This window comes from Lynx rufus, unplaced genomic scaffold (assembly GCF_022079265.1).
Source record: "Lynx rufus isolate CCGP_SWC_20201006 ecotype Redwood Valley unplaced genomic scaffold, mLynRuf1.p SCAF_20, whole genome shotgun sequence".
NCBI lineage: Eukaryota > Metazoa > Chordata > Mammalia > Carnivora > Felidae > Lynx > Lynx rufus.
Genome location: NW_025814835.1, coordinates 2769111 through 2840559, shown reverse-complemented (window position 1 = coordinate 2840559; position 71449 = coordinate 2769111). Strand labels below are relative to the sequence as shown.

The window sequence follows — 71449 nt, the reverse complement described above, 5'->3', positions numbered from 1 at the left end:
CATGCATGCACTCAATGGAAAGAAGGATTGTCACATTTTGGTCTTTTCAGTAGTATCCACATACCCAAATAGCAATCACATTCATAAGGGGCATCGCTAATATACACACATAGAAAGAGCCTCTGTAAACAACCCCAGGAGTGTGAACGGAAGTATTATATAGTCAGTACAATCTCTCCTCTATTCAGATGGTCATCTGCACTTTCCCCACCGGTCATGGAGACTTTGCCAATATCTCTGTAGAATATTGTGATATCTAGTAGAATATTTAAATTGTGTAAGTTTAAACTTCTAACCACATTTAGCAACCTCCTTTTTTCTTTTTCTTTTGGAAGAGAGATGGTGGAAACAGTGAAAACAGATCTCTGATATTCCGCCCAGATCAGATGGACACAGGTCTAGGGTAAACAATCATATATCAGATTTCCCTAGACCCTCCGTTGGTATCAAAATCTCCCCCACTGCCTGTCCCTGCCCCACCCCCCAACTGCTGCCCTTTTAGGATCCTTCTAAATCGTACTGACCAGGCTCACATAAAATTGGTCTTTACAAGGGCAACTGTGGGTAACGTAAATGCCATCCTTCAGAGAGAGCTTCGTTAGCTGCCCAGGTGACGGGGCAAATGGTGCCATCAGGTAAGGTCTAGGACCAAACACCTAAACCTTATGCATCACCACCCCAGGGACACTTGGTGGCACAGCCTCGCAGACCTTAAACCACAACAGAAAGGGAGGTGATGTTGCACCAGGCAAATAATGCCTTTAGTTGTTTGGTCCCAGCCACAACCTTCTACGGGCAACTTGGTGTTTTTGTTTTGTTTTGTTGTTTTTGTTTTTTTTTTTTTTAGTGAAGCAATTCATTTCATTCTTGAATTGTTCTACACAAAAAAGTGACCTCTGCTGTATGCATTTAACAAAAATACAAAACTCACAATAAAATTTTAGTTTGCTTTCTTGTTTCTATTTTTTAAATTTTTTAATGTTTATTTATTTTTGAGAGAGAGAGAGAGAGAGAGATAGAGTGTGAGTGGGGAAGGAAAGAGAGAGAGGGAGACACAGAATCTGAAGCAGGCTCCCGGTTCTGAGCTGTCAGCACAGAGCCCGATGCAGGGCTCAAACAAAGAATCGCGAGATCATGACCTGAGTCAAAGTTGGACACTTAAATGACTGAGCCACCCAGGTGTCCCATTCTTGTTTCTACTTTCAATGAAACTAAAAAAATATGTATTTTCTTACATTTCTGACTGGTTACTTAAATCATTTTTTTCTATTGCAGTAAAACATACAAACAGAAAATGTGCGATCTGACCACTTTTACGTGTACAAGTTAGTGACATTAATGACATTCACAATGGTGTGCACCCATCACCACTTTCCATTTCCAAAACCTCTTCATCACTTCAAAGGGCAAATGTAAGCCCCATAAATATTCCTGGACTTAATGAAGCCGATAAAAGAAGAAGCAGTAAGCTGTAATAAGTGGTCAAGGTGATACACTTATTCTGAACATGAAACTCGGGGCGCCTGGGTGGCGTAGTCGGTTAAGCGTCCGACTTCAGCCAGGTCACGATCTCGCGGTCCGTGAGTTCGAGCCCCGCGTCGGGCTCTGGGCTGGTGGCTCGGAGCCTGGAGCCTGTTTCCGATTCTGTGTCTCCCTCTCTCTCTGCCCCTCCCCCGTTCATGCTCTGTCTCTCTCTGTCCCAAAAATAAATAAATGTTGACAAAAAAAATTAAAAAAAAAAAATGAACATGAAACTCTTGGGTTTTTGAACTAAACTCCAAGCAAAACCCAGAAGTAGAGCCCAAGGTCACATCTTTCACTCAGACCCACTGGCTCCCGAGTTTCCCCTTCTAGTCTCAATGCTTTTCTCTTCATTTCGTCCTATCAGTTGGAGGTTTGCGTCATTCCCCTTGTATTTAAATCTAGCGGGTCTTACTGGGCCCAGTGTTTTTTGTCTGGCTTTGCTCTGAAATTACTTTTTCCCCAGAGAATACGCGACGCCAAGCAGAGAACGAGATTCAACGTTACAGTCAAGGTGGTGCATTATTTCAAGTCTTGAAAACCATAATCGCCTTTTCCTTTGGCCCCAGGAGCACCTTTTGCCGGGTGAGGAGGGACCGTTCCTTGCCCCAGGACCAAGGTGGGGGCCCTGGCTCCCTCCGCAGGGGCAGGGGACGAACGGGTCTGGGTTCCAAGTCTGAGCCAGCTCCTAGGAGGCTGAATCTCATTCGCCAACCTCGTTCCGGTCTCTACTTCAAGTCGTCTGGTGCCCCACTGTCACCCACTGCAGAGCCCGGAGGGATCGCTTGACTGTGGCTCCTGGATCCCCCTCCCCCAAGCCCTTCCATTACCAACAGAATCCAGGGCTGGCAGAGTGGATTGCTTCGAGAAGGGCTCTGCCGTTGTTGTCGGTGTTTCTGTATCTATGGCAACAGTAAGACGTTTTTTGTGAATAACTGGAAAAAAAAAAAAAAGGTGTTCAAATCTCCCCCGGTAAACTGTCAGCGCGTAAGTTATTTCTGGCTTTAAACGTTATTTTTAATGAATACATATTTTTACGGGCAACCCTCTCTAGGAGTTATGTGCTCCGGGGTGCGTAATGGGGGGTGTTTGCTTTCAGTTATGTGCGAGGGGAAAATGCAGTGAGTCAGAAGAGGGAGTAAACACGCAAGAAAAGCGTTGTGTGAGCGAGCGAGTGTGTGAGCGAGCGTGTGGGGTTCTCCTGGACTTCCTATTACCGCACGAGGCCATGGCAGTGAATGCCAGCCGACGGGACCGGAAAGCCAGGAAGTAGAGCAGGGCGGGCTCTGGTGGGACCCTCCGAGGTGCCGGAAGGTGTCCCCAGGAATTCTTGCATCCCGGCCCGTCTCCACCCAGCCTTATCTTCATGGACAAGGGCAAGGATCTGAACGAGAATCTTTCCCTCGGTCTAGGAGGAGGCAGTTTTGACACTGGTCTATTGGGCCCAGAGTGGAAAACACAGGCGCAGCGTGGGGGTGGTAAGAAGGGAGAAGAGTGGGGAGGAGCAGGAAGACGAGACGACCAGGTGGTGCCCCTCTGGCAATGCAGGTAAGGCCCCCCTCCGGGGTGTCCACACCCCACCCCAGCCTCCCTCCCTACCCTGCACTGCCCACACAGCGCCTGAGCTAGGGACCAAGGGAGACCAAACCCTTTTGGGAATGAGGCAGGGTCCAGGCACACATTCTTTCCCACTTAAATCCATATCCAATAAAGAAATGGGGACCTGGGGGGCACCTGGGTGTCTTAGTCAGTTAGGCATCCGACTCTTGGTTTCGGCTCCGGTCATGATCTCATGGTTTGTGGGTTCGAGCCCTGCGTTGGGTTCCTTGCTGAGCTTGGAGACTGCTTAAGACTCTCTCCATCTCTCCCTCTGCCCCTCTCTAGCGTGCTCTCTCCCTCTCCAAAATAAAAAAAAATAATTAATTAATTAATTAATTAGTTTTTTTTTTTTAAAAAAAAGCAAGAAATGGGGATTTTGTCCCCAGGTGGAAGTGTGCCCCCTAGGTCGTGTGGAGGGGAAGCAGGCCGCTAGCTCTGTTCAGACAGTCATGTCTGAGGAAGCACGGCCGCTGGCCATACACATGCTACCTGTTTCCTGAGGGCCCCACAGAGCACATGGCGATTTCAGGGGGGGGAGGGTGCTGGCGGGAGGGTGGCCCAGGCTGTGATCGGGGTGAAGAAGGCACTCATCCCAAAGGCCTGGGGAAGGGTGGAAGGCATGGCGGGTCACGCAGTGTAGAAAGAGAACAGCGAGGGCGCCTGGGGGGCTCAGTGCGTCGAGCATCCGACTCTCGATTTCAGCTCGGGTCGTGATCTCGTGGTTTGTGAGTTTGAGCCTCGTGTCCGGCTCTGCACTGACAGCATGGAGCCTGCTGGGGTCTCTCCCTCTCCCTCTGCCCCTCCCCCATGTGATCTCTGTCTGTCTGTCTGTCTGTCTCTCCCTCTGTCTCTGCCCCTCCCCTGCTCTTTCTCTCCGAGGAACATGATGGTGGCACCTCCCCTGCTCTTTCTCTCCGAGGAACATGATGGTGGCACCTCCCCTGCTCTTTCTCTCCGAGGAACATGATGGTGGCACCTCCCCTGCTCTTTCTCTCCGAGGAACATGATGGTGGCACGCAGCTGGCCAAGGCGCAGGGAGGGGTGTTCTCTTTCTGGACACAACCAGTGCTCTCCCTCAACCCACTATTCCCACCCCCCCCACCCCACCCCCGCCCCAGCCCCAACCGGGAACTTGCAAAACATTTCAAGTCGTGCTGAGAAAGGAACATGGAGGTGAGCAGACAGGAAGAGGCTGGGTGTGAGAGTCAGACCAGAGTTGACGTCCATGCTGTGTCTTCTAAGCACAGAGACCCCTCATGCCGGTGCCGCCGTGCAGAGACCCTGGGGGACTCAGTCGTCCTCTTCTGCTGCTGAGGAGACCAGTACCTAAGGAGGTAATTTTGTGACCGAGTCCAGGCCCAAACCCATCTCTTTCCACCATGGCCTAGCCCCCAGTTCATCAAGTTGTGCAAGGAGAATTCACTCGAGGCAGAGAGGAGCGGAGCCCCGGGCTGCCCGGCACCAACCTGCCCCCCCGCCTCACTGCGGGGTCGCCTGTGGTCACGGCACCCAAACTGCCTTCCTGTCCATAAGCGGACCTGATGCTGACAGTCCCCACTGAAAAGTCACAAGGGCAGAGCCCGGCACGTAGTGATTGCTCATTAAATAGTAGCTGCTGTTATTATAGGAAACGCAGAGCCAAACAGAGGTGGCAGAGGGGAAAGTGTAGGGCACGAACCTGAAGGCAACATTGGTTTTCGAGCCCCGGGGGGGCCCCAGGGGCCTCACCGAGACTCGGTTTCTGGTCTGCGAGGGGACATCGTGGTAGGTGTTCAGCAGCCCGCTGCAGGAGGCCATCAGGAGCCCCTGCAGGCGCGGGCTGTGGATGGGGCTCGTGTTCAAGGACAAGGCAGCATGCAGAGGGTCCGGGACAGGCAAGGAGTGTGTAAGGATTCGGGAGGAGCCCGGGGAGCCGAATGAGACAGAGCAGGGAAGCGGCGGAGGGAGAAGCGTGAGAAACAGGCAGGAGTTTGTATCTGGATCGCGGTGCCGGACCACAACAGGTGGAATACCGAACTCGAGTTTCAGCCACCTTGAAGGTGGTTCAAGGCCACCACTCCCTTACGAGGAAAGGGAGGGGGGCCAAGAAGGGGAGGAGCAGACAAGAGGGCTGGGCTTTGTGTGTGGCTTGGGAGAGCCCTCCTCGTAGTCACCCAGGAGAGCCCCGTGCCGCCCCCACCCCCGCCCCGGGAGAAAAACCACAACTTTGAGGGCTTCTGTTCTTACACTTGTCCGGAGTCCTGTTTTCTCCATTTGTTTCTTTAACTAGGGAAATATATTAAGCGATTTTAGAAGGTCGTTGTGGCTGAGCCAGGTCACATCCTGTACGTGCGGTTGCAGAGAGAGCCTGTACCCTCTTCGGTTAGAGAAGAGGTTCCTCTGAATTTGCAGCGACGGGCAGGAGGGATCTCCAAAAGGAGGGCCCGTCACCGCTCTGATTTGGCGCTGGGGACCCACATTTCCAGACTTCCCGCACGCGTGAAGATGAGGACGTAAACCGATGCAAACAACTCAAGATTAATTTGACATCATTCAAGCATCAGTTATATGTGCCGGTTTCTCTTCCGATCGCATCAAGACAAATGGGAGAATTCTCTGCCTCCCAGAAACGAATCTGTCCAGCGTGGTCTCAACCCTTAAAGTTGAACAACCCTCTTCAAAACCATGAGGAATCAGTTGGCCCAGTTGGGTCTTTCCGGTTGGAAGATGAATAAGCAAGGAGCCTCTGACATTTCGTTTCACTGACATTTTATTTTGTTCTAAGTCCTTTTTTCTCTGTTCCCTCAAGTACATTTTCTGCTAAGGTTCTGCAAACAGACATCAGAATGAGTCAGAACCCACTTAAATGTATTGAGCCTCACAGGTCTGGCGATTTAATGACATGTTTGAGGGGGTTGATAAATAGCGTTCGATCTGCCTGTGCGTCAGATACCTACCAGGCAGTGGTCGCGGTGTCCCTGGGTCTGCGTCCTGAACATCGGGCCGCCCTCGGGACGCCGCAGGATGAAGAGTCAAGGCACGTACACACTTGCTGTAGGAATGTGCAAAGATTGGGATTTGGTTACCCCCGGGAAGGGCTTTATCTTCTAGAGAGTTCCCGGACGAGGGGCTCAGTGTATGGTGAGAAAGCACCTGGGGAGGAAACACCACCCGTCGCAGGTTGACACTGGGCCCGGCCCGCCTTGAAGCTGAGCCCAGCAAAGGGACCCACGGTCGTCCAGGCTCCCAGGGAAAGCCAAGGTGTCGTCCGGAGGAAGGCACAGAGTAGCTGACGGCAGGAGGATTTGCAGCTCGGCGTCGGGAGCCCCGTCGCCCGGGAGACCCCAGACATCAGATGCAGACTGAGTCCTAGCAGAAAAGGCCACTCGCACCGCACAGGCAGAGAAGTGGCACAGTTGATGCCTGGTTCCGAGCAAGGGATGTGGGTGTCCGATCGTCCTCCGGCCCGAGGACAGGACTGCCGCTGGCGGTAGCGGGACCGAACTTGCAAAGGAAGGTTCTACAGACCTGGAGGAGAGGAGCGAACGGACGGAAAGGGTTGTGTGCCTCTTCGTGCAGCCATAACGCGAAAGGGCAGGTGCCCAGCTCCGGTCCGGGAGTCCCTCCTCCTCCCTCTCGTTGTGGCCGAGTAGAGCCTTCCCTGCCTCACAGCGCTCAGGGCTTAAAAGGCCACGGGGCCGGGCCTGGCGGGATCGGAAATATCCAGCAACACACGCCTGAGGATGGTCAGTGGTGGAGGTTGGTCAGAATCACTCAGTGTGGGGGCGCCTGGGGGCTCAGTCGGTTGGGCGTCCGACTTCGGCTCGGGTCAAGGTCTCCCGGTCCGTCAGCTCGAGCCCCAGGTCGGGCTCTGTGCTGGCGGCTGGGAGCCCGGAGCCCGCTTCGGATTCTGTCTCCCTCTCTCTCTGCCCCTCCCCCGCTCATGCTCTGTCTTTCTCTCCTTCAAAAATAAATAAAATTAAAAAAGAAAATCGCTGACTGCGACCATCAGGAATGGAGGAGGTGAAGGCAGGTGGAGAGAAATCCAGAATCAGCAAGGCGCCTGGCAAACGAAACCCACAATGTGAGCACTTCCAGAAGGAGGGGTCCAGTGGGGCATAGTCACAGAGGGTCCAGAAGAAGTTTCAAAAGTCTGGGATGTGGGAGGGGCGGGTCCTAGTAGGGCAATGACCACTGCCCTCCCGCGGGCAGTCCCTTTCAGGGACCTGTCCATCAAAGCAAGCTTGGACACCGAAAAATAGCACTCTAGGTCAGCTTTCCTATTTCACTTCTAAAGTATCTATTATCCGGGGTTCCTGGGTGGCTCAGTTGGTTGAGTGTCCAACTCTTTATTTTGTTTAATTTTTTTTAATCTTTATTTTTGAGAGAGAGAGAGAGAGACAGACAGACAGAGACAGAGCGTCAGCAGGGAGGGGCAGAGAGAGAGGGAGACACCGAATCCGAAGCAGGCTCCAGGCTCTGAGCTGTCAGCACAGAGCCTGATGTGGGGCTCAAACTGATGGACTGCAAGATCATGACCTGAGCCGAAGTCGGACGCTTAAACGACTGAGCCACCCAGGCGTGCATCCCAGGTGTCCGACTCTTGATTTTGGCTCAAGTTATGATATCATGGTTCACGGGATCAAGCCCCGAGTTGGGATACATGCTGTTTGGATTCTCTCTCTCCCTCTTTCTGTATCTCTCTCTCTCTCTCCGCCCCTCCCCTGCCCATGTTTTCTCTCTCTCTCCATCAAAATAAATAAATAAACTTTAAAAATAAAATAAAATAAAATATCTATTCTCAAAGCAATCTATCCTATTTTGGAATTGGATAGTTGCATAACACTGTCACTACACTAAAACCTCTGAATTGCACACTTCAAAGTGGTAACGGTTATGGTATACGAATTGTGTCTCAGTGAAAAAAATGATTCATAAATTGGTTGAAATCGCTTTTAAAAATATTAAATGGTGTAAAGTTAAAAATTGAAATCTCTTGATCCCTTCCCTGACCTACACATTGCTCATTCCCACAAGGAAAACCATATTAGCAACCTTCCAGAAATGATCCATGACTATAAAAGTATGTATGTGCATATTTTTTTAATAAAAATAGAATCACACTGTAAGTAGTATTTTGCAGTTGGCTTTTTAAAAAATGTAACAGTGAACCTTTCCGTGTCGATACAAATAAATATACTCAATTTTCCAAGAGGTGCTAAGTGTCCCATCGCATGGCATTCCGTCGTTGATATAAGCAGCCTTTCATCATTTGGGGGCATTTAAATGTTCCCCAAATTTCTCTGGGAGACCTGTTACTGAAAGTGTTAATGCCCACATCTCTGTGCACTTACATAAGCATCTCCATTTTTATTTGGACACGAAGTGTAATTTTAATAGAAGGGTTTTTGAGAAAACGGTTCTGGTTAAAAAAAAAGAGAAAGAAACCACGTGAAAGCCACTAATTAGGTAGTCATATAAACCACGTTCCCCCTGGAGTCTCCGAACGGCCCCCGAGCAACCTTGCCCCCAGGTGTCCATGCCTGTGTGGGGTCCCATCCCACACTAGATAGAGCTGACCGCTGTGACCAAAGGGGATGATGTGACCAAAGGGGATGATGCGGGGATGACACTGCCTGCCGTCCAAGCTGTGGTGTTTGAAGACATTGCACCCTTTCTGCCTTCTGCTGTCTGATGGCTCATTCTGGAGGGAGACGGCCACCATGTCTTGGGGACAGACGAGCAGCCCTGTGGAGACCTCCGTGATGAAGAACCAGCTTGCCAGCCGTGCGAGTCAACCGTCTTGGCCGTCACCTTCAGGCGACTGCAGGCCTGACCCACCGTGACTGCAGTGTCATGAGAGACCCTGAGGCAAACCACCAGCTAAGCCACTCCTGAACTCCTGACCCACAGAAACCGTGCAATAACGGTTCCTGTTGTTCACAGCCTCTACGTTTGGGGACACTTTGTTACGCAGCAACAGATAACTAATAACACCTGGAAGTCTGTGGTTTGGTGTCCCAGAGTCTTAATTTCTGTTTAAACCCCACCTTTGATTCTGCCCCCACCGGAGGCCTGTGGTAGGTCTCACTAGCTTGAGACACTCAACCATTTCAACGGTATGGCTGTACTGCAGCCCAGAGTCCTGGAAGGGGACAGGAGCCGTCAAGGAAGGACACTGAACCCACGTTAAAACTGAACATTGGTGGGGCGCCTGGGTGGCTCAGTCAGTTAAGCGTCTGACTCGTCATTTCGACTCAGGTCATGATCCCAGGGTCATGGGATCAGCCCTGTGTGGGGTTCCCTGCTGAGCATTGAGCCCGCTTGAGATTCTCCCTTTGTGTCCCCCTCCCTCCAACTCTCGCTTTCTCTAAAATAAGTAAATAAATAAAATTTGAAACTGGACATTGGTTAGTCACTGCGGTCCTTGAGAAAGCAATTTCATACGATAGAAGGATGTAGAAGCCAGATCTTATGAATCTGAGAGTAGACCCTCACCAGTAGAGGTGAAGAAGGATGGGAACTATTATTTCAAGTTGGTGGTGGTGAAGGGAAGGAAAGGGGTCCTTGGCTCTTTGTTGCACGCAGCAGTGAGTGTACTTTGCAGGAAGAGGAGGAATGAGTGCTTGGGATGAAATTAAAAACGTGAGCTCTGGAGGGGAGCGGATGCAGAGAGGAGGTGTAAAAGGAGAAGGCATTTCGAGCTGGACCCCAGTCATTTCCCTGCACATTTGCCCGGAGCTGGAGATCCCCGTAGCCTGGAGAGAACTGGGAAGGACGGGTGTCGGGCCGAGGAGCCCACAGGGGAGGGATGGGCGGCAAGAGTCCACCCTGAGTTGGAGAGCATCACCTTAGCGGGGCCCCGGTCCATGCGGCTTTGTGACTTGAGCTACAGGACAGATGTGGACACCCCAAGACAGGACAGGATCTCGGCGCTCGGGGCTGCATCTGGCACCCTGTGGGCGCTCGGTCACGATGCGTGGAGTGAACGGGAGGGTACGTGAGGATAGAGGAGGGTCAGTGATGCAGCCTCACACTTTTCAGCGGCTGAAGGCGGGACTCCAGGAGGTAAACCGAGTCCCGCTGGGGATGATGGGATGGGGGAGGGGCGGGCTCGGGCCTGGGGCTGACTTAATGGGAGGAACAGGGCCTGAGAGGGAAAGAGATTGTGCGGAAGGTGACAGCGAGCCCAAGCCTGGGTGCCGCAGGGGCGGAGCTGCTGGGGCCCCTGCAGACGCCTCTTCATCCAGAGCTAATGCCTTTTTGTTTCCCTCTCGAAGGTCCTTGAGTCCTGGCAAAGCCCTGGGTTGCTGGAGACAGTGGTGGCTTTGTGCTTCTCTCTGGAATAAAACTTTCATTCTAAAAAAACCAGAAAATGTATCCAATGCGTGTGTCATCCCCCCAGTGCTCCTATCTTCCCAACTCTGGGGGGCGGGGAGGCAGCCCCGGTTCACCAGGGCACTAGGCCTTGGCTCCTGACTGTTTCCCCCCTTCTGGATTTCTGCTGTAATGCATTGAAGATGCACAGGAAATCTAATTCCAAACCCTGGCTTTTATTTCCCTTCTTCCGGCCTAACCCTTTCACCGTGAGGAGAGAGCTGGCCGCGTGGCCAGGCAGAGTCCCCGTTGGGCGGAGTTTCAAGGAGGCAGCAGGACGCAGGGCCGGGCGGCCGCTGCAGGCACAGGTGCCGCGGGGGGCGGGAGAAGGGCTGCCGGTGCCTCGGGCCTACCGGGGAGAAGCGGGCTTCCAGTGCGTGAACTCGGCGAGGACAGGGTGAACCACGGGCCCCCGGGGCCAGCTGCGGGCTGTGTGCCCATGAACCAGATTCTCCGCCCTCGCTCTGCAGGGCGATTCGCGTCCCGATGACCGACTTGCGCTAACGTTTCTCAGCGGCAGCCTTAGGACCCCCCCCCCCCCACGCCTCCCCGGGCGACAGGCTGCAGCTCTCCGGGCCACGGCAGGGAGGAGGGCCCTCGGCCACGGAAGAGGTGTGCTAACTGGGAAGAAGGCCGTGACGTTGGAGCGTCACGGGCACTAAAAAGTTTCTAGGACTCCGAGCTCGAGCGTCGCGGGGCGGCCCGCGCCGTGTCTTAAAACCCGACGGACGCCCCGCGCGTGGTGCGGGTGTCTGCGGACCCCGGGGAGCGGCGGGCAGCTCTGCCCTCCGCGGGCCTCCGGCTCCGGCTGCACCCGCCTCACCTCGGAGCGCCGGGAATGAGGTCACCGCGCGGGAGCCGCGGGGGCGGGAGTCGCCGGGGCGGGGGCGGGTGTCCCTCCCGGGACGCCGGGGTCGGGACTCCCTGGTTCGTCCTCCCCCGGAAGGCCGGCGCCGGGCGGGCTCGCCGAGCGGGGGGTCCGGGGGCCCGGGGAGCCACGAGGAAGGCGGCGGGCGGACGCGGGGACGCAGTCCCGGGACAATGCAGAAAATGGGAGCCGCGCTCAGCTCCTCCTCCCCGGGCGAGGAGGCGGCGCCGGCGGCCGGGTCCCCACCCCCGGCTGCGCGGGGCCCGGGAGGCGACGGAGGGGGGCGGGGGGCAGGGCCTCGGTCCCCGCGCGCCGCCCCCGCCCGCTCCGCCGGCGCTCGGGGGACGGCCTCCACGCCCCGCCGCGCCGCGGGCCTTTGTCTCTGCGGGGGGCCGGGGCGCCCCCTGCCGGCGGGTGTGCGGCTGTGCTCTCGGGGTCGCCGCGGGCTGGGGTGGGGCGTCCGGCCGCGCTCGGGGGTCCCGCAGGGCGCGGGAGGGGGGGGGGGTAGTGGTCCGGCCTTGCTCTCCGGGTCCCGCGGTCGGGGAGCGGATGGATGCGGCCGTGCTCGGGGATCCTCCGGGCCAGGTCGGGGGGAGGAGGCCGTGCTCTCCGGGGACCCGTGTCGGGGAGCGCGGGATCCGGTCGTGCTCGGGGGTCCCGCGGGTCGGGATGTGCGTTGGGGGGGTGGGTTCCGGCTTGCTCGGAGGTCCCCCGACCCGGAGGGTCTGGCCTTGCTTCGGGGTTCCGCGGGCCGGGCGACGTGGTGGGGGGGGGTTCCGGCTTGCTCGGGGGTCCCCCGGCCGTCCGCTCGGAAGGGCCGCCCTGCGCGCTCGGGGACGGACGGGGAGAGGGCCTCCTCGCGCGACCCTCTCTCCCTGGCTTTTCCGGCAGGACCCACAATCTTGCGCTTGTGCCCACAAACGCTTTAGAAAATCGACTCTCTTAATCTTTCCAAAGATGTTACCCCAGCTGCAAAGTCGTGGCACTCTGAAAACCTTTTAAGTCAGTATACCAAAGGGCTTTAGTCGGGATTAAAAGCAAAATGCCAAAATTTGGCTTTTAAAACGCCACGTCTAAATGCAACCTAAGCACAATCGTAGATCGATGCAAAACAGGCCCTCGCGAGAGCCCCCCTCCCCTGCGCGCAGCGCTGTTTGCCCTGAGCGCCCCCGCACCCCCAAATCCTGGGAACTTCTTTTCTGGCGGGCGGCAGCGTGGAAGCTTGAGCTCACAGAAGGGATTTTCAGTCGGCCAAGGATTTAAGTCAGTGCGTGTCCTGGAAAAACCGACTCACTCCCAGCTCGAGGTGGCCCGGAGAGGTGGGCCTGGGACTCACGACTCCAGGGCGCCCTGGCCGGCGACCCGTCCTCTCTCTACGGCCGTTTTGGAGGCCTCTGCCCCAGCCAGCGCCCAGCACAGCGTAGGTGCTCAGGAACGACGCCGCAGAGAGCCGCTGCAGCGCACTTGGCTTTCTAGAAGCAATAAATGAAAGTCTCTATATTAAAAAAAAAAAAAAAAAAAAAAAAAAGATTAATGAAGTCACGATGGAGAGGCAGAGAACACAGCAGAATCCACCGACTCACGACAACGTGTGCAGAAGCAATTTGCCCCCGAAACTCTAAACATGAAATGCTTTAGTACCTCCCTGCTGCCCTGCGGTAGCTAGCGAATAAATATTTCCACATGGAAGAAAATGGCCCTTTGAAATGTAGCCTGTTCTATTCAAGAGAGAAATACAGCAAGGTACCACCAGGCTTCAGTGGCAAGATGCATTATTATTTTTTCCCAGTTTGAAAATTGTGTGCCTTTCCATTAGGACTCCCAGATGGTAAACACGGATTCCCTCGTGAATTGAATCCGTGCAACCACCCCCTTTGCTGGTTGGGGGAACAATAGACTAACCTCTGGCTGACAAATTACGCCTTCGTTGAATGCTTTGATTATCTGTTAAGTTAGAAACAATCCTATTAAAAGTCGGGACCCTGCCTCTTATTTAATCTGCGTGTGTAACTCTTCCTTTCCCATTTCTGAGTTTGTTCTCCAAAGATTAAATAAAAAGCAACCATTCTTGACCTGTGTCTCCTGTGCTCTGAATTTGAAACAAACCCATGATCGGGTCTAAAGTCAAATCAGTGCTTGGGAGAATGTCTATCGCGTGGTATCACAGTTCTTTATTCATACAGACGGCTCAGCTCATTTTTTTAAAATAAAAATATTCTGACTAAGGCTAGGAACGTATGGCTGAATTCTGCCGCTTGCTCAGATTGGAGGGGTTTCCAGGGAGTTTTGAGGCACTGGAAACTTCTCTGCTCTAAGTTTTCCGAAGGACACTGTCAGCAAAATGTCAAATCACTGAAAGGAAAGCGAGTTATGCAGGTACAAACGAGTCGTGTTTAATTCAAGTGACATTCATTCACTCATTTGTTCTATAAATATTTATTGAAAGCCAATTTTGTGTAAGAGGCTGCCACCCCCCGGATGGTCAAGGCTGCTTGGGTGAATCAGTCCCGCATGGCTAACTTGCTCCTGGGCCCTGTGTGTTCAGTGTGGATGCCTCCAGTTCATACAAGATGGTGGTGTTACTTGACATGCGAGGGCCCAGAGCTCTGGGGTGCTTTGTTGTTGTTGTTTTTAAATCAGACTCTCAACTGCTTGTTTAATCTAAATTTTAACACTAACCTAGAGTGGTCTAAAATGTGTTCTCGGCATTTAACAGATGCGAAACAATAGTATCTTAGTTGCAGGGAAAGAATAAAAAATCTGGGTGTCCCCTTTCGATTCAGAACTTGTGGGTCTGCGGTAATCAACGTCCCTGGCTCATTAATGAAGAAGGTTCTCTCCCCTCCTCCCTCAGTGCCCTCATTCCTATAATGTAAACAGCTACTAAGAGCTAGTATTCCTCTTTGTTCAAACAGACAATGGCCTTTATAACTAAGAAGAAAATTAGTATCAGGTGAAAGCCTCATTTTAGGGTGCTTAAAGCTTTTCCTTTTTTCCAGAAGAACAAAGTACAACAGTAATCTCAAGAAGAATCCACAACGTTTCGAAAGCAACAGGACAAAGGTCTGTCCTTAATGATGTATAGACACACTTGTGATTGAATTTTAAATATTTTCCTTTTCTTCTCTTTAATTTCCTGAGTGAAAAGCTGAAGCCCAGGGGAACAAGGGTGGTCAAAGGTCTGGGGAGTCAGAAACCCCCCTGTTTTTGGTGGGACCTGCCTGCTTTGTTGCATTGAAGGCAGAGCCTTAGAACCAGAGGGCCGGGTTTCTTCACCAAATTAGGGGATTACATTTATAAATGTCACGGTAGTGCTTGGGAAGGAAAGATGAACGAACTACAAGATGCCCGGAATCCCTAGATTCCTTTCCAGTGGAAAAGGAATCTCTTCCTGCTCGCTCTCAAGTGTGTAAAGAATCAACAATATTCCATCTGATGTGAAACGTAAATCCCTGTGAGATGCCGGAGAGACTACAAACACGTTACATTCTTCTATAAAGTGAATTCAAGAATACTCCACTGACGTGCGTGTCCGTCGGTAAGTCTGAAAGACAGTATTGCTGCGCTTTATAGTTTTGTTCTTTGTGTTTTTAACAGTTACCGTCCTGAAAGTCATCCGAACAAGACAGACGAGCTGATCCTTCGCTGCCCGGCGTTGCCAGAATCCGAACAGGAACAGCATTATCCTTAAGCACGTTACATTTCCTTCTGGCTTGTGGTAGGATTCGGTTTACTCATTTTGTATTCTAATATTACCAGTCAAAAAAGAGAGACTAAGAAAGAACGGAGATTGTTTTTTTTTTTTTCCTCAAAATAGCATTCAAGATTTGGAGTTAGTGAAATGAAGCAACTCAGAGAAGCAATTATCCTTCGTGTCTTTAAGGCACAGAGACTGACATGAGGTGAGAGCAACTTCCTTTTTTTGGCAATGGACTCTCTTACCTGTCCTGTTAACACTGCAGGACGATCCTTCCACCAGAACCAAGGTGGTGTGATTGGCAGACGCTCGGGGCTGGCTTCACAGGCCGTTGTGGGCTGTTTGGGTCCCCTACCGTGGTGGCCCGTCTCCTTGTTAAGTCTAAACATGTGAGCCTGAAATATTACTCATGGGGCTCTGGCTTCCTGAAATCGCAGGCTGCACAAAGCCTGGGGCATCATTTTTGCAGGTAGAACCCATTTTGACCTTTGATTTTGTTGGGGACCAGGAGGCAGACAGATCACACCAGATGGATGGCAGGACCTGGGGAATCTCACCCGGATTTCCCTGCCCGGCAGTGGCAGGAGCATTTGGAAGGGGCCCGTGGCTCGTTCCCATTCATCATGGGGAACCAAGCTGGGCGAGAGTGGCTGCCACAGCCAGCAGCCTCAGAGGCTTGGGAACGGGGACGAAAGAGAAAAAAAAAATGAGGGAAGTTAGTTGGGAGAAAAAGAGAAATTTCCTTTCAAGCTCAGTTCGGGTCTCTGTCTTGGATAGTTGTAATGCCTTCCAAAGCCTTTCTCCTAGTGGCCACAGCGCCTTAGTTCAGGAACAGGGCTCTGCCTCTTACTCGGCTGCATTGGGTGAGTGGGGCCCTGCTCAGGGGACAGTGCGGTGCTCTCTGGACAGGGAGGTGCTCTCGGGGTTACCTTTCTTCCGAGGCATGGATTGCCACGTGTGCTCCCTGGAAACTCGTTAGAAATGCAGATTCGCACTTACTGGACTGACTGAACTGGAGATTCTCCCCCAAGCAAGCTCTGCTTTCACAATCCCACCGGTGACCCTGGTGCAAGCTCCCTGTAGAAATGGCTGAGTCCCGTCCTTCGAGATGGTGATGAAATTGGCCTAGGTATAGGCTGGGCACTGGGGTTCGGAAGGCTCCCCAGATGACTCTCCTGTGCAGCCCACGTGTACAAACACTCCTCCAGAGCCCTACTTTCTTCAGGGATGAAAGGCGACTCCGTGCCCCCTCCCCACCGGGGCTCCCAAGCGCTTGCAATGTGGCCAGTGTGGCGAGTGCACTGAGGAGCAGAGTGTTACATTTAATTTCGATTCGTTTAAATCTAAATGGCCGCATCTGGCCGGTGGCAGCCGTATTAGATAGAAAGTCCCAGACCTGCAGTGAAATGTCAGACCTTCCCTGTAACGGATTCAAACGTGCAAAGGCCTCACTAGGTTACATATTTCAGGAGATGGGAGAAAAGATTGTCAAGAGTCCTAGGATTATGTTTTTTAATCTATATTTGGTGAGAAGTAGGTAAAAACTGTGTGGAGGGGCGCCTGGGTGGCTCAGTCGGTTAAGCATACGACTTCGGCTCAGGCCATGATCTCGCAGTTTGTGGGTTCAAGCCCCGCATCGGGCTCTGTGCTGACAGCTCGGAGCCTGGAACCTGCCTCGGATTCTGTGTCTCCCCCTCTCTCTGCCCCTCCCCCACTCACGCTCTGTCTCTCTCTGTCTCTCTCTCTCAAATATAATAAACGTTAAAAAAAAATGAAAAACTGTGTGAGGCCATAGACCTCCCTGCTGGCTCCTCCCGTCAGACCCCAATTCCTGGGAGCAGCTTCTATGGCTTCTGAGAAGGCACAAGAATCCTAAGGGATGGTCTCTGAGAATCAGGTTCCCGGGTTCAACCCCAGAGGCTCATACCAGTGGAACTGGCTTGGGGCCCTGGAAACTGCATTTTTGGGAAACAAGACCATTGGATCTGCTGCCAGATGCTTGGGGAACACCGAGAGCAGGTGGAGGGGTCCGACCTCGTCCTTTACAAAGAAATGGCAGTCATTGAGAGTCCACCTGTCCGTCCCCCAGAGCTGGAATTACCACTCCTGAGCATGGTAAACCTTGACCTGGGAAATCTTGACAGCTCTTTCGTGAATCCCACAGACTTTGGAGGTCCAGTATTTGTCAGGTCGTGCTGGGGGCGGGGGGAGCAGGGGCAGAAGGTGGCGAACGAGATTCAGCACCGTGTTGTAACCCCTGCTGTGCGGACACGTCCTGGTGCTGTGTGGTTAGCGTGGCTGTTGCTGGAGGTGCCCTAGTCGGGGGGGGGGTGGTGGCCGCCCTAACCAGAGCCCCATTTACCCTCCTTCCCACCCCCCCCACCCCCGCACACGACGGGCCTGCGCTAGTTAGCGGCCGCAGCTGTGGACTCTTTGTGGGCTCTGCTTTCGCTTCCCAGGTTGTAGAAAGCCTTTGCCCAACACGTGTGGCCCCACCACTGACTGCTGCTTCTCTTAACGGCAGAAGTTGCCGTTTAGTGGGGGCTTCCTGTGTGTTGGGGAGCCCACAAGACAGCACAGTTTGTTGTCCGAGATTAAACGCTCTTGGGAGTACATGGGGACGATGTCGACATTCCGTCGGGGCGACAGGGACCATGTAGGGCGCGCTGTCACACCGCGGCGGGGGCATGAGGACGGTGAGGTCACACAGCTGGTGAGGGGCCAAGGCCCCCGGTCAAGTCTGTGTGACTGTGTTCTGGTTGGAATAGTGCCCCCCCCACCCCCCCCCCCGCCAAATTCACGTTCACCCAGAACCTCAGAATGTGATCTTACTTGAATAGGGCTTTTGAGGATGTAATTAGTCAAAATAAGGTCTTAATGGATTGGGGGAGGGGCCTACACCCAATGACCAGGGTTCTTACCCGAAGAGAAGTGATCCAGAGACCCCGGGTGAGGGCAGGTGGCGGTGGGAGTGGGGGCGGAGATGCCTCCAGCTGCCAGGGAACAGCAGGGGCTGCCAGAGCCCCCAGAAGGCTGGACGGACGGAGAACACACTCTTCTTCAGGGGCTCGGAAGAAATGAGTGCCGTCAACACCCTGCTTCCGGAGTTCTGGCCCCCAGAGCCGCCAGAGAGTGAATCTCTGGTACTTTGTTTCAGCGGCCGCGGGAAACCGACGCAAACCCTAAGGGCCGATCTCCAGTCCTTAGTACTACCTAGTACAGTAGATGCACAGGAGGGTGGGTTGGGGGGGGGTGGTAACCCGAATTTAAGCCCCAACCCTGGCATCTACTCTTTGTGTGAGCGTTAGCAAATGATTCACTCTTGGAGACTCACTTTGCCCGTTTGAACCACGAAAATTTCACCTGCCTCATAGGCCGTTGGGTCTTTGCTTCAATACCATGTTTATTTTACGTGGGGCTTTTCCAGGTGCTGGGAATACCGAAGGAAGAGACGCAGTCCCTTCCCTTAAGGAAACTCAAGAAGTCAAACACGAGACTCCATCCGGCTCCTAGATAAATGCCTGAGGGAACTGAACGCACGTCCCGGCAAAGGCTGGTGGCCTTCTTCACGGCAGCCCCAGTCGGGAGCGCCCAAATGTCCACCGCCTGTAGACTACATGACTAAAATGTGGTATATCCACACACTGGAATATTACCCGCCCATTGAAGGCATCAGGTACCCATCTGTCCCCAAAGAACAGTAAGTACAGCGTCTGTCACCGAAGGACAAGGCTCCAAGGCCCGGGCAGCATTTCCTCTCTCCCCCGCCTTTCTCAGGCTCACCCGTGTCATTGAAGATAACTGTCCTCACCCCAGCCAGCAGGGGCTGCCCTCACCTCCTTGGGGTCTCTCCCCAGGAGCCCCTGTCCGGGCTTGAGTAACTGGGGACTGTAGCCTGGCCCGCGGTGCATCCGAAAGCCATCCAGAGCCCCTCGTGTTTTCTTCTTTTATTGTAGTTGTGCTTCCCACTCCTGAAACTCTGATGGATGCTTGCGGATGGGGGATTTAGTATGGAGCCAAGTCGGTGGTTCCTCTGATCTGGAGACAGACGTTCCGGCTGGCTGTTTCCCATTTCTTGTGAGACTGAAACAAACAGGAGAATGAAAGAAATCGTTATTGGCGCTTGACAAGAGACAGGAGGTCGTGAGGACAGAAGAGACGTGGAGGGGATCTAGGGGAGGCAGCCTGAGAGGCGTCCCATTACGCCAACCAGTCTGCGGGTAAAATTTGCTCACGGGCTAACATGCCCCTTGCGATGGTTAATTTTGCGTGTCAACTTGACTGGGCCATGGAGCCCAGACATGTCAGCAGCCATTATTCTGGATGTTTCCGAGAGGGTGTTTTGGGATGAGGTTAATCCTTAAATCCATGGGCTTTGAGATTACTTTCATAGTGTGGGTAGGTGGGCCTCATCCAATCAGTTGATGGACACCTGACTGCCTCCAAAGAAGGAATTTTGCAGCAGAACAGCTTTTGGACTTGAGCCAAAACATCAGCTGTCCGCTGGGACTCCACCCTGGCGGTCCACTCTAGATTGTGGACTTGCCAGCCTCCACAATTACGGGAGCCAATTCCTTAAAATAAATCTCTTTCTATATATACACACGTCTTATCAGGTCTGTTTCCGTGGAGGGTGCTGACTAATACAGTCCTCTACAGATCAGACCGACAGCCATCAGATCCCTCAAGAGCAAATATCTGGGAAGCCCTCATGTATGAGGACCTCACGCCATTTGAGACGCTGGCCGAAGGCCAAACAGGACGGTAGAAGACGCGACGAGCATCTGCTCTGGCCTCATGACAGCAGCAGAAGTTGTGAGCATCTCCTTCCTTGAAGTCATATGGCTATTTGGGAGCTAATTCCCATTTTCATCCCGCTCTCCTCTCCGTCCGTCTGCCGTGCACTTTGCTAGGAGCTGCTCCTGGTGTGGTTCACAGGCGTGGGCACAGTGGGGACGCACGTGAGCAGAAGCTGAGTGTGGATGGAGCGGCACCCCGGTGCCCAGGCTATGGGCTGCCAGCTGTCGGGGAGGAGTGAGTGCACCGTTCGTTTGAAATAAGGAGAGGAACACTGTGTTAGAGCTGTTGTTACTCTGGGAAGCGAGTGTCAGGGACAAAGAGAAAGAGAGAGATAGAGTGTGTGTGTGTGTGTGTGTGTGTGTGTGTGTGTGTGTGTGAGAATCTAGCAGTGCATTCAACAGGCATTTGTTGTTCCCTAGTGTCTTGGCAGAATCCCCGAGGTGGGCTGTCTGAGTGGGAGTCAGTGAAGTGCAGTGGGATGCAGTGACCCGCCCCCGCTCTGCCCCTTGTGGTCTGAACTTGGGCATCAGACCTGCGAGGCACCTACTGGAGGCTCCCCGCGGATCTGCCACTCGCTGACAGGAAGTGACACCGTGAGTCTGCTCCGGTCACCGTATTGTTGTCCAGTGCTAGAATCTCGGCCAGACTCTGCAGGCAAAGAGACGGCCGTGCCGCTTCCTGCTCTTTGAACTTCCAGAATTCCGGAGTTCCTGGCAGCCTTCTGTGACCCTCCCCCACTCAGAACCATGCCGGTGAATTTCTTGTGCCGAGGTCAGCCAGGGGTGGTGGCTCTGGTTGCAGCCAGAACACTGATGGGCACCGTGGCTTTGCTCTGACGGCTGTGGGCGTCCCAAGGCAGGAAGCCCTGGTGCTCCAGAGCAAGGTGGTTTGACCATGAGAGAAGGCTGCCTGGAGGAGGTGTGCCTACTTCCTGGAAACCATCTGGCCATTCTGCTTCCTAAGACCGACCGAAAGCGGTGGCTCATTTTACTGGGAAGCCAAGAGGGCAGTTAAGACGTTTCCTGTTTCTGAAGATTTAGGGTTGCCCTTACCGCCTGCCATCTTGCTTTCGTCCTGTACAAAGAGCCCCTGCTACCTATTCCAAACCTTCTGTCCTGGACAGTCAAAGGCTAGAAGGTGTTAATAGAAGGATGCTCACGTGACAGACTGCCCTTCCCCCAACAATACTGGAAGAATTACAAGAGGGTGGTGGTAAACGGAACGCCTTTGGAGGAAACACACAAACAAGCGTCTGCCATCGCATATTGTGCTAGAATCAGGTCAGATCCCATTTTGCACACAAATCTATTTGTTACTGGATCTACTTAGGAATCCTACCTGCTCACCAGGGTATAACAACATACTGTCCCACAAACGGAGGTTGTGACGTAGTAGGTGGCTTAGATTGTAGATTTTAGCTTTAGAATGAAAGCATCTCTTACCTCCCAAATCTGTGTTAGATCTCCAGACTCGAGCCTGTGTATCCTCTCGACAGGAGCCAGAACGCATCGGAGGGACCAGGAAGACGTGGGGAGGTGCGGGCTGGCACCTCTGGGAGTTGGGCTTAGGCGAGGCTCTAGGGCACTATTTGTGACTTTAAATAGCTCTCTCTGCGAGTTGAAGAGGGTTGGGCGCGGTAGGCTAGTCTCCAATATGATCTTGTTGTGTTCTGGGAAAAGTATACAAAGGAGGAAAGTGGAAATAGACCATATACATTATTTTGTATGGTTTGTGCCAGCGCATTCTGTTGTGAATTTTAATTGTATTTTTATATCTTTAACATTTTTAAAATTTATTTTTGAGAGATAGAGTGAGAATGAGCACGAGTGGAGGAGGGGCAGAGAGAGAGGGAGACACAGAATCGAAACAGGCTCCAGGCTCTGAGCTGTCAGCACAGAGCCCGACGCGGGGCTGGAACCCAGGAATGGTGAGATCATGACCTGAGCCGAAGTCGGACGCCCAACCGACTGAGCCACCCAGGGGCCCCTCTGCTGTGAATTTTAAAAAACTATTATCATCATCCTCGTTCACAGTTGCTTTATTTCAGATGGAAACTCACATATTTGATGATTCAGCCACTGGTCTTGCTTCTACTCATTGTTATTGATCCTAATCATTAGGGTTTGAAATAATTTATGATCCTATTGTACAAAACAGTAGAGAGCATACCCTCTGACCACAGCAAGTTATTTTCTGTGAAGATGGAAGCTAACCCGCCTGTTTGGCAGGAGCAAGGCCTGGACCAGCCTTCCTGGATGATGGGAAAAACCAAGGATCTCGGGTAGACGGAAAAAACCAAGCTGATGGCCAAAATTATGGCTCATAAACACAAACGAAGAGATTTAAAAGAGCACATGAGATACAGGAATAATATTACAGATGCTCTCAGACCAGCTGCTCCCTGAAGCAGGAGAATTGGACCAGTACTGCTGAGGCCTTTATACATTCTTCCCAGAGGTCACCCCTCCTCCTGGAGGTCATCACAACCTAATTTTGTGTTCATCACTCACTTGACGTCCTTTATAATTTTCCCACATAGCGGTGTATCCTTAAACCATATATGGTATCCTTAAACCATATTGCTTCCTCTTGCACACTTCTGAAGTCTCCATAAGTGGTACAGTGCTGTGGGCAACCTACTTTTAAGTTCAAGTTTGCTTGTGATGTCCCCACGTGTGCTGGCATTTGTAGCTCTAAGTCCTTCATTTTCACTGCGATAGAGAATTCCGCTGCATGAAGACACCGTGGTTTATTTCCCCCAGAGGAGGAGATCATTTTTCTCTTTTTAAGTTGCTCACGCTATCCCACTGTTTTAATGTTATTTATGCACGCACAGCGATGATTACACATTGATTACACAGTGATGTAAGCCTGCTCTGAATATAGGCTCCAATACATAAAAGATTGGACTGTGACTTGGTTAGTTTCCTACATTGTTTCTTTGGGAACCAAAGAGTTGAGAAGCAGAACCACTGCAGGTCCCCTCCTCCAGCCTCACCACTTGTCCCTTTAAAAACAGTAACCTTGTTCTTCAAATATCATCTCCTCCCCGTGGGACGCCAACTAGGTGTCAAAGCCTCAGTGACACCAAATGACATCCTTTGACCTCAAAACATCAGTTGATGTCAAATGTAATGTAACTGAAAGCCGAGTTTCTTTATTCGAATGATAATGTCATTTATGGTGTCTTGTCTTTCACCTTCCCTGATTGTCGTTATTAAAAGCACACCGTGTTTCTCATGCTCGTTTGTGAAATGGCAGAGCCCTTACTAACGTGGGTCTGTTAGGAAGAACCCACGAGGATGGTTTCAAAGCACTTTGTGATGAACAGTGCGTTCTAGAAATGGGAATTGAAAATTATCAAGACATTCATGAATCCAAACAGGCCACAGAAACACCATAGCAACAAATGAACAATAATTGTGGCATTACAGGCTCTTTCCTCGGCTACATGCTCGTGCAATCAATGCTCACGCTGCAGGAGAAGCCCAGGTCAGATCTGGATGCCACCACCCGTGAGGATGCTGTGACGAGCCATGCGAGGTGGGTGATGGGCTGCTGGGTCCAGGAGGAAACATACGTGTGTGCTCCTCCTCCGGGCTTCCTGCCCGCTCATTCCTGGCCATCTCCCGGGCACAGAGATGTTGTACTTCCGGGCACCCCATGCCCTGAGCCGATTAATCAAGTCGCCCAAGAAGATGTTGCTCTGAAGAAACTACCTGTTGCCCCAAAGATCTCATCTGGATGGACATACAGCTAAAGCCAGGGCAACAGACAAGGCTGTGAGTATAGTAGTGATGCAGTCCATGTCTTTCCAAGGCCAAAGTCAGGAACGCAGAGGAGGGCCTTGGCTCCCTTGGCCTGTAAAAGCTAGCAGAAGAAGTGACATTTCCCAAGTTATTTTTGGAAGTGGACACAAAGGTAGATGTGGCCCCAGCCCTGTTTCCTTATGGCGCACAGGCTAGAAAGGATTCACAGGCTCTGTTGGATTTGACCATGATTGGAAACATAACCGTCAAGAGTCATCTCAGGAACACCAGGAAGACATCAGTGTAAGAAGGAAAGACTTCATTTTCTAGGGAAGTCCCTTGGCCTTCCCCGTTTTGACGATGTGGCGGCTGGCTTGAGACGCCCAGGTTAGGGGACGTCTTCTCCAATGGTAGGGAGACGGCAAAGGGGCAGGTGCTGAGGACAGCAGACTCTTTCCTAGGGATCCACCAGTGGGGTGTCCTTCTGGAAAGAGAGACAGAGTGAATGCAAGAGCAATGGTGGGGGTTGGGGGAACTGGTGGCTCCAGTGCCCTGAGGAGCTGGTGGCTGACTTGGTGACACTTCTGTAGGTGAAACCTCTCCTGTCTCCTGAGTCAGCCAGAATACCTGGTTTCATCAAGGTCTAGATATTTCAGAAGTAATTCCTAGGCACTGAGTGATTTTAGAGCTTTTTTCCCTTTACCATCTTTGAAGGGTAAACTGGATGCTCAGGCTTCTCAAACTCAGTTTGTTTCCATGGTTACAAAACACCGTGCTCTCGCTGACCCACAATGCATCGGGAGGGGCACGCTGGCTGCCTGGTAATGGCTATATCGTTTTCCAAATTTGCAGACCGCCTTCACACTATCCAAATATTAGTAAGGTGGGTGCCCTCCTTAAATCAAATTTGCAGGGAGCAAGGAAGAGGATATTTGTGCTATAAATTACAATCCAGAAGCATTATCCCCCAATAAATGGAAATATTGAGGGAAAAGGTTGGGCAGCAAGAGAGTGTCACCAATTGCCATCGTGCCCTGGGGGAATTTCCTCTTGCCCAGGCTAAGTCCATTAGCCCGACTCTGTACTCGAGACGGAAGCCTGTCGGGGAGGCCTGATGCTCCCAACGGCAAGGGCCAGGCACCGCGTCTGAAAGATGTGGACACAAATCTTTTCCTTGCGAGCCACGGATAATTTACTCTCTCCTAACTGCAGCTGTCTTATCTGTGAAAGAAGTAACTCTCACAGGTTTGCTGAGAGGATTAAATGGGATTAGGAGACGATTTAGTACAGTCCGTATTAGGCACTCAATAAATGGTAACTGCTATTCTCGGCACTATTATTTGGAAAAGTCGTCATTTCTGTGATACAAATGGTGCAAAGCGTGTTGGTGTACAGGACGGGTTTGGTGGGGATTTAGAATTGATGCTGGTGGTGGTGGTGATGATAAAATTAGTGAGGTATTAAAAACAGAGGGCCTTTTTTGTGATTTTGGTTGCATTTGCTCCACTTGGTGAAGGAGGCAGCGTAGCCCAATGGTTACCAGGGGTGGTCCTGGAGCCAGAACTTTTGGGTTCAAATAGTCGCACTGCTTCATAATGGACGTGTGTTCTTGGGTGCCTTACTCAACCTTTCCCGGTCTGGATTTCCTTCTCGGTCAAGTGGAAATAAGATATATACCTCAATGGGCTGTAAGAGCATTGGACGCACAAAGATTTGTCAGGGGCTTAGATGAGTGCGTGGTGTCGGGAGAACACAGAGCCGGGCACCGGAGAGCAGGGCACCCGGGACGCAGCAGGAGACCACCCTGTCCTCTGCACGCTGACATCCCTCTCTGTTCTGACATCCCTTTGCTGCCCTGTGGATGGATTCTCAGGCCGGTCCTCGTAAGTTTTCTGATCTCTCTTGAATTATACACGATCTTTTGGGAACTTCTTGAAGTAATAACAGCCTTATTTCAGAAACGAAAGTGCCCAGCCTCATACAGTAAAGTACCGAACTTCACTTAAAATTAAAGGGCCTTTTCCCCAGTTTACTCTGACTTGAGAGTGAATTTGTAGCTTTCGCTGAGGAGGTTGGTGGGGGCAAGCATCATGTAACTTACTTGTAGCCCCTCCTCTCAGGGCTCCCACAGAACTTGCTCCCTGCGAGGAACTGGGGGTAGCTGACCCCCGTTATCTCGAGGCCTTGGCTGAAGCGGGGATAGGAAGAATTCCACCTTCAACATTGTGATACATGCAGCAAGTATGAGGTCAGTGCTCTGAAAACATATTTTTCTTAAACGATAAATCCTGCCTGACTTTCACCTCCTTCATCAGGAGTTAAATCAAACGAGGTGTATACAAATTCTAATTTTCAGATACCGTATACATCCATTCCTGTTCCCATATAGGGGTACCAGCAAATAAAAATATTATTCTTATTTTGTTATTATTTATTTATATTATTATTTATTATATATAATATGTATTATTATTTTATTGGCAAATGAAAATACAGGACACCCAGTAAAATGTGAATTTCAAATAAACAGCAAATAATTTTTAGTATATTTCCCATGGAATACTGGAGGCGTATTAATACTAAAGTATTATTCATTGTTTATCTGAAATTTATTTTTTTTTTAATTTTTATTTATTTTTGGGACAGAGAGAGACAGAGCATGAACGGGGGAGGAGCAGAGAGAGAGAGGGAGACACAGAATCAGAAACAGGCTCCAGGCTCTGAGCCATCAGCCCAGAGCCTGACGCGGGGCTCGAACTCCCGGACCGCGAGATGGTGACCTGGCTGAAGTCGGACGCCTAACCGACTGCGCCACCCAGGCGCCCCGTTTATCTGAAATTTAAATGTTAAGTGGATGACCCGTATGTTATCTGGCAAACCCGTTCCAATAATTCTTTAATCTGAGACAGTTTGGATTTGCAGGACTGTATCACTTAGAGCATTTTAGTCGCAAATAACAGAATACCCAGGTGTAAGTGCCTTAAGCAGTGAGAAATCGTTATTGTCCCACAGAATAAGAAATCAAGAAGGAGACGGTTCACAGTTGGTTAGACAGGTACCTCGGTGATGCCAGATTCTGGGTCACCCTTCTACATTTCTGTTGGTGTCCCTTCACCGGTCACATCGGCTCCAAAATTACATCCTCCCACACAACATCCCGGGACAAGGATGGATGTGACTCTACCCTGGGCAGCCCCTCTTTGAAACTTTTTGTGTTGAGATCATTGTACTTCCCATGCAGTTATGGGAAATAATACAGAAAGGGCCCAGGCACTTTTCACTGAGTTTTCTCAAATGGTAACATCTTGCAAAATGATAGTACAATATCACGGCTAGGACACTGACAGAATAGGATTCACCAATATCCTGATTTGCCCAGTTTTGCCTGTTCTGACGCATAACAGAAACTTAACAAATCGTCGCTGAGGGAATAGATGAGTGACCAGCATTATCCACGGCACATCGTACGTGTCCGTCTTCCGTATGTACGACTCTGGGTTCCTTGAGGTGAATGTAGTGTCTCCAGGGTCTGGCTCATAAAAAATATTCAAGACGTGCGTTTTTATGGGTGAGTAAAGAAAGGGTGGGTGACCCCCATGTGTTCCAATGCTTTCATTTTGTAGATGAAAGAATTTGGGCCCCAGAGACAAGGAGTTCTTTAATTTGTGTTCTTATTGACGGGGCCCTCGCACATTCCGCTCACATCGCCGTTGTCTGTCTGGGATTTGATTGTCCCAGAAGGCAGTGACCTTGTCTGTCAAGTTCAAGTTCACTTTTCGCAGACTTAGTAGTGGTGCCTGGGGACGCTCAGGCTGCGTGAAGGAGCGCCGGGAGAACGGAAGGGCAGCCTCACCAGCGCCCCAGCCAAGAGGAGGGACTCTGGACTCACAGGGTGCACTTGCCCTGTGACAGCAGGCGAGCTGTTCACCTCTCGGTGCTTCGCGTTCCTCGCCTGTGAAATGGAGGGCAGTAACCGTGCAGGGCGAGAAGAAGGCGCGAGAGCCGGCTCTCGGTCAATGACCCCTGGGGCCGCCACGGGGCCTGCAGGTGCCGGCCCAGAAGGCTCAGCGCTTCTGCTCGCTCCACCAGAGCTCCGGTGAAGGGGCTTTGCAGCCTCACGGTTTGCCGGGAGGGCGTCAGCTACAGGCTGGGGGGAGGGGAGGAAGCCCGCGAAAGGAACGAGGGAGGTTTGGCGTCTGGCTGGACTCCCCTTCCGCGGGCTCTTCCCCGGGGAGGACTGTGTCCCTGGTCCCGTTCCTTCCGGAACCCATTTTCTCCCTCCATCTTCTCTCAAGTTGTTGTCTGCGAGGAGATGTGGATCTCAACTGTTTGAAGCTACCCAATTAATGGAGAATGTTGGAATCTACTCAACACTAACTCTACTTGACAGCTTTTTAGTGTCTTTCATCTGGAGTCCCAAACTTCTTTAAAAGGAAAAGAATTTCAGCTCTGACCGATGGCATCAGTAACTATCAAGGACCTTCCTTGAGGAGACACAGTCACTTCCTATCCGTAAATTAGTGTTTTTAAGCCTCTTGCCCATAATACCTGAGTAAAATCACTTGGGGAATAAATGCTATTGTTCACATCAGATGAGGAAGCCCGGATGCAGACACCATGTTCCAAATAATGGAATGAATATCTACTTTTTGAAGCAGAAGGGAGTTCAGCTCTTTGGTCACATCCAGCGGGAAAGACCCAACCACCTGGGCCAGATCAGTATCTCCCCTTAAGTAAGAACGACAACCAGTTAGCGTGCGGAGTGACTTTCCACGGAGTCAGTCCGTCCGCACAACACCCCAACTGGGGAAGGGCCACGGCTATCTCTATCCCACATTAAACACCGGGATACAGAGCCTGTGCCACACGCGTCACATCACACAGCAGGGAGATGGGGCACCAGGGTCTGAATGTCCTGTTTTGCCGCAGTGTCTGCCCTGTGCTCCGTGGAAGCCCTGGTTCCGCCCGTGTCCCGCGTGGAAAGCCCCCAGAGAGCAGGGACAGGGACCGTCACCAGTAAAACTGGGAATGAGTGTGAGAGTCAATATTCTCTTGCCAGCACGGCAGAAATACCTCTGTTTCAAAAAACAAAAAGGTCTGGATATGGAAAAGGCATTGCTTTTATTTAATAATCTACACCCAGATGTTCCGATGTCCAGATTAGAACAGTAGTACCAATGGCTCCAGGGAAGGCATTATGCTATATTTCTCCTAAGCACATTTGATTTTTTACCAGTCCTTTGGGGAAAATAAACTTTGTCTCCCTCATCTGCTTACTTACAATATATTTTCGGAAGCAACTGATTATACGCTGGGCATAAAAGTGAACTGTTTACTAAAAACGTGCGTGCATGCTGCTACTGAAACCTTCATGCCAGGGGAAATGTGTTGGTGATTGAATCACTTTTAGGATTGCAGTTTTGCAAGCACATCAGACTTTGGTGGTGTTTCTTGCAGTGTTGAGCGTGCAGGAAGCGGGAAGGGGCAGCAGGGCGCTGACCGTTCGGGTTGGTTCCAGTTTTTCACCACCACGGGGAGAACAGAGACCGTCCAGAGAGTCCTGAAGTGGACCCTCCTCCTGTTGAGACATCTCCCTTGTCCCCTGCTTCTCTGAGCACTGCCCAGTTCTCCCTGCAGATTAAGCAAGTGATATTCTAACAACGTTATGACTGAACGGAACACAAAGTAAGTGTCATAGGATAACACAGACCGACACATTTGTGTAAAAATATATGTCAACCGCTCTTTCGAATATGTTCTAAATTTAGGCAATGGAAGTCATGATTAGTTTTCGATTCCAAAAGGGTAGAAGTCTCACTCTCTCATACGGCCCCTTTCTGCCAACGTTTCTAGGATTTTTCTCTCTGAGCGGTGTTGCTATTGACTGTCCGCGGTGTCGGGCTGGGACGTTCTGGCCCGACGCGCCGTGGCCTGGGTCCGATCGCCGGCCTCCCCGCGGCCTTTGTTGGCTCTCAAAGGGTGAGGCTGTGCCCTCCTGGCTCCGCGGAGACGCAGCCGGTGAATCACGGTCGCCGGAGAGTCTGAGGAATGAGGCTAAAATGGGAAGTGATGGTAATCGCTGCTCATAGTACTTCGGGAACTCCGAATCACAGCATGCTGTACTCCTAAGTCCTGCGAGCAAGGACGGACATCGGATAGTCGCGACACAACGGGGCGCGTTGTCTACAAATACATCAAGAGAGGACCGCGGGCAGACCGTTTGGGGGTTTAGCGGGGACCTCCTTGTTCCTTGGGAGAGAAAATAATGTTGGGGAACTTGCACAAAAATACTGTGTATTGCAGGGAAGCCATCATTGCTTTTTTCCCCCTCTTCCCCTCCCTGCAGTAGGTTTCTCCAAAGACCAGACCTGAACAATTTCAAAGTCACAAAAACTTCCTCGCGTGGATGAGGGGTTCCGTTCTCTCTCGGCCGGGGAGAAAATGCTGCACGTTGTCTCACGGCACGGTCCCGGCAGGAAGGGTCTGCCTCCGTGGGGATAAACGCCGAGCTCCACCGAGTTAAATCTCTCCGGAAGTCCGAAGCCGTTAACCAGACGTGCTAAGGCAAAAGAGATTAAGCCCCAGGGCTGTCTTGGTGCGGTCCATTTACAGGCACCACATGAAGGAGAGGTGGCCTTTTTGGTCGAGTCGCCCAAGCTCCCAGTTCCATCCCGTGACGACGGGGCGTTTAACTCCGTTACCTTCTGGAAAAACAATTCAGCCGACCACAGACCACCAAATAGCCTTGTGGCCTACACTGGAGACGGGATTTCCTCTTCCAGAATGTTGGAGGAGTCAAATCAGACAGAGGCTGTAACTAATCTGATCCTCGGCAGGAAGGAACAGGGGGAGGTTTACAGATAAATCCCTCGTTGGTAGATGGCTTGGAGGAATCGGTCACGACACACCCAGAGGCAATATTTACAGGGGAGACAGACGAGGAAGGAAAAGCAAAGAAAAAGAACCTTAGAAAAGCAAGCATATGTTCCGTTTCACATGGTGGGCTGAGCGGATGCGTGTACCTTCCTTTTCCTGAAACCCCTGCAGAAGAATTCGAAGAGTTTTACTCACGGTCACAAAGATAAAGGGGGAGAAGACAGCAGCAGGTGAGCTATTTCGACAAGCGTGGGGAAGGCAGGAGCAGACGGAGCGGTGGCAGACGAGTCTCTGCGGATGAGGATTGACAGGGAGAGGCAGCCCAGCTGCAGGAACCCCCAGGAGGGGCCCCTCCGGCGTGCTGCCCAGCAGGCGAGGACCTAGGTCGTCCGGCCGGCCGGCAGGAGAGTGAAGGTTCATGCAGTGGAGCAAACGATCAGCGGTTTCTCTGAATGTGGTAAACAAAGGCTTGGTGTGGGGAGTGGGCTCCAGGCAGGAGATGCTAGAAAAAGCCCCTGACCGTGGGAACCCCTCCCTCACCTGCGCCCAGCTGGTCCAACTCTGGTGTGGGTGACCCTCCCCTCTGGCAGGGGGAGAGAACGAAGCTCACCAAGACAACAAAAAGAGAGAGGTGATGGACGAAGAGGACGCACGACTTTGCTGGAAAACGTGGACTCACTGCTCAACGGCAAAGACACAGCCGAGAGTGGGGGGTTCCCGCTGGGGACCAGAACTTAGACGCCCGTATCCGTGGACCTGCTGTGTTCGCCAGAACAGCCACACCCAACCGAACGTTCAAATTTCTGCCGCCAACAGTCAGGATCCACCCAGACTGTCAAGACGGGTCTTCGTGAACAGAGTTACACAGCAACAAGCTTCGTGAGGGGCCACGGCACAGGAAAAATAAGAAACATGAACATTTTCCAATGACATTAGGTGAAGGCAAAAATAAAAGAAAATGCCATTCCCTAAAGAGGAAAGCCAAAGAACAGAGCAGTTGTTTTAATGTTTGAGCTTATTATTTTTGCTAAAGAAAACTCCTGTCAACACAACTGTGAGATGCCCAGGGGAAAGTGAATCATCGAGTGTCCCCTTGGAGAGGATGCTCCTCTTCGGGGAGCCTGGTGCTGTATACCCTGGGCCACTCCAGGCACTGGCGGGCGTCACTAGGGGACGTGAGCCATCCCGTGGGAAGTCCCAGAGGACAGACGGGATCTCCTGAGGGTCGGCAGAAGAGTCTGACCATCTTTTGAAAGGGATGACCTCACACCTAATTACAGACTGCTCATCTTGGAATCAATATCTGGGACGATGCTGGGACAAATCACTGGATGATCAATCGGCCATCAGCTCGGAGGGCAGAAGACACTAGGAAGGAGCCGACAGACGTTTCTGAGAGGGAAAGTCTATTTTTTTTTCAAGGCCTCGCTCCAAGTCTCAAGGCTGCAAAGGGCTGGGGCCTGGGGGGGTCAAGCACTGTGGTTACCAGGGAATTAGCTAACAGAAAGAGAACCATTGCAGAGTACTAAAGAGTATCATCCCTTGGTTAGTATAAATAGCATATTTAGACACAATTCCCATTTAGGCAATCTTCCTAATGTGAACGACGAACGACACACATATATAAAAGGAGATGGAATTTAAAGAGCAAAACCCTAGCAAGACTCCCCCCGGACAGCAGGAGCAGTGAGGGTCCCAGGGCCCCACGAGGTCACCAGTTTCCATGAGGCTATTTGTTTTCTACCCGAGTCCAGAGGGGCCTCCATGTCCAGATGGAGCCACTGATCGATGTCACATGAGGAGGAAGCAAGGCAAGTAGCAGAGTGAGAGCTGGAGAGGAACTTCATCCCAGTGAAAGAATGGCTAGCATTAGCCGAACTTTCTACCCTCCACGCAATGTTCCGAGCACGGTAGTCCTGTAATTCACGTGACCCAGATGACGACCCTCTGACCCAGGGACTCTCATCCTCCCCATTTCACCAGTGGGGCCTCGGAGGCCCCTGAGAAACAAAGCAACTTGCCCAAGAGCACACAGCTGGTAAGAAGCCAAAAGGAACTGTTAGCTAAAAGTCAAGAACACAAGGGAAATGTTCGTTCTTTAACGTCTCTCAAACTTATTCACGTGAACGATTAATATGTCCAACGAAATATAATTACATATGGTATTCGGTGTAGATCGCATAGTGCAGCTGCTTTTACTTGTAATAAAAAAAGGGCAACAGGTTTCAGAGAAAATTAAAAGGCATTTTTAGAGAAGACAGACGTAAACATTAAGGACATTCAAACCCGTTACTTTTGGCTTTTATCCTGCACAGGAGAACGCCCAGCCAGGTCCAATTTCAGCAGCACAGATTGACTGCCTTTGAATGCCTCTGAACCACTAAAGCGGTGCCTGAACACAAGGCGTTTAAGATCTGAACTTGGGGACAGAGGCTGACATGTGCCCATGGCTTATAATCTGGTGGTGATGGAATTACAGGCGTGGTGCAGGCTGCCGGCCGGGAGAAAGCACAGAGGAGGAGACGAGCACAGAAGCACCGGGAGAAGGCAGTTCAGCGCCAGCCTGGAGCCCCCTCCCCGTCTCCTCCAGTGCAGGGGCTCCCCGTGCGTCGTGTGTACCCATGGGCACGTATGTGCCCTCGGGATATGGAGCCTACGGGGTAGGTAAGCCACCACCAGGGCTTGGAGCGCACACCAGGGTTTCCCGTGCTCTCTCAGGTAGAGCCCCTGTGGGCGTCCACCAGGCTGGGCAGGGGAGCGATGGATGGACACGACACCTGCGGGCGTATTCTGGGGGCCCCGGCAGGAGACCACCCCTGGACAAGGTTTTGCTCCTTTGCGTGTGTTGCGTTTTACAAGAAACTTGATGTGACACGAAGACCACACTTCCCTTGGTCAATGCTGTGCCTCCACGAGGCTCCAGTCCCAAAGGGAAGCTTCTGGAATGTGCAGAGCAGCTAGAGCTAGAAGGAGACAGAGGGCTGCCACGGTCCACTGTTAAAAATCCCGCCACGCCCGTGCTGCCCAGGCTGGCCCGCTACGCCTAGGACAGTGGCACTGGCTGCATGTGTGTACTAGGGATGTTAAATCACAAGTGACTGTCCTTTGAATATAACGTGTGTGCTCTTTTTTTTTTTTTTTTTTTTTTTTTTCAGACCTGCTATCAAACTGAAGTTTGGCAACAAAAGCAAAAGTGCTGACAATACTAGCCGCCAGGTCCCGGGCATCTCCAGTTCCAGGCACCGCGCTTTGTCACAAGGGCTCTAACCCCACAGGACAAGGAGTGTTACGCTCGTCTTACAGAGGAAGCAGCTGGATATGGTCAGTCGTTTGCCCAGATCACACAGCACCGAAGTCACAGGGCTGGAGTGAAATGTGAATGCCTCTATTTCCCAAAGCCAAGTTCATGCTGGTGCGCCGTGCTACCGAAGGCCTCCCAACAGGCTTCGCCACGCTCGGAAAAATGGGACTACGGAGAAAGAACAACTTTCGACAAGGTCTAAGAAAATGATAGAACACAGTCCAGAAGACATTTCCAATTTGGGGCTAGGACAGAGTGGACACGCATCTCCCGATTAGTCCCAGTAAGTACAGCAAAATCTCTGGACCTTATATGTGAAACAAACACAGAAAGACTCTGAAAGGCAGAGAGAAAAGCCGGACCAGCTAGATGTGGTGGTGAGTTCGTACACCTTGAACCACATCCTGGAGAAGCCAGCAACCCAGGAATGCCAACGGGCACAGGTGCAAAAGTCCCAAGAAGGGCCTGCTCTCTCTGGCCACAGGGACCCCCTAGCAGGACAGAGTACTTTGACACGGTCACGGACCTATGCCGTCCAAACGCATGGAGAAATGCATGGCCTCACCCCCACCCCACCAGCAAGGCCAAGACCAGAAAGTTCACCACCACCTAGTGGGAAGAAGGTGGTCAGGGGAGGCCCAGCAGAGCTGGTACCACCACGTGCACCTGGCAGTGACGAGAGCCTGGCTAACTCAGTTTGTCGAAACGGTAAAGGCACACGGCCCGCGGGGAGGCTGCAAGTCAAAGACGGGCCGCTGATGCAGAAATTGCAAATGAGACCCAGAACCCCATAACAGAATAGTCAGAAGAGCCAGGTTATCATTAAAAAAGTTACTCATCATTCCAACAACCAGGAAAATCTCCGTTTGGATGAGAAAATACACCCAAGATGTATGATACCAAGATGACAGAGATGTTGGAATTATCTGGCCAGGATTTTTTAGGCAGCCATCAAAACAAAAACAAAAACAAACAACAACAACAAAACAAAAAACCACCCTGGATCAATGAACAATTACAAACGCACTTGAGACAAATGAGAAAAAAGAAAGAGAAGACACGACGAAGAGCCACGTCGGGATTTTGGAACTGAAAAATATGATCATCCAAATGAAAGACTCAGTGGGGCCTCGGCATCAGAATGGAGAGGACAGAGAAAGAACCAGTGTACTTGAAGGTGGGGTGACAGAAGTCACCCAGTCTGAGCAGCAGAGAGGAAGCAGACTGGAGTGAAGAAGCAGGCAGATCAGAAGGTCAGGGACCCGAGGCCAGAACAAGACATCACATTCCTGCCAAGGCCCGGGGGCGGGGGCGGGGGCGGGGCGGGGGCGGGGAGAGGGGAGGCTGAAAAAGTGTTCAGACAAACAGGGATGAGAAGTTCCCAAATTTAGCAAAAGATGGAAATCTGTAGACTCAAGAAGACCCCAAACACTGCAGAATGAAAGACCCACGAGCCACGATGCATCACCATCATGCGTCCCCGGAAGGGGGTTCACATCGCTAAGTGGTAATAGCATTTCATTTTTTCTATCAAAGAATGAAATAATGGCATAATTAGTTTCCATTTAAGAGAGAGTGATTTCCTACATCTCTGAAAGCATATTAACTAAATGTGACACTTAGTAACCACGTAAAAACATAAATATTATAAAAACAAGTCAGTTGGTTTTTAAAGAACAACATGCAAGAATTCCAAATAGACCATAACTGTGCTTTTTGTCTGTTTTTGTTACTATAACACGAAGCTAATTGCCCATCTATATTTTAGTGCGTTTGATGAGCCAAAACCAAACAGGATATGGTATTTCATTTAAAAACGTGTTTGTCAACAAAACATGCTTTTATCAGATAATCATTTTGAAACGAATTAAATGGGGAACGTCACTTTCTCCATGGGGACAGCTGAAGTGCGTCTTCAGATGTTGTACGAACGATGATCATTCGTGTCAAAATGAATGTTCGAGTGCAATCGCTAATGACATACTGATCAAAAACCACTTTTTAAAGTTAAAATTGCTTCTTCATTATGCATCATACAACAGGGATGGTATGATTAAAAAGAAAAAAAAAAAAAACCTCTCCCAGGATTGAGATTAGACATCACTGTGCAAGAGGTTTACAAGGCCGACCAAGGTCGGGAAATTGCACACATCCCCTGACCACCTTCTTCCCTCTAGGTGGTGGTGAACTTTCTGGTCTCGGCCTTCCTGGTGGGGTGGGGGTGAGGCCATGCATTTCTCCATGCGTTTGGACGGCATAGGTCCGTGACCGTGTCAAAGTACTCTGTCCTGCTAGGGGGTCCCTGTGGCCAGAGAGAGCAGGCTCTTCTTGGGACTTTTGCACCTGTGCCCGTTGGCATTCCTGGGTTGCTGGCTTCTCCAGGATGTGGTTCAAGGTGTATGAACTCACCACCACATCTGGCAGTAATAGGCTCCTTGGTTTGTCCCCAGCCACAATGTGCCCTCCCTTCTCCATTTCCTTGCCGGGGGATGGGATATGGCTCGGCGAAGAGAGCTCTCCATTTAAACTGAGATGCTCTCTTTGGGTCCCAGGTCACTTCCTTTCCAGCCAGGTATTCACACCAACCCGAGAAAACAGTGGTGACAACGAGCTACGGGACTGGGGAGGAGGATGTGGAGACAGGAGGGGGCAGTGAAAGCCGCGGTTTGGAGAAGCATGTGTGTCCGAGGGCAGAAAACACAGGGTTCCCAGATACGGACCTGACTGGGCTCAAGGTGGCGTGAGTGTTTGGGGCGAGGGGCGCTCAGGGGACCGTCGGTGTTGACTCTGCGTGCACGCACGCTGGCCTGTCTGGACTCGTGCACGGGTGCGGGAGGCTCTTGTTCACACTCACGCAGATATGTTTCATTTCGCTTTGCGTCAGCGTCATAAGCTGCCGAGCGGAGTCAATTGGCCATCCCGGTCGTCTGTTCTGGGTGAGCGATGTTTCCTGTTTGTGCACCACCTGACACCAGTACTTGCCTTCATCCCGGGAGCAGAAAACGAGCCCGTCTGTACGGAGTCCTGAGCACAGTGGCCGCCGTGTGGCACGTGGGAGGGCGCTACCCCAGACGCAGGTGCAGCCATCTCTTGACACGTCAGGATGCAGGGGAGTCTGACGTGGCCGAGAGTTCTCTGCGGGTTTAGTTGTTCCATTCACTTGAACCCTGGACGTCCTGCTCCCCTGCCCGCCTTTCATTTTACTCTCCCCCAAACTGAGCGTCACGAGAAAAGCCCAGAAGACGCCTGGGGGAGAAGAAGCCCCCAAACCGGGGCTGTGGGAGGATAAAGCTGGCACTTGGCAAAGAGTGTGGGTCACAGGCTGCTGGGAGACACGCGTGTGGACCCTCGGCCCCAGTGTGAGCCCCCGGGAGCAGAAGGTGCCCCTCGGAGCCCAGGGCTCCTGCCCTCACAGTGGGGCTCCCTGGGGATCCGCCAGCCCCTCCAGGTACCCGCGAGCAGGGAACCGCAGGCCCCGGGCCCTGGCCTCCCGGTGTCGTGGGGCGGAGGGCGGAAGGAGAGACAGCTTCTGCCTTCGTCCACCTCTGCATATTCTCGAAAGGGGCTGTCAGCTCCTCAGGCTCCTCTCCGGACAAAGCAACCCTCCCTGGATGTTTTCGAGCCGCCCTCCTCACTAAACCTCAGCGAAACAGGGAAATGATGAGCTGTTATTCTTTGTCAGCTTGAGGCTTTGTCAGGATTTTCAACTCCTCTAGCCTTTGAATGTCATTATAAATTTTGTTCACCATCAGGATTTCCAATTACGAAAAGGTTAATGCTAAAAGCAGGGTCGGGTGGGGACAGGGCGGGGACCACCCTCTGTAGAAATGCTGTGTGTTCAAAGGAACGTTTCCCACTAGTTTTGCCAAAATTCCCTCCGATGCCGTGGCCTCTCCTCATTACTTGGAATGGTTCTGGAAGCAGAATGGGGTTTCCACGGCTTTCTTCCCACCCCTGTCCCCTGGGGAAGGGGCGGGGACATCTCCTCAAGCTTCCAGTGAGCTTGGAACTGCGCGTTTGTATCACTAAGCTCTCAACTGAAATGTAAAATCTTTTTATTAGCTTTGAAAACATATGCTACTTACATTTTTGAAAAATATCCAAGTAATCCAAGGTGAAAGAAAAACCATCGTCCTGCCAAGGCCTAAATTAGAGTGTGTCTCCTACAGGCAGGACCATCCAGAAACGAGCCCCCCGCCCCCACCAGGGTCTCTGTGGCTATTTGCATGTGCAAGTTCACGCCTCACAGAGCCATGCCTGGGGAGTCCGAAGGTTTGAAACAGATGATCCTTGAGAGGCCGTTGAAAGGGTGAAAACGCATTTATTTGCTTGCTCAGGGGAAGTTAATTCTAAAGAGCACTTTTGCTTGTCTTTACGACTTGAAGGCGCGGAAGTCACGGGGGCTCCCCTCCGTGGAAACGCTGTGAGTGACTCATCATCTTTGGTTGTCTTCCCAGGCTACAGAGAACCACGGCGGCTGCGAGGAGTCACATGGAGAAGTCTCGCCCAAGGCCCCAGGTGTGAGAGCCCTGGCCCCCTGGGCTCCTGTGTGTATGTGCATGTGGGTGCATGTGAGTGTGTGTGCATGTGTGTGCGTGTATGAATTTCTCTCTTCTTACAGGGATACTAGTCACTGGATCAGGGCCCACCCTACTCCAGCACGATTTCCTCTTACCTTGATTACATCTGCAGGGACCCTACTTCCAAGTCATACACACAAGCACCGGGGTTAAGACATGAACACTGTTTGCTGGGGGCGTAATACGCCCCACAACACTGTCCCCTGAGCTCCTGATCTATAAAGATGGTGAGCTGGGCTTTTATAGCAGCCAATAGGACAGCTCCATAAGATCACCTGACCCTCCTAAAGCAAAGAGGAAATCCAAAGAAGGTCAGGACTGCCCACGGCCCTGTGCCCCTCTCTGAGCAGCAGGCCTCTCCGGGCCCCTGACACAAGTGCCCAGAGCCCTGTAAGTTATCACAACGTGCTCACAGCCACACCCACACCACCAAAAGACAGGACAGGCCGTTCGTTACATAAACAAGACAGACAAGACTAAGTGAATTTGCCAAGGGTCCGAGGGTGTGGTGAGGGCCTAAGAACACCAGAGAAACAATTTAATATATGGAAATACGACTGGGTGTCTTCTGGGAAACACAGAGCCCTCTCTGAGCTCTCCCCTCCAAGACGAGCCTCGCCCTTCCGCACCTGGCAGGGCTCCCCAGCAGCCAGCCGGGGACTTGACCTGTAAGACCGGTGACCACTGGCAAGGCTGCAAACGTGGTCAGGAGGAAGCGCGTTTCTTCAGGAGGCCGAGAGAGGCCGGCGGGCACCTGAGAGAGATCTCGGCAACTCACCCCCAGACCCAATCCCTGCTGCGGGCGCTGAGCTGGGGACGAGGCCGGGTCCTGGCCTGAAGACCCGCACCGGCCTCTCCAGTGCCTGGAACGGTGTCTGGATATGAAGGCGGGGCGCACAGACAGATGACCTGAGGGAGAGCTCGCGGTGGGGCTCAGGCACATCAGCTCTCGGCAGTTCCGTTCTCGTAGTTCTCTCGTAAGATACAGCTGCCGGCACACGCGGCCTCGGGCCCGGTCTCCCAGGACAACAGGTGCCACAGCCCCACCGCCCCGCCCGGACCAGCCTCCCTGCCAGAGGCATGTCTTTGGATGGAATGTGCAGCGGACACGTGTTGACTGGAGCCACCCAACGTCACCTGCCTGCTGCCGACAACTGCCCCTGATGCCACGCGGGGAATTCATCCTCCCGGCCCTGTTCTGGTAGAACTGGGCCCCAGGCTCCGGCGCAGACCCGAGACCCAACCTGGGCATTTCATTCCCGACCAGGGACGGGTCCACCTGCGGGGCAGACGCAAAACTCGGACAAGCCAGGGATGGTCAGGAGACTCATTCTGATGAATCATTACTACTGTAAGAGTTATTCGGTGAGCAGGTAAATAATAACAATGACAGTGATGGTGACAATGACAATAGCAGCTGAAGTACTGAGTGCTCCTGTATCCCAGACACTGTCCCAAGAAACTCATGTACCCTAGTTCATTTACAGGCCCACGTCCTTCCGGGTTCAGGGGTGGGGATGGTGACGGAGTGGATACCGTTGCTCAGAAACAAGCATTCTATTCCCATGCCCTGGAGTTTTGTGGTTGGAACAGGGGATCCCACAGTTTGTCTTCTTGGGCAACTCATCTATGAGCTGTATGTGACCAAATGTTCTTTTCACCATAAATAGTTCAAAGAAGCAATTTGTGGTAATGTGACTCTTACATAATGGAGATATTTTCCTCTCTCAATTTTTACAATTAGTATCCAAACTACTAAAAGCTAAAGAAAATTTTGCGTTCATGAAATTTGAAAGCAAGGGATCTTTGCTACCTGATATCTAAAATATTCAGTTACTATATCCACCTACCCATCAGTACCCATTTAACCATGTCAATATCATAGTCCCACAGTGCCCTAAATTTCCTAATTTAGGATAATTTAAAAAGGGCTGTCAGTATAGTAGCATACTTTTTATAACTGTGGGTGAGGATAAGAAGTCAGCAGAGAAAGGTGGAAGAAACAAAGGAATCTGTCATTTAAGGTTCATACCTCAGGGAGGCTGTTCACACCTCATGATGACTGTTCACACCTCAGGATGACTGTTCATACATCAGGAAGACTGTTCACACCTCAGGATGGCTGTTCACATCTCAGGAAGACTGTTTACACCTCAGGAGGGCTGTTCATACCTCAGGATGGCTATTCACATCTCAGGGTGACTCTTCATACCTCAGGAAGACTGTTCATACCTCGGAAGGGCTGTTCATACCTCAAGATGGCTGTTCGTACCTCAGAATGGCTGTTCACATCTCAGGACGACTGTTCATACCTCAGGAAAACTGTTTATACCTCAGGAGGGCTGTTCATACCTCAGGAGGGAGGGCTGTTCACATCTCAGGATGGCTGTTAATACCTCAGGATGGCTGTTAACATCTCAAGATGACTGTTCATACCTCAGGGTGACTATTCATACCTCAGGAAGGCTGTTCACATCTCAGGAAGACTGTTCACAATTCAGGATGGCTGTTCATACCTCAGGAAGGCTGTTCACATCTCAGGATGGCTGTTCAGACCTCACGATGGCTGTTCATACCTCAGCATGACTCTTCATGCCTCAGGAAGGCTGTTCACACCTCAGGATGACTTTGAGCAAGACTGTTTTGGAAACTAGAAATACTTTTCTATTCTAACAATAGCAGAAATTGCTGTCTGAACTTCTAAAAAAAGGGGGAAAAAACCTAAATTTCCAGAGTCCCAGATCTAATTATTTTGATAATTATCAGAAAAATTACATGGAAATATCTTGAATGCAGTGATTCTGAGCTCTTTGTGGGTAAGAATTGTGTGTGTTTAACAGCTTCCTTGACTTATAATGCACATTCCATTGAATTCTCCCACTTAAAGTATACAATTCAGTGGTTTTTAATATATTCACAGGATTGTGCAAACATCCTCTGTATCTAATTTTAGGACATTTTTGTCCCTTCTAAAAGAAACCCTGTTCCTGTCTGCACCAGGCCCATTGTGTCACCCCAACCCAGCCCCCACTCACCCACTCTCTCTCTCTCTCTGGACTCACTTGTTCAGGACCTTTCATGTAAGCGTAATCCTCCAACATATGGTCACTCAGCGCAATGTTTTCGAGGTTCATCCACAGTGTTGCATGTGTCATACTTCAAGCCTTTGTATTGCCAAATAATAGCCCATTGTACAGATATAACACAGTTTGCTTATCCATTCATCCATTGACAGACATTTGGGTTGTTTCCACTTTTGGGCTATTATGACTAATGCTCCTGTGAACATTTGTGTACAAGTCCTTTTGGGACACACGTTTGTCTTCGTTTCCCTTGGATATATACCTAGGAGTAAAGAATCGTAATTAGTGAGGAAAACTTCATCTAGACAGTCATGCAAACTTGTATGTTAGCAATGAGCAGTCTTTGTTTCTTCAGACAATTCTTATTTCTTTATAGGAGAAATAGGAAAAATAAATAGGCATTCGGGCATTGAATAGAGATCTCAGAGAACATATGTTCTTTAGTTGAAACACCACAAATGGATTCCTCTCCGCTCTCAAACAAATGCATATATTTACAGAGGTGCTATTAAGTGATTCTTAATTTATCTGACATTGTCAAGAAGCATTCTAAGAATACATTTTTCAGATAAACTGAAATATTCACCTTTTAAAATTTTTATGATTTTTTTCAAAAAATAATAGATGCTTATATTCTAGAGGCACATGGCCTCTAATGATTTTTAATGACTTATGATTATGATCACCATAGCTGTTTATCATATTATATCCATACATTTATACCCCCAGAGCTACTGTAGACTTGTTTTAGGATGTGCCCTGTTGAGGGATGTCTCCTCTCTCTACGTCAGACCATATTTGGATTACTTTCATTTTGTTCACTTTTTCAAGACTTCCTGGGCCTAGGGCTTGTCAAGGGGTCTCACACATCTTGTATTCCCAGTAAAACTCCTTCATTACTGAAACTGTTACCAGCCTTCTGCACAGAGGTAGGAATCCTCCATTGTCCAAAAGGTCCTGGGCTCTGTAGTTCACCGGCCCAGCCCTCTTGGGTGATGAACGAATGACAGTTGGGTTGGCCATACAACCAAGTGCCTTTTTAACTTCTTCCCAAAGCAGAAAAGGTTTTTCGTTTCCTTTATTTATTTGCCTGATTTGGAAGAGAGATGGGTCAGCCGTCAACAGGCCTACGGAGGTGAGCCTTAAGACACTTTGGGTTGTAGAGGGAACCCAAATGGAGCCGGCAAAATGGGAAGGGGGCCGACTGCACCTCTGGTGCGGCTATGCTGGGCACTGGGCGCATTGAAGACCACCCTCATGGGGTGTCTGGGAGTCTAGCGGCTGGCTCCAGCCCAACCAACAACTATCAGTTCCCAGGCTGACTTGCCCCTGGTGCTTCCTTGCCGTCACCTGGGGATGGCGGAGCTGTTTCCTCCCACGCTGGCCGTGCTCTGGTTGGCTGAACACACCTGAGAAGCAGGAAGTCAGTGGAACTGGATGGATCTCCAAAGTAAAAGCGGGGAGCAGGCGGGAAGGAGGGACAAAGGGGATGGGTAAAGGGTGGGGATCACACGGTATGCCCCAAATCCACTCCACCCAGGACCTCGGCGTGTGCAGATGGGATCTTTGCAGACGCAGTGGTTATGGTGAAGCCGTACTGGAGGACAGTGGGCCCTACTCCGGTGTCTAGTGTCCTTATGAGAAGGAGGACATCTGGACACAGAGGTAATGCCATGTGAAGAAGGAGGCGGGGACTGGAGTGAAGCACGTGCAAGCCGAGGAAAGCCGAGGGACACCGGGAGCCCCTGGAGGCTGTGGGCGGGGAAGGGCCCTCCCAGGGCCCTCAGAGGGAGGGAGGTCCAGCAGACACCTTGATCTTGGACTCGCAGCTCCAGACCAGGGGAGAGCAAATTCCCATTGTTTTCAGCCCCCCAGTTGATCACGCTTGTTACAGTGGCTGCTAGGAAGCTCATACGATGGGGAAGCGGCAATTCCCAGCTCCTTACACACGGGGCCCCAGAAGTAGAACTGATCTCAGCGCTCATCTTTCCCCTCAGCCTGTCCTCCAGAGACAGGCACGGCTAGGTAGGAACACCCTCCAGGGGAGCAAATGTCCTTAATCTCCGTCAGAGAAGGAAATTGCATTCCATTATGGGACCAAACCTTTCAGGCACCATTTTGGATTTTCTCTTGGACCCCTCACACTAGGTACATGGTATTATTTGCCCGTGGCTGCAAAGCTGTTTTACTATTTTATTCCCATGCAATGCCTCATGCCCCTCCTTTGCTGTCAGGGCCGCGGTGCTGTCTTCACCTGCCTCAGCCAGCCCCCTGTCCTCCTCCTCTGAGCTTTCTTCAATTTCTGATAGACCGTGAGCCGAGAAATCACGTAGCCAGGCTTGCCCGAATTATCTGTATGAGTGAGTAGGTTGTAAGCGAGAGCCCAAGGGCTCTATTATCAGCAAAAAGCACAAGATTTAGTGCATTAACTTTGTAATATTTAATTTGACTGCCCAGAGACCTCTACAACGTCGCTTCCTGATTCTGGATCCTGGCCCTGCTGAACACAGTTGCCCAGTGAGCTATCCCTGGTTATGAGAACTGTCCCCCTGCCTTGGGCTGCCACAGCGGACTCCAGCCTCCACTCCTGTGGGCCCACCGTGCTTGGAACCCCAGGAATTGCCTTCCTCGGGTTCCACCCGCCACCCAGAACACCTGCCACCGTGCAGGTGTAGTCTGGGGTCTGGGGACCCCACCTCCAAATCTCTCACTGTGTTTGCCTGAAATTCTGTCTCTTCCTTTGAGTCAGTGGTTTCCAATGGTCATAAATTTCTGGAACCAGTTCTGACGTGAACCCCGAGGGTGCTGCATAAGCAGTGCCGAATAAGCAGGGACGCGAGTCCTGAGGGTCTAGTTCGGGACACGCCGACGCCACCCGAGAACGTCTCCAGCACACGTGAGGTTGGAAAGCCTCAGTTTTTCTGCCTGCCCCCCCCGAGGTGGTTCGTGTCACCGTCCAGGCCAATTCTCTCTTTTTGACCCTGGGTCTCACCTTTCATCATTTCCTCCCTTGGAGCGGGTGGGAGTCCCACATGCCACCTGCTGTGGTAAATCAGCAAGGAGCCCACCCTTCCAGCCCCTATAGGGAGCACGCACAGCCCAGCGCAGCAGAGAATAACTCTGGCGCTTGCTTCCTTATCACGATGAAACTCGTATAACATAAAAGCCACCATTGAGCCATTTCTCAGGGTCCAGTTCAGGGATGGTAAACACATTCACAGCATTGTGCAGCCGTCCCCACCATCCGTCTCCAGAACCTTTTCACCTTGTAAAACTGAAACTCTGACCCCACCGAACACTAACTCTCTGTCCCCCTCCCAGCCCCGCTTTGTGTCTCTCTGAACCTGACGGCTCTGGGTACCTCCTGTCAGTGGAATCACACAAAATGTGCCCTCTTGTGTCTGGCTTATCTCACTGAGCATAATGTCCCCCAGGCCCGTCCATGCTGTAGCAGGTATGAAAACGTCCCTCGTTTTGAAGGTTGAATAACAGTCCATTGTTCAGTCGATTCCTTTTTTAAAATAGTTTTTTAAGCTTATTTATTTATTTTGAGAGAGAGAGTGCACATGCAGGGGAGGGGCAGAGAAAGAAAGAGAATCCCAAGCGGGCTCTGCACTGTCAGCACAGAGTGTGATGCGGGGCTCGACCCACCGTGAGATCATGACCTGAGCCGAAACCAGGAGTCGGATGCTCAACCGACTGAGCCCCCCGGGCGCCGCTCCGTTGTTCAGTTGACTCGTACACTGGAAGGTCTGCAACCCTCTGGGCACTACTGTGCCCGGTCCCCCCTCTGCTCCTCTCCACCACCAAGGAGCTGCCAGGCCCCCCGCACAACATGAGGAGGACTCTCCCTGTTTTCACTTCTCACCGCTCTTTGCGACGGTCATGACTGGTCCTAGTGTCTCCGTTTGACAAAAGAGGAGACGCACTGGAAATGTCCACTGACGTCCCCAAAACCAACCGGGTGCTCGGTGTGTTTCTGAGTGCTCTGCCAGACGGTGAGACGCTGTGAGCAGACCCAGCTCGGCCTTTCCCCGGCTTTGTGCTCCTGGCACCTGCACAAAGCCCGCCCCAGGGGAGGGGTTTGACACATGTGTGCGTGGGGCACGGGGACCCCAGAAGAAGTCTGGATCCTGTTCAGCTGGGTCACCTGCCAGGGACCATTAGTCCCCACTGAGTCCTGGTTTCCTTACCTCTGGTATTGGTAAAACGGTAGCATTTACTCCATAGGATTGATTTGACAATTAAAACCAGATAATCTATATATAATGCTGAACACAGTGTTTAGAAATAGCAAGGGCTCCATGAGTAGGAGCCAATATTAATATTATTAGAATTGTAATTTAAGAGAGGAAAATGTAAAATGTAGTTCATCCTTATATTTCAGTTTTATGCTGCCATTAAAAAATCGTGTTTACGTTTTGTTTACAAAATTGTTTGACGCATGAGGAAATTGTTATGCTACGTTAAGCCTTCTTAAGTTTTCAAAACTGTACCTACTGTGTGATTTCAACTGTGCTTAAAAAACAGTAACAAAGACCCAGGAGGAAAGGACAAAACGTTAATAGGTGTATCCGGGTAATAAGACCGTGACTACTTTCCTGCCTGCTCATACTTCAGAATACTTCCCGTTAAGCAGCTAACTTGCTCCATATTTATAGATACAAAGCAGCCAAAACGTAAGGAAATGCAAGCACGCACTAATCAAGCTTTAAGCTTTGTTTCCACGTGGTGGCTGGGCACCGCCACCAGGGAAGACCACTGGAGTCTTTGTGTCCAGCGTCCGGGCACAGCCGGCCACGTCGCCAGCAGCAGCCAAGACGGGGGACCGTTAAGTCACAGCCTCGGTTCTGGCGGTCCACAGGACGGGCCGTCTTGTACTGAATCCTGAAGGGGCTCACGAGCGTCCTCTGCCGACAAACAGGGTCATTGTCACTTTCAGGTCCCAAGTAGAGATCAGGCCGGCTCCGGGATGGAGCCCTCGTGGATGTGGATGATCGGGCCCCGGATAAGCAGAAGGCGTCTGAGCACTCCGTCGCCTCTTCATCCCGGTCCTAGCCCGTTTCACGGACCCCTTCGCTGCCACCCGGGCTCTCTCAGAGAAGCAGGAAGAGCGAGTGAGAGCCTGGAGGCTGGAAGACGCTGCCGGGAAGTTCTCGGCCAGCTGGCGTGATGGGCACTCGGAGGCCTGGGGCTCTCAGGAGGAGCAGGAGTCCGAGCCCGGGGTCTCCTGTGACCGGCCAGGGAGAGGAGGACGTTCTCGAAGACGTTCTTGCTCGGAGTCGGATCCCATAAAGAGCCTTTGGGTGTACCCGCGACCACAGGCTGTCCCCGGAGAGGCCCTACGTGACCTCACGTGTCCACCTGTCCGGCACCACCGTGCTCTTCCGGCCGTGTGTCTGCGTGCTGTCCCTGCCGCTGTTCACCGCCTCCCGTGTCTTTCCCATCTGTCACCTCCCATTTCCTTTCCCGTCCTTGACCCACAGTTACACTCCTGTCTTAGGCAATGTGATGCGGGCAAGTGTTGTATTTGGTGACTGCTTTATGGCTTTCCTGAGAGGGTCCCCTGAGATGCATCGGGGACCCCTCGGTGCTCCCTGCTCGGGGCCTGTATGGATGCACCTCTCCCGCCCACGCTCCAAGCCTCCTGGCTGCTCCCACGGGTCTGGTCATATCCCGATGGCGATGAGGCGTGGGTCTGCGGAGGCCTCCTTGTAGGGGGACCCAAGCGGCCTGCCGGGAAGGACAACGGACGAGACCATGGGGACCGAGCGCCATATTATCTAGTGAGCCCCCTGGCGTCTTTCCCCGTGTCCCTGTGCCCCATGACCCCATCTCCCTGTCTCCCCGTGTCTCACGCCCCCTCCCTCCCCGGGAGGCCTTAGGACAGGGCAGACTTACCTGGAAATCGTGTTTTCCTCTCTGTCCGACTGGTACCTACTAAACAGTGAGCGGTTGGTCGACTAAGCAGAGTGGTCCCCGCTGCTCCTTTGGAGCTCTGTGTTGCCTCCAATCCGCCTTCCTCCTACGACACGGGAGCTCTCGGAGGGCTGACCTCCATCCTCCCAGAGCTCCGTGAGACGGGCAAGAAGCCGCTTCCTGAGAGTTCACACCCGCCGAGTGTGCCGTCCTGCACCCTCCCCTCTGTGCCTGCCCTGCTGTCCCTCCAGGGACCGCGAGCACACGTCACAGAGGGCGAGAGGAGGAGGAGAACGTGCATCCGCACGCCAACTGATAGCAGGCCACCCCGTATCAGTTCTCGACTCCGTAAGTGCCAAGCACCGCATTTGGCTGAATCCCTCACATCCAGGGAGCGCATTAGCTCTGTGTCGACCAGACAGCGATTTACAGAGTCTGTCTCTCTCCTTCTGATGTTGTGCTTTTAAACATAATTTACACATGAGTGACGTGTGCCGAATTGGCAGGCCTTTCTTCTTCTGTCGAGCCGGTGGGGTTTTGCCAGGACTCTTCAGACATTCCGAGGAAGTGAGTACCGGCCCGGCTGCCCTGTACGTGCCCGTCTGGTCCCACAATTGCGGGCCATCCCAGCCCTCGACTCCCCGCGGCTCCTCTAGGCACGTCACCCACAAAACACCCAATGTGGTCACCGGACAAATGGCGTGGCCGCCTTCACACTGCCGTGGGTCCCCCCACGTGGCCGCCTTCACACCGCCGTGGGTCCCCCCCCATGGACCTTACCGGCCTGATGTTCCCAGGACTGCCGTGACCACAGGCCTCTGGTAGGGGACAGAGACCCAGCTCTGGGTTTTCAGGGTTAGACCAGGCTGGGGTTCTAGAACACCACAACCAGCTGTAAATGTGGATGCTCAACATTGGACTGTCTTCTCTATTAAAAATAAAACTTGGAGACAGTAAGATTTCAACGCCCATGTGATTTCACTCATTTTCCAAGAGGTTTGTGTTGAGAGAGCAGAGAGGTGGAACGGAGAGCCCCGGGCCCCCCCCCCCCCGGTGAGGGTGCCACGCTTGCTCCAAGGAGAGACGTGCAGCAGCCTCAGCCCTGCCACATCCCTGCAGGCGCCTTGCAGCTGGTGCCTCAGCTGCATGAACCCCGTGCGCAAGCCGGGCTTCGGGCTGGTGCAGCCGCAGGACCAGCCGCGCGCCCCACGGTTCTGTGACTCTTGCTGGCAGATCGCCGTCTTGTGGGTTAGTCTTTGTACCTTTGCACGTGTGCCTTGCACACATGGTCCTTTCCCAACCACCATCTGACACACAGCTGGGACAGGGCAGAGCGTGCGCGCCCTTTGCGAGCCTGCGGGACACGTGAGCCTTGCCTTCCCCACAACTGTGCTGGCGGGTCAGGCGCAGTGGCTTCCCAAGCACGTCAGGTGTCCAAACACAGGGAGCCTTGCTCTTCTTTTTCTTTCTTCTTTTTCTTTCTTTCTTTCTCTTCCTTTCTCTCTCTCTCTCTAAGTTTATTTTTGAGAAGGAGAGAACGAGTGGGAAGGGGCAGCGGGAGGTGGGGACAGAGGATCTGAAGCAGGCTCAAAGCCGTCGGCACAGAGCCCGACTTGGGGCTTGAACCCACGAACCGTGAGATCATGACCTGAGCCAAAGTCGGACGCTTAACCGACTGAGCCACCCAGGTGCCTTTGCAGTTTTATTATTATTTTTTAATCTGGTCCTTTGGGTTATTGGTTTTGTTTGTTCTTATGGTGGCAAACAAGGCTCATATGATCCCCAATATGTTTCCAACCCTGAAAAGACTGTGCCGATCCCCACAGGTATGTGTCTTTAATCACACGTTGCTCTCTGGCCACGCGGCGTGCTCCTGTTTCGAGCGCTGTGCTCTGACACTTCAGGCCGACGACCGTCCTTGCTGCCCTCAGCCCCGGCATTGAACGACACACTATGTCAAGAAAAGACGTAGGTTAGCAAGCATGTCCTACTTCCATGCTTTCCACAGCTGGCCTCACGGGGCAGGGGCTGCTCATGCCGTGTGCCTCGGGAATGGGAAACCGGTAGCTGCGAGATATTTTTCCAAAAAGTGGATGCCCTCTCCTGGGAGCCTGCGAAAGTGCACCATGCACGCGCCAAGCCAAGCCTCCGGGGCCCTGAGTTCTGTTTCTTTTCTTCCCGGTGCGCGCAGGTAATCCCAGGGCCGCCTATCAGTTCGAAGGGCGGACTGACCCAGATCCCGCACCCACACACAATAACACACAGGCAGGCCCCTCCTTTGGGCAACAAATAAGCTATAAAAGGAACCAATGTCAATGGCTCTTTGCCATAAGTTATGGTTACAGATATGCACATTTTACCGCCGAGGACTGGGTCAAAGTTGCCTACAAACCAAGTTCCTCGCAGCAGCGATCTCCTCGTCCTAAAGAAAAGTGGAAATACGGACAAGTCCAGGAAAAGATCGTTTTAAAAACTTGATTGAGGTCAAGGCCATTAAAACTTAGCTTTTTGTGGGGGCTTAGTGCACGTGGGGGCTCCTACCGCAGCAGACACTTGGTTCTCTTATCATCTGCTCACCTCTTCCCTCCTCCAGGTCCCAGCCAGGGAGGGACCATAAACAGGTAGGAATGATTCACTTCTCATTTGAATACACAGACCCTTTCCGTGATCTGAGTCATTTTTCCGAGAATAAGCCCTTGAAATGAAATTGCATAATCCATTGTCTTTCCAAACACCTCTCCCTTAAAGGCGGTGGGATGACTTCGGTGGGAGGGTTTTTAGCAGGTGAGCAGGAAGGGCGAACAGCGGGAAGGGCCGGAGGTGTTCGTGTCTCCGGGCGTGCGGGGGTGGGGGTGGGGCGCAGGTAACCAACCGATGACTCAGCAGAGAAGGGGCCCTGGGATCATATCCCTGGGGAAGCAGACGTGAAACACGGGCACACGCCAGCCGGCAGCACCGTGTTTAATACGTCATTTTTAATTAGCTTTCATCTAACCTGGTGCTCACCGGTTGCTATTTGTACAGCTCTCCAGGGCGTTCCGCAAGACGCCCTCTTTTGTCGGCCGCCGGCACCACGTCTGCTCAGAGATATCCTCGGAAAACACGAGGGGTGTCTCGCCCGCGCGGGTGTGTGCACACGGCCGGCAGCATCGGTGGCTTTACACCAGCAGCCCAGCAGGGGGACGAGGGGCGGCGGTGTCCGATCACAGCCTTTGTCATTTACCCCGAGCGGAAGCCTGTCCTTTCTTCGGGCACAGTGGACCCGCATCCGAGGGACTGAAGTCCGGGGACAGTCTAATTCCTGAGTTTTTGACAGGAAGATACCAGAAGCAAACTCCCCAAGAAGGGTATTCGGGGAAACGTCCGGCCCCCAGGAAGAGAATTCCGAATGGCCATGTTGGCGGGTCCCGGACAAAGTAGGAAGGGCCTAGTGGAACCAGGACGGCTCCACCGGGCCCCGAGCGGTCGGTGTTGTTCTCCGATGAGAGCTGCTGGGTGCGGACAGAGCGCTGGCATCCTGGCATTTGAAGAGCGGGACAATTACGCGGCCCAGAAGGGCAGCCTGGCGCCGTCCTCGTTGCGTCGGCCCGTTTCACCTCCCTGAATTCCGAGCGGTGTGGTATTGACGCCGAAGGAAGCGTCTGCGGTCTTCACGATGGGAAATGGAAAGCGCCCGTCCGCCGCGTTGCCTTCCCCGCACCCCAGAGCGGGAGTGCAACCCTCTCAGCTCGGCCGCTGGCACCCACGGCGCGACCAGGCCCGTCCTCGCAAGCCACGCGGCGCGGGCCCCTGCTGTGCTCTCCTGGGCGCCCCTCAACTAGGGGATGGGGGGGTGGGTGTGGAAGGAGAGTGGGGGCGGGGGGGGGGGCGCCGAGCAGCAGGCCGGACGTCCGGGAGAACGGAAATCTCAGAGCTGGCCTTTTCTGCCGGCACCCACGGGAGGTCGCGTGCAGGGAGAGGCGGGTGGGACGGTGTCACGGTCGCGGTCTGGAGGAGCCACGTGGCGGGGGGGGGGGGGCTTGGACGGCAGCGGAGGAGGGAGGCGGCAGTCTGCGGAGAACAGGCAGTGCCTCGGGAGCTTCCGTCTGGCCCTGGGGTCCCATCTCTGCCCGCTTCCCTCCTCCCGCTCCAACTCCGGGGGGCGTGAGCAGAGGCCGGTGAATCCTCCGTGGCGCCGACGCCCCCCCCCCCCCGGGACGGCACCTCGCTCTCCCTGCCCCGGGTGCGTGTGTCCGTCTGCACACGCACACCTAACACTCGCCTCTCGGCTCCTAGGCCCCAGCCTCGCACCACGTCTCTCTCGTCCCTCCCGGTAAGAGACCAGTCCCGCCACGGGCCTGGGACTGGTGAGAAGAGGCCTACCCGCCCCCCGCCCCTCCCCCTCGCCCCCGCCCCTCCCCCCCCGCCCCTCCCCCTCGCCCCTCCTCAGGAAGCCCCGCCCTCCAGGTCCTCCCTGCAAAGGGGGTCCTCCCGCTCGCACTGGGGCGCTGGTTCTTCTGGAAGCTGCTCAGCGGTACGTGACCCGCGTTTCCGCTCACACCTTTCACAAAGGCCTGGCGGAGGAAGCGAACGCTCTGTGTTTTCGACGAAAGAGATGAACTGAATTCCAAACACCTCTCACCAAGGAAACCCCTCAGGAGAGCGAAGGCAAGAAAGAAACGCGGCGAATCCAGGGATTCCATTGCCATTTCATTGGTGGTCGTCTTGTTGCCGGAGGGCTTCTGGCAAAGTACTGACGCCTACTTTAAAGAAATCGGGATTCAACACCAACGGAGAGGTGGCAGAAGACAGAGGAGGCCACACAGGAGGCGGGGAGAACAGGTTTAGCTGTAAAAAGCCAAACTTCAGCGTCGCATGTTTGCCTCTCTCGTATAGGTCCGAATTCGTCCTAGGATGATGCAACAACGCGGACTCGTTTTTAGCGCAAAGAAACGTCCGCTTTCCACGTGCAATCTTTGAGAGGGTGTGACGATCACTCTCAAATCTCTCTCAGACACCGGCTGACAAACGGGGGTTCTCGCGGCAGAAGCTGGGCTGACCCACGCACCACGCCGACGACGTGAGCTTTCGGAGTCCCAGCGCGGGACACAGACACGCGCAAGTTGCTCGCTCACCTCAAGCGACACCTGCAGACGCTGCCTGGAATACACCTGTTCGTTAGCAGCTTGGTGGAAACAGGTTCGAGAAAATAAAAAATAAATCGAGAGCGTGGAGACAGCGAGCCCCGAATCCCGTTTCCTCAGAACCCAGCACAAGCCCCTTGGGCGGTGCTGCCATCGCAGCCGAGCGGGCTCACGTGGACGTCAGGCGGCCCGCAGGGGTGTGTCCGTCGGCAAACGAATTCCCGCGCGGGGAGCCAGAGGCAGCGTGGACGCGCGTGGGGTGAAATGCACACGGGCTATCTTACCTCTCCCTTCCGGCCCGGGACCACACCCGGGTGAGTGCCCCGGCCCGCGGGTTTACTCCATGGGAGATTGTGCTTGGTGACAACCGTCAACCGGGCCAGCGTGACCTCCGGCAGGAAAGGGCGGGCAGACAGAAAGCACAGGTGTGGCCAAAGGGGTTCCCGGCTCCCACGTCGGCTCTCAGCTGTCGTGTCGCTGACCCGGGCCCTCTAGGTCCGCTGCCCCGGGGGGACTGAGGCCCACTTGTCATGCCGGCCCACGGCTTTCTGAACTTTCCTTCACGGCGCACCGCGCGCATCCCGGGCGGTGACCGTGTCGCCGTCCGCACTGGCACACGTCTTCCTCCTCCTCTGGTTGCCAACCTCCAGAGCTGGGGATTTCTCTGCTCTTTCTTCACTCCCATCCACACCGCTCACAGGCACCCGGAGGTCCTCCAAAGAGGTTTCGTGAACAAAGGGCCAGGACACGCTGGACACTCCCCACGGTCAAGAAACACGGTGTCTTCCAGTCTGACCTATGAGGAGCTCTGAATGACGGGTTTCTGTTCCTCAAATTTAAATGCTGGTCAGCAAGTGCCTCCAAACAGACGTCGTGTTGTTCGTTTCTAAGCTGACCTCGGGCTTAGTGTACCTGACACGTAGGCGGGCCAAGTGCAACCCTAGGGCAGCTGCACCCAATCAGCTGTCAGGGCACCAGGCAGGAGTTTTTAGTTAATGATGTTGACGATCATTTTCTCACTTGTGCTAAGAGTTTGACTTCCCTTTAAAAAAATTTTTTTTAAATGTTTGTTCATTTGTGAAGGAGAGAGGGACAGAGCACAAGTAGGGGAGGGACAGAGAGAGAGGGAGGCACAGAATCCGAAGCAGGCTCCAGGCTCCGAGCTGTCAGCACAGAGCCCGACGTGGGGCCTGAACCCACAAACCGTGAGACCATGACCTGAGCCGAGGTTGGACGCTCAACTGACTGAGCCACCCAGGCGCCCCTAAGAGTCTGACTTCTTAGGAAGTGTACTTTTACTCACTCAGCTAATATCTAGATGTGATTCAGCACACAGCATATTTCATAAGGGTTATTTTTTCTAATTTGGTAACTGTTTTATACAGACTACAGCACGAGCACTGTTGGGAACTGCCAGTTATGCAACCGGCCCACCGGCAGGAAAGATGCTGCTTCTAACAACAAACGTCCTGTCCCGACGCAGCCCAGGACTAACTTTTCCATGGACCCAGACATTTTACACCCAGAAAAAGGGAACATTCACAGTTGCAGAACTGTGAGTACTTGCAGTTAAATAAAGGTAACACTGCCCAACTCTGGGGTGGTTTTCATTGTTTCTGGAATGTCGTTTCTGGGGGAAATTTTTAAACTCCTGGCCACAAACCATCCCCCAAACAACAACTGCTTTTACAGAGTACACTTTAAAAGAGTGATGTTTGAGGCTTCACTCTCATGACAAGAATTCATTCCTGTGGTGCAAAGAGTCACGGTGTCCCGCCGCTCACGCTGATAAAATGTGTGTTTAAAATATGAAAGCAGGAGAGCCAGGACCAGTGACTGAGTGAGCAAGATGAGGGACTGAGAAGCAAGTTTTAGCAGGAGGGAAAAGGAAGCGACTCAAATGTCCACTTTTTCTTCCAAGGAATCACACACAGTGACTCCCGAGAAAGGAATGTGTGGGACTCAGGGGCCTGTGGAGAAACCTGCACAGCCTGTTACTATTCAGTCACCCAGGGTAGCAAGGATGGAAACAAGTTGCCAGACTTTGCATCCAGCGGCTTTCTGTCCTGAAGTGACATATTCTGTGGTCGGAATGCTTTTGGTCAGTGTGCTACGACTACGACGGGACTGGGTGGAAGAAGTAATGGCGGCTGCTTCTCCCAGAGCAAAAGCCAAAGTGATGATAACGCCCTGAGTGGGACGGAGGGACCCGTATCACTCACAAGCCCTTACAGAACCCGCCAAAGGCGAAGGAAGGGGCAAGACGGCTGTCCGCAGGGAAGGGCAAGTTCACCAGGGGCCAGGGACTCTCAGAATGCTCCGTTTCCTCGTAAGTTGCCTGGCGATGGACTTAGGCGGAATGTCAGTGAGTTTCCCATCCAGAGACTAGTTGTTTGTGTGAATTCCAGACTTGGGGTGAGAGTGGCTTGGTGGCTGGTGGTAGCCGTGGGGGAGAAGCCGCACCCCAGAAACAACCCATCCCCTTCCAGTCTGCGTGGCGCACACCTAATCCAAGCTGCCTTCAGTCTAAATCTATGAGGAATCATCTGTCTTCATTAGAAGTTCCTGTCGTGTCCGGGGTCTTTTAAACTTGGCAGAGAAGGAGTTTGTTCAAAGCTAATACTTTGATGAACAGCATCTGCCCAAGTACAAACATAGTCTCCAGAGGCAAAAGAGTTTCTGGTTTGGATGTATATAATTTACGGTGAAGAGGAATGTAACCTCTTTCTCCAATCAGGTTTTCTTGTCTAAGAAAACCAAAAAGCATGCTGACTAGGAGATAAGCTGGTGATCTTTCAAGGGGGAATCAGAAGAGGTGGCCCTGGGCCCATTTGAAGAAAGACACAAGGACTGAGTTCAGGAAGACAGTATTATCTTACACAACAGCTTCTTCTGCAGGATATGAAAGTGCTTTATAAATATTAATTATCTCATCCACTCTAATCATATTGTGTGAGCCAAAAACATTCTAGACGGCCGGTTGCTCAGCCCACTGGGCTAAATATCTCAAGCTGTCTTTCACAGACTGTGATTTCCAACTCAAAGTATGCTCACCTCCTTGTTGTTTAGGGATGTGGTTGCGTTTATGAAGGATCCAGTCCCCTTTGGTTCTGCTTCTTTTACTCAACACCTTTGAATCGCTAAACGTTTCTGCCTGTGCCCCATTCCTTCCCCTTTTATACATGTTATTTTAGCAAAATTAGAAAACATAGATCCATGAAAATAAGGGTAAGCCACTTATAAGCTCATGATCATTAAAAATTACCATGGATATTTGGTGTGTCTTTGTCCCGAAGATTTTCTAAATACGTGGGATCATGCATTTTTATTTCCTTTAATGTTGTTTCATATTCACTAATACCATTATTTTAGATGTATGTAATTGTTTTCATGTAATACGTATCATCACTTTTAACAGCTGAGTATTATTTCACCATATGGAAGTGCCATCATTAAATTAATCCAACCCTTCCACCTAAAAACACAGAGGCTGTTTGCACATTTTTGCTGTTAGAAATCTGTCTCCAGCCCAGGAAATCAGCATGTTCTGTGTCCTTCCGAACTTTCTTAGTGGCCAAATAAGCATATGAAACTGCACACTCATATAAGTGTTTTGTTTTGTTTACAAAAATGGTACTGTACCCCGAACCTCACTTCTTTCACTTAAAAAAAATTACCATGAAAGTTCTTCTGGAGAATTCTTTAAATAGCCGCATGATATTTTACAGTATGAATATAGCACTATTTGTTCATTTTCCTTGATAGCCATTCAGGCTATTTCTTGACGTCTGCCATACAAATAATCCTGAACTAGACATCCTTGAGCATAACTGCCAGTGTATTCGGTGTTTACTTCCATGGCAGAATGGCAAAGAAGTGGGACCACTGATCAAAAGACACATTTGTAATGAGATTTGTTATGCACGCCTCTTAAAGACATTCACGCCAGCGTGTGGAAAAGTCCAAGCTGCCTGGCAGTTTCCTTCGTACGGATGCTCCAGCCAGAAACATCTTGGATGTAAACGTCCAGACAAGGAAACTGACGCTCAGAAAGGTACAGGACAAGTTCAGAGTCATACAGCTAAATTATTCTGAGTCAGGAGTAGCACCTACATCTTCCGATTCTCTGACAAGGCCTTTCTGCATGGCGATAAGCCTTTCTGGGGGGGGATGGGGGTGTTGGTAAAGAGGAGAAAGAAAAGGTATATCAGCTAAGCTATTGCTGTGTAACAAACTCCTCCAAAACTTAGTAGTTTAAAATAGGAGCCACCTATTTAGTTATGATTTTATGAGTCAGCAGTCTGGGCTGGGCTGGCGCCCTCACATCTCCGCAGTCAGCTGTGAGTCAGCTGGGATGCCTCGGTTCTTCTGTGCTCCCTCATCCTGCAGGACACTTCCCAGGCTTGTTCTTGTGACGGTGGCCAAAAAAAGCACATTCTCACTTTGCCACATTCGATGGTTGGAGAGAGTCACGGGGCCAGCCCAGATCTGAAGGGTGATGAAACCGACTCTGCCTCTCAGTGGGAAGAGATGCCAGGCCACACCGCAAAGGGCCTGCGCAAAGGAACGTGTAGACGGTAGGAGCCACACTTGCAACAATCTGCCAGGTACTCAGGCTGATTAAGTTTTTCCCGCTTTCCAAGCAATTACTTTGTTGTCATCTTGACACGGCCATTTGGAAAATCACAGCTCTTTAAGGGCATAAAGGTAGTAACATTTGTAGTGAAATCTCAGAGAGTTCTCCCAAGATGCCTGTGGCACATTTCAGGCACTGACATCCTAGGTCTGACCTCTTTCCGTTTTTAAAAATAGATTTGTCAGACAAAACAATTAAGCACTACGGCCGTTTTACTGTTTCTGTAATATGTTTGTTAATACAGAACACCGCTAAAGTATCTTCTCTTCCTCTGCTGGAGGGAACTGCCGCTGTATGGGGCTTTTGTCTTTTATGTCTTTTTTTGTGTGTATGCCTTTAAAAATATATATCTACATATATCTGTAATTTTCCATGTCATGCAGTAAACAAGTGAAGAGAAGGCCTTCACAGGTCATAAAAATAGCAAGCAACAAATAGAGTTACACACAGTGTGCTTCCTTTTGATACGCTAGCAGGAGTGTGTCCTTGGAGATGGGGGGTTGTGGACCAACGCCAAGGGGCCACACTTGCTGGGTTAATGGGGCCCCTGCGAACATGGGCTGTGGATTCACAGACAGCCCCGCAGAGAGACTGGGGAGTGCCGGGGAGGGCACACCCTCTATATTTAGAACTTCTGGCTTCAGCCAGATATAAAATGGATTTCGGATGTGGGTTGAGGACAGGAAGGGAGGACACACGCTAGTATTTCGCTTGTTCTTTCTCGAATCAGCAGCCTAGCATGGCAAGTGCTCCTGGGAGACATTCCCGTTGGTCTGTAATCGTGAACTGGTGTGGAACAAGGGGAAATGAAAGGGAAAGTCCATTGGCTGTTTGCGCTGGGCACTTTGTCACGTGTCTGAGCGTCCTCTGGCCCTCGGCTGCATCCGGCAGCAACTGGGTTCTCCAGCTCTGAGCAAAGGCGCGTGAGCCCGGTCTTCTGAAGGATGGCACCGGGCGCTTCGCGTCACCACCTGTGGCTTTCACAGAATTCCACAGCGAGGCTGAGAGTGTTTAAAACAAATGAAATAATCATGCAGGGAAGAACCATAGATTTCAATAAGAAGTGCTTTGGAGACACTCTATACCAGAGATCCCTCTTCCAAAGGAAACAGGATACACGGAAAAGTGGAAGGAAACCTTATTGTTTACTTGGAGGTATGAAAAGAAATAGGCCAGTGATTCGTTTCCATAGTGACTATTATTGAAATAAGACAAACGGGACACCAATACTTATTCTCCTATTCAAGCCCTTTTAAAAGATCACTTTAATCTGCGCTGGTTCTTGAATATAAACAAGAGAACCAAGTTATCTTTCACAATAAGGATCTTTTGCTACTTGCAAACGAGACTTTAAGAAACTTAAAATAGTCCAAATTTGTGCCACAGCAGTTTGTGGCCGCAACGCGTTTTGGGTATACGAATTGTGTTCTGGGCATTCGCAACTTAGCCCCGGTTCTTGAAGCATCGTTTGTTCTTGCTTTCCCCCAGACTACAGGATATTGATTTGTTGTTGGGGACTCTGCAGACACATGACAAGAGTTGAGGTTGTAAACATGGGCACGTAAGCCACACTCCCAGATGACCAGTTTTAACTGGACCTTTGAATCCAAGAGCCAGCCGAGGCACGGTGTGGGATGCATCTGTGTGCTGGGGAGCCCAATCATTCTGACCATCTTAACCGTCACGGCGAATCGTTGCCTGCGGGTGTCTTCTGAAGCGATCAACACCAACTTTCAGGAGAGCTGAAGTGTCCCAATCAGCCACATGGCGCCAGTTCGCTGGGCGTGTGTGGGTCCAGGTTCCTGGTTAAGGTGAGGTGAAGTAAACGAGGGCCGGGTCCATCCCGGCCACGGAGGCACGCCGTCCGGGAACCTGGGTCGGGAGGATCTCGTTCTGGTCACGGGTTTTCTGTCTGGACCACTTCCGCGGCTCATCTCCTCACCTCTGTCAACCTGGTGAAAGTGGGTCAGTTCTCAGCTGAGGGACGCGGTTGTAGAGCCATCTCGTGTGCTCCAGACTCCTGCGGCGGCATCGGTGGGAGGCTGTGCTGGGCGGGGGAGGGCCGTGTGTGCCGGGGTGAGAGCGTGCTTCTGTGTGTATGCCCGTGAGTGTACGCCTGAGTGTGCGAATGAGTGTGAGTGCTGCACGTGTGTGTGCACGTGAGCGTGCCCACGTGCTCTCCGTGGCCTGTGGCACCTCAGCTGCGGTTAACCCTTAGCTGTCAGGGTCTCGACCTCCTCAGCGAATGACCCAGGATCATTCTTCTTCTGCTCTGCCTTTCAGCAATTTTGCTTCTACTTGGTATCTTCACAGGTAGGTCAACAGGAGAAAAAGAAATGATAAAACAGGAGGGGGTGGAAGCTGAACCTTTGGGCTAAAATTAGGTGAGAAGATAATCAGCGGATCAGCAGACAAGCAAGGGGCTTAAGTGACCAGCTGCAGTTCCGCACTGGGTCAAGGATCCCATCTTTCCTGTTTCTCTAGCATGAATGTTTGTCAAACGTATTTTTCCTATACTTAAGCAATTATTATATTCTCCTAGCATAACAAACACTAATCCCAGAGCTCGTGGGAGACGAGAAGGCTATAACGGAATCGCACTTTGCAAAATAAAAACTCTGACCTATTGCACTGCAAAGCTAATCCTCTATTTTCAAGAATGGACACCACTCCATCACCTGAAGAGTAGCTCTGCCTCCTCTCTCCTTCACGTTATGGAACCAGAGGGAAGGCACTGCACTCTGTTCTCCTTGGAGCACTTCTAAACTGCACGGTCATGCTCCGAGGAGAGCCTCCTCCCCTTTCATACAATTTAGACTCTCGCAGACACAGTGCAAGTTATTAGAAATTTGTAAGCCAGGGCCGTCCAGCTCTTTCCTTGAATAGCTGATCCTGAAAAATGAGATCAATCATAATCCAACAGAGCGAGAGAAGCAGATTTCTTTTTCTTCTTTGCTTTACTAGGAGTACATGCCAAGTTAAAAATCTACATAAATGAAATCTAAATTACTAATAACTTAAAGCACTAGACAACTCCTAAAAGTTCTTATAATCAGACCAGGCAGATCTACAATACCAGTGACCAAATAATAGCTATCTGGTGGTTTTCATGGTATTTCTAACTTTCCTAGTAAAAACAGTGCTGTTAAAAAGAATACGCTACTTTAAAAGACAGCCAAGGGGCGCCTGGGTGGCTCAGTCGGTTAGGCGTCCGACTTCAGCTCAGGTCACGATCTCGCGGTCCGTGGGTTCGAGCCCCGTGTCGGGCTCTGGGCTGACGGCTCAGAGCCTGGAGCCTGCTTCCGATTCTGTGTCTCCCTCTCTTTCTGCCCCTCCCCCGTTCATGCTCTGTCTCTGTCTCAAAAATAAATAAAAAACGTTAAAAAAAATTAAAAAAATAAAAATAAAAGACAGCCAAAAAAAAAAAAAAAGAGAGAGAGAGAGCAAGAGAGAGAGACAGAGAGACAGAAAGAGAAAGAGAGAGACTGGGCAGGAAGGAAGGAGGGAGAGTGAAAGAGAATCTGAGTTTACAGACCACAGAAAGCATGCTGCCCCTATTCACAAAAGAATCTTTGTTTACGAAAGAGTTAGCGGCAGATTCCTTTCAGTTTTACTTTTATTTCAAAACATGTTGTGAAATTTCAGGACACTATAAAATATTACAACGTACACAAAAGTACAATTTTGCAATAACACCCATATCCACCACTTGGTTAAAAAAATCAAACCCCCCCTTTCTCTCTCCTCAGCCACAAACCCCTCTCTCAACAAAGGAAACCATTCTTGTGAGTTTCGTATCACCACATGTCACACTGTGTATTTCTTCGTACCTTTACAATACATGTATGTATCCTAAACAATCACATTTTTACATATCTTAAACATTTGTAGGATTGCTATTATACACTGATTTCATTTTATCAACAGCACTATATGTTTTCTTGCAGGCTTTGTCTGTTGCGAATGTGTTGCTGTGCTTTATTCTGTTCTCTGTCAGACGGTGGTCCTTTGGGAAGGTACCGCTCCATCTAGCTACTATCCATTCTCTTGATGAGGCTTCTCTTCAAATGGAGCATTTAAAATACTGTTTTATTGAAGGGCGCCGGGGTGGCTCAGTCAGTTAAGCATCTGACTCTTGATTTTGGCCCAGGTCACGATCCCAAGGTTGTGGGATCGAGCCCCATGTTGGGCTCTGAGATAGCAGAGCCTGCTTGAGATTCTCTCTCTCTCTCTCTCTCTCTCTCTCTCTCTCTCTCTCTCTGCCCCTCCCCCACTCATGCTTGCTCTTAGATGAGTGATCTGTCTCTCCCTCAAAAGAAATAAAACTTGAAAATATTTTACTGAAATCTCTGTTTTTAAACCCGGTTTTACTTGCAACTTCCCTATGCCTCAGAGGTACTTTTTCCATAACTTAGGCTTAAATCAATTTAAAAACGAAACAAAAACTATATTTTTCTGGCTATAAAACTAATACATGCCTATTTTAAAGTAAACATACAAGAACATAGTTCTCCACTTTAGCAATAACCACTGTGAACATTTTGGTGTATTTCTTTCCAGCAACTTTCATGTTTTGGTTTTGGTTTTCACAAAACTAATGCTATCAGAAGAGGCAATTTCCCTCGGCACTAAAAAACTATGAAAACAAAAATGTAAACGATAGGAAAGTATTCCTGACTGTACTGTAACGGTTGGGCATTTAGGTGATTCCAACATTTCACTTTCTTTTCATTTAACAAACGTTCAGTGAACATTTGCTCATGCTATTCGGGGCAGAAAGTGCAACAGTAACCGAGACACGACTTCATTCTTTACAGAACGTTATATAAGAAACACAACTACACGAACCATCCCACGATTGCCACTGTGACCTGCACGTAAAGAACAAGAAGACAGAACGCTAGGGCACATGGGAGGCAGAAACCAGTCACGCAGGGTGGGGAAGACTCCACCAGGAGGAGAGGTGTGCAGGCTCGATTCAAAGATAAAGGAAGGCGGCTGAGAGTAGCGAGTGTGTACCACCTGCGGGTGGGTGCGTCTGTGCACTGGTGTTGCAGGGAGAGCGAGACGGGAGGCCAGGAGCAACTACGGACTGTCATGCCCTCATGGGAGCCCATGTGCCCACACCTCTCCTACTTTTCTGGTTACGTTGTGAAGACAGCATCCCATTGTGAAATTACTGGACCACAATGATTTGAAGGAATCCTGTCTGTAGGATTTTGACACATTGGAAACAAAGTGTTGCTCAAGATTCTGCATTCTGCATGCCAACACCAAGGCGTTATCTCATTGCAACTGGCACCAAGGACAGAGCGATGCCGCGGAAAAGGTGGTAGCCTGGAAACGGTGTCGGCCTCAGGGCTGTGCTATTATTATCCTTCACTCTGTATCAGCTAAAGTGAGTGACTGTGAGAGAAATGACTTGAAGAAACGTATTTGGTTACTTAAAACACACGGAAAAGAAACGTATTATTAAAATAGCAAAGCTCTGTGGGTAGGGGTGGATTTTTGCAATTTGAGTAACGCGTGCATGCGTGCACATACGCACACATAGACGCACACACACACACCTCTCAGGGATACACTGAAGAATTATCAGGGGCACCTGGGTGGCTCGGTCCATTAAACACTGGACTCTTGATTTCGGCTCTGGTCATGATCTCACAGTCTGTGGGTTCAAGCCCCGTGCTGGGCTCTGTGTTGACGGTGTGGAGCCTGCTTGGGATTCTCTCTCTCCTTTCTCTGCCCCCACCTCATACTCTCTCTCTCTCAAAATAAATAAACTTAAAAAGAAAAAGAATTATTAACGAGGACCTTGATGGGGTCAGGGAACTCCAAAAATTCACTGAACAGGAAAAATTCAATAAATGGGAAGACATTTCAGGAAAAGAAAGAGTATTACAAAGAAATTAATGATCTCAAAATTACTTTTTAAATTTAAAAAACTTCAATAATATTTTAAAGGGATTTTTTTGGTTAAAATAATTCTAAAGTTTTGAAGAAATAATGTTCAGTAACACCCAAGAAAATTGGCAGGAAAAGAAATCCACTAAAATAATTCAAAATATTGGGGTACCTGGGCGGCTCAGTCAGTTGAGCGCCCGACTCTTGATTTTGGCTCAGATCATGATCCCAGGGTCGTGGGATCGAGCCCCACGTCCAGGTCCTAGCTGAGCACAGAGCCTGCTTGGGATTCTCTGTCTCTCTCTCCCTCTGCCCCCCTCCCCCTCAAAAACAAAGGAAAAGAAAAGCAATTCTGAAATACTTCTTCTGATGGGTAAGGATGGGGTTGGGAAAGGGAGAAACAGAAGCTACTGTTTCTCACAGAAGCCCCAAACCTTCAGCTAACCTATGTCTGCACTGTTGTGATTAAAAATACAATAAGATACATCGGGCTCCGTGCTGACGGCTCGGAGCCTGCAGCCTGCTTGGGATTCTGTGTCTCCCTCCCTCTCTGCCCCTCCCCCGCTTACACTCTGCCTCTGTCTCTCAAAAATAAACAAACCTTAAAACAAAAGAATAATCAGAAATAAACTGGGAAAGAAGCAATGAAAAATAAAGGACAGCATATACAACAAGGAAACAAGTATTTAGATAAATATGCATCCGTGGTTGCTGTTAACGGTAAAAACATATGCTAAAAGGTAAAGATTTTTGACTCCCCCAAATTTTAAACTTCTATGTGCCGGAAAAACATGTAAGTAAAAGGTAAGAGTCAAACAGGATAACTACGTGCTAAAATGTCATCAATGTTAACATTACATGTTAAGAATTCCTTACAAATCAAGAATGAGAAAAAACCCAATTAAAAAACACGCAAATAACATGACACATAGAGGAAGGAAAAACACAGTCAATAAACAGGTACGCACCTTTGGATTCTCCAATCAAGGAAATGCGTGTGGAAATAGTGACGAGGCTCTGGTGGCAGCGGAGTAACACGCCCAGCGCAGGCGTCCATTTCCAAGTCCAAGTCTTCTGTGAAATCACCGGGCACTCCTTCACGACATGACACCTTTCACCTTAGTGAAAACAAAGCAAGCAAATCTTGGTGGTCTCAAATAAGAAGGGGAAAAAAAAAAGGTGCCCTATATTTAAAAATAACACCGAGCAGAACCCACAACCAAAGGTAACAGGGAACAGCTATCTGCACTGCTCAAGCCAGGTTAAAAGAAATCAGACCAAAATAAATACAACCCTGTCGTGACAACAGACTAAGTTGTGGGCCATGTTTTAAAGCGGTGGGCATCTGTTTCAGTAGGAGTTGATTCTGCTCTGGAGGGTGGACTCCAGCTGCCTCACCTGGGATGCAGGGGCCCCGTGAGACCCCACTGCAGGAAGGGCCCCTGGGTCCACCATATTCCTGGCGGGCTGACTTTTTCTACTCGCACAGTAAACAGCTCTGTCTCCTTGTGAACGCAGCCACTTATAAGGGAGCCCCAGCTGAAAGGACCAGCTTTGGACAAATTTGTCTCTTATTCCAAAGTCTTTAAATATCTGTAGTTTTAAAAGAGGGAAAACTAAAGATGACCCATTCCTGCTTCTAAGGAAAAGAACGGAGTATGCTCTCATTACAGTGAGACTCTACAATCAACACACACAGGCCTGTACACCCTACGCCTCTTTTCTCAGGTCAGGACTATACCCAATTAGCTTGTGATCTGAGCCAAAGAGCAGCAGAGGAAGCACGTATTCAGGGCTAATATGATGACGCGTGGCGCACGGGGGCAAGTGTTTGCACATGGGTTATCTCAAGTAACACATACAATCCCAGAACAGGATTCTGTGGGGACGCAGGCTTGGGAAGCTCAGGCTCTCATGTGAGACTCTGGCTAAGAGGGAAGGATGACATAGGAATCCCAGTTCCAGGGCCTCCCCAGGCCTGCTCCCTGCAGTCTTTCTGATCTGCTCTCCATGTCCGTGAACTGAAGTTTTACACATTCTCTAAGTGTCTTTTCGGCTCTAATATCCTGGAGCTGTCTGATTCAAGATGTGTACTCATCAGAAGCTCCAAAAAATCCCACGAGGGGGGCAGTCATATTTCCAAACTTAAGAGTCAGGATGTTCAGTCTGATATAGCACCTCTGTGCTACTTCCAGAATCATCTATCCATCTGGAAGGTGGAGGCCAAGTATTTTATTGTTTACGGAGATAAGTGAAATAGAATATTTTAAAATGGGATGCCAGAGATGGTCTGGGGTACAGGGTGCAGGAGTGAGTACAGCGTGGACAGTAATGAAAGTTGAGAGGAGACTTGGTCTTTAGAGTTCTTGCTCCCATCTTTCCTCTTTCTTCAATTCTCTCATTTGGTGCCATGCACACCTTCTTGTAAGAGAGCTCTTCCAGGATGGCGTCCTATGAAACCTGTACTTTCAGATTAATTTCCCATCATCCAAACTCAGTAACTCGGATTCCTTTTCTTTCATTCCTCCTAACTCTCATTTTCAATGGTGTCTGACTGCTGATAGAGAAGAAGTGACTGGAATAATTCATGCTAAGGTGTGAATGGTCCATTGCTGACTCAGCTTGTGATCCCAGCTTTGCATTCTGAAGGAGTAGCTACTGAATCCAAATAGAATCTAATGGTCAGAGTTAAGGACTTATTATTCAGTCAAGTCTGAATAGTATACTATGTCCAAGTAGTAAGCATATTTTCCTGCCCTGGCTCCCTTTCTACTGAATGGAGATGGTATTAATAGGATACTTTAAAGCTATGATTTCCAAACTTCTGATGGTGCATATCTATCAGATACAAGAAAATGAGTACCTACCCAAATCATTTATTGAATTCACATACATATGTACAATCAATGCGCCGATGTGCTGTTTACTGCAAACATATAACTTTAAAAGGGTGACATAAAACTAAATAATACATTTACACTATTTTATTTTAACTGTAGAAAATGTATATTCTTTTGCTCTCATTCCAACTTGTGTTTGGAGTACAAGTAGTAAAGAGGAATATGCTTCACACACGTAAATTACACACGTAAATCACACACCAAATGCTGAAAGAAAACAGCCAGTGAGCACCTCCTCTCCGCATGCTTCACCATGGGCACTCAGGTCACTTTTCATGGTTGTCTGTGCCGGTCAGACGTACACAGGAAAGGAGGGGCAGGAAGATGGGTGAGGGGATCCGTCTGTACAGTGTTAATAACGTCTGATTTTCTTCTTTGATCAAAAGAGATAGAAAAGTTGTAATGGTTTCTTTCTGTAACCCAGTTAATCGTTATCGTGGGGGTGCAGTCACTGCTCCGTGTGCCTTCGTTAACACAAGAGCAGGCTCGGATCCAAGTTTTGTGGAACTTGGGACTGTTACAACTTCTGGGGAAAGGAAACTCTTTAAGAAAAAGAGCACACACACAAACCTTACTTTTGCAACTTCTTACAAACTCTGTGATCCTAGCAACACGGTCCTGGGTCCTCCCAGAGTGGCTCCCGGGGTGATGGGAGAGGATTCTGGGGGCGGGGGGCCCAGCACCCCCAGCAAGGAGGTAGGAAATGGGTCTTCAGCAGACTTGAGGAGTCCTCTCTTGCAAACGAGGAAGCTTGGGAAAGAGGGCTTCTTTGCAAAAAGCTGCTTAGAGGACTGGAATTTAAATTTCTTTCCCTGCTTGGCTCCTCTTAATGGGCTTTCATTCTTAGCAAATCCTGTCTTCTGTGCTCAAATGTTCAGAGAGCAATCCCTGGAGCACACAGGACAACTCGGAGGTCTGGCGCTGATAAGGACCTGAGCTCAAATGTTTAGATAACGTCAGAGCCCTTCGCCCTGGCTGCCGTCATTCTGCTCCCTCCTAAAAATATGAGCTGTGGTCTCAAGATAGTGGTGCTCCTGGCTCGAAGAGGAGGATGTACAGCTTTTTGGTAAAGAACATCCTGGACTTACTAAAATAAGTCACAGTGTCAGCTCCTGCCCATTAAGGGGGCCCACTTTCCCTGGTCTTTGTGGGTGAGAAATTTGAGATGAAACTGGTCTTGCAGAAATCTCAGCCTGTCTCCCTTTTAAGGCGTTGTTTTCAATGCAAGATGGCAAAGGAAAAATCCAAGAGAAGGCCGTGGCTAACAGGACATTTACGGCCCTGAGAACACTGAAATGCAGGGGGGGGGGGGGGAGGGGGAGGGGGGGGAGGGGGAGAGGGGGGCGGGGGGCGGGGCTGTACTTGAAGCACGGGTTGCGAAGGGTTAAAGTGTGCACTTGAATGCGGTGGACGGTAGGGACGCCCAAAAGCGATTTCACTAAAAAATAAAGCCACAAATCCGTTTCTCCCCTCTCTCCTTACCCCACGTGGGCACCTGGCAGGACGGCCTGCCTCCAGATCGTTCTCTTCTTACAGGCCTGTCCTCGACGTCTCTCCCGTTTCTCTCTGCGGCTCTCACACGCCCCTCTGCTCGCCTGAACCCGTCTGCCCGGACGCCACGCGGGGCCGCCCAGGAGAAACCAGCGGCAGAATTCTTTGAAACAAAGACGTAACCACGGACCTGCGGCTCCGAAGGCGGCCGAGGTACACGCCACGTTTACCCAGCAGGCCTCGGGCGGCCCCAGGACTGGCTGGCTGCGGCCACGTGACTGGGCCGCTCGCGATCGCGTCACGCGGCCGCGCACAAGCCCCGATCTGCGGCTGCGCGGCGAGAGGCCCCAGAGGCGGGAAGGCTCGGGGGCTGCGGGCCGGTTGCGCGCCGGGCTGGCCTGGTCGCGGGAAGAGCTTGCCGCCTACGTGGTTTGGGGACCGATGCCCTTCCGGCCCGCGCAGCCTCGTCATGCAGCCCGGGCGGAGAAGGTCTGCGTCTGCCTTCCTTCCTTCCTGACAGGTAGGAGCGGATTTGGGGGCGCAGGGAGCCAGGCGTGCTGGAAAGAACCTAGAAGAAACCGGAGGAACCTTCTAGAATGTGCGTCTGAATGAGCTCTGGGAACACTGACCATACGGTAAGAATTCATCCAGATAAATTTTACTGTTTTACCTTCAACCCTTAAACCTAGCTCCGAGGAAGGAGGTAGGGCTTTTTTTACGGGGACGTCTGACGCACTCAGTGAAGGGTCACGCTGTGGGTCGGAGAGGGCGGGAGGGAAGATCCAGCCCCGTGCCTTTGCACCGGCAGCAGGCCAGCCCCCCCACGCCCCCCCCCCGAAGGGAAGGACGAGGTCAGCAACCTCGCACGTTGCCGGGAACATTTACCAAGAACTCACCTTAGGGGCAGGTGCCCTGCAGGAGGGGGCAGGCTGGACCCAAGCCGCCCTGCCACCCTGAGTTTCGCCTGAACCCCCCCTACCCGGACTCTGTCTGCATCCTGAGCCACTGCTCGTGAGCCACCAGATGCTAAGTGGCTTACACTGCTGGAGTCTCAACTTGCTCATAGATTTGTGGGGAAGTCCATACCTACAGTGTAAACTCCTGACCCCAGGGCCCCACGCATAGAAGCATTTCGCAAAGGGGCCTGGAGCCTGTGACTGAGACACCACTGCCACCTGGTGGCCACACACCCAAATTACAACTCCAGGGTTTATAGTTCCGGTTCTATTGTTTTCAGCAGGATCTCCTGGAAAAGTTGAAGATGTGAGCCTTGGGTTATGAAGCATTAAAACACGGAGGTGACAGGGGAAAGGAAGTAGTGAGTGTCAGGCCAGGATGGGGAAGTTGGATCATTTCTAGGGCTTCCGGATTCTGGGCTTCACAGGCCTGCAGCCCCTTAAAATGTTTGAAGTTCCCGCAATGTCAAATGCACCCAAAACGAAGGAACTGCAACGCCTGCCAAAGACAAGATATCAGTCCTGTGTCTTCTCTGTCGTTTGGGGTTGTCTGTTTTACTCTTTCTCTCCATCCGCATGTCAAGTTGCCTTTTTTGTTTGTTTTTTAATGTTTAGATGTTTTTGAGAGAGAGAGTGTGTGTGTGTGTGTGTGTGTGAGACACAGCAGGGGAGGGGCGGGGGGGGGGGACAATCCCAAGCAGGCGCCATGTTGCCAGCTGTGGAGCCCAACAGGGGGCTTGAACCCGTGAACTGTGAGCTCATGACCTGAGCCAAAAGCAAGAATCTGATGCTTAACCAGCTGGGCCACCCACGCACCCTGTCAGGTTGCTTTCTCTGAGAGGGTTTCTTGCGCCTAAACTGACACGTGGACGACACTGACCTGATTCCACGCTTGCATCCTTGGAGGCACTCTGGCCTGTGCCCTGGACAGGTCTGGAGGGAGCCTGACTCGGAGCAGAAAGAACCCAGCAGAGAATAGAATACTTCCTCCCACTCCGGAAAGGAGCAGTTCTCCAAGCCAGTGTCTTCTGTGTTGCAGAAAATCAGGTGGGACGACGGTCAATGAAGCTGAATAGCCAATGATGTCCATAAAGAAACAGAGCCTCACGCTCCCGCCATTTTATACTTCGTTACTTCAGATGTCCCAAGGCCTGCGGGCTTACCCTTGGTGAAGCCGGTTTAGAGGAAGAGAGAGCCAAAGGGAAAGAAAGGGAACCGTGTCGTAGGTTTGGCTCAGCGCTCTCTGTTTTACCAAATCCTTAAATGCTGTGGGCTGAAAAACCGAGACGGAGAGAATTTATACGTGACCTAAGTTAGAACATAAGTCAAGTCAGTATATATCAAGGACAGAACGTGGCCTCAGATGTCTCTGAACACAAAGAAGGCTTTTACCAAGAGTATCTTCAGCATGTTGAGACTGCGGGCTGCTGTCAGGATGCCTGACTTCTCTGCACCTCCGTCCCTTCTCAGATGTCCTTCTGATGAGCTTCCCATGAAACTGGAATGTTCTACTTCATCTCAAGAACTAAGAGTGAGGAAGGTTCACAGACAAGATTGTGTTAAATTCTTCTTGTCCCTTTTTCCCAGTGTTACACGTGAACGGGTCCAGTGCGGAAGGAGGAAAGCCCAGCCAGGCTGCAGGATTTAAGGATTTTCAGCCTGTGGATTCAGGAAGTAGAAGTCTTAATTTTTAGAGCCGCTCTGTCAGGCACTTTACAGCTTCCTCTTCTAAGTGCTAAGTGCCATAAATCTGTGGACGGCCGGTCTCCAAACTCACATGTAAACGGTCCTGCACACGAGCAGCAACGGCCACCGACACAAGTGAGTGACCCATAAATAAGGCTCACGTGTGGTCCTCGGCTGTCCCAGTCCACTGTCCATCCACAGGCGCGGCCCTGGGCGTCTGGGGCAGATGGCCGCACCTGCACACTTTCTGGGCACGGCGTCTGGCAGAAAGGGAGGCCCGATGCGACAGCACTGCTGCGGGCCTGCCTTCGTCTGGGTGCTTCTACGGTGCGGGCGGCCTTGACGACGGGTCATCCGAGAGTGGCCGTCTGAGGCTGGGGTCCTTGGGCAGCAGCCTCGGGGGGAATTAAGGGTTGGCTCTGTGCGGGCCCTTGCCCACTGATGGTGATTTAACCACGTGAAGTGGCCCTCCCGAGGCTGTCTCTGTTGGCTCCGGGAGCGTGGGAGAGCCACTGTCTTAGGACCTGGTGCAGACTTGTCTAGGACTCCTGTGTGAGGACAAGGTAAGCGGAGGAGGACCTCAAAAGAGAAGGTCGCATTGTAAGGGGCAGGGGCCTGCACGTTTTTTTCTGCAAAAGGCCAGGTAGTAAATATCCAGTTTCAACTACTCAGCTCCTCCGCGGCACGGAAGCCGCCACACGCTGTGCCCGAGTGAGGGGGCCCAGCTGCAGTTTGGTAAAACTTCATTTACCAAAAGAGAGGGTAGGTGGGATTTGGCGCTCAGGCCTACTCTGCTGACCCCCAGGATAGGAGGAGGAGCAGAAAGGCAGTCCGTAAGATCCAGACCTAATCCCTGTTCTGCCGTGTGCCAGATCTGAGACCTTAGATGTTACTTTTCTCTGTGCCTGTTTCCTCATTAGTAAAAGGGAGTTCACAGTATCTGCCCATTAGACTTCTGATGATGTACGCAGAGCTCCTAGCGTACTACCTGGCACAGAGTGGGCGGGCGGTAAATATAGGGCTTTCCATCCAAGTACCCGCAGTTCTGGGGGGAGTCCGGCTGTAGGTGCCTCAGTGCTCTGTTGCTTTCATAGTCTTTGATGGTCCTCTTTTGCCTCATTTGTTGGACCTGACTCAGAGCGAATGAAGTCTCTTTCACCCCATTTGTATTTTAAAAGTAGGTCTTTCCAAACTCACTGACATGTTATTTCAAACGGCCTGGCAGCATTCAGGGCTTTGTGGAGTCCCCTGGCAATTTGACTGCACCAGAACATTGCCTACCCTAAAATTTTTAAATTATGATGGAATGCAAAACAGATGTACCACATCTAGGGAGGACTAGAGCAACATTAATTTGTTCCTTGGGAATGCCCTTCATAAGCACGTTTTGGGGCAGACATTTGT

General features: G+C 51.2%; 1 long non-coding RNA gene across 1 annotated transcript; it reads left to right on the top strand.

Annotated features, from left to right (window-relative positions):
- Positions 1–56952: 56952 nt before the first annotated feature.
- On the top strand, positions 56953–62597 carry LOC124517048 (uncharacterized). The gene is made up of 3 exons (XR_006963285.1): positions 56953–57079; positions 58597–58919; positions 61926–62597. It is a non-coding gene; the product is annotated as an uncharacterized LOC124517048 (long non-coding RNA).
- The last annotated feature ends 8852 nt before the right edge of the window (positions 62598–71449 follow it).